Here is a 72,089-nt window from a genome sequence, read left to right on the forward strand (position 1 = left end):
AAATAACGAAATAATAATCTGAAACTTTAGTCAGTTATTCTTATTTTCTGAGGCTCGCTTTTAGCTCATAATCTGCATCCCTGTGCTTCTGGCATCTCAATCTATTCAAAGTAAGCTAGTTAAGTGAGCAGACCTCCCACTAGGTGGACCGACGATCTGTAGGCCTAAGATGCGCGCCGTGATAACTTTTATCGACGTCAAAATGTATGGGAATAATCGATAAAATGGCGTGGTAACCGCTTTTCGCGGCGCGCATCTTAGACCTACTGGTGAAGGTCGCGGGAAGAGCCTGGATGCGGGCAGCGCAGGACCGGTCGTTATGGAAATCCTTGGGGGAGACCTATTGTTCAACAATGGACGTCATTTGGCTGAAAGTGCTGAAACGGCGGTGGCACGCGTAATAGTCTCTATAATTGTTAGGAGTGTAAACGCCTTTTTTCTTGGGCATACATTTTGCTTAGAAATATTCCTAGAACCATTTTCCGTACCCGTCACAAGACAAGAGTGCATTCGAACGTTAGTTAAACAACAATATATCTTAATTTAGTAACGTTACCGTTACCTTTTTAATCTCTTGAGCAAGATTTTTTTTAATAATGGCAACACTGGGCGATGCGTCATCTATCATCGACCAGCTGTCACTTCACTTGTCAAATTGCCGTCTGCAGCGAAGCTGTCTTTGCGACGGCTTATCCGATTAATTATCGATTCTTATTAGAAAACCTGCTTATAATCATACAAAAACATGGGAGACTCCCTTGACGGGAGTGAAAATACGCCTGAGGCGGCTAACGTCGTGCTAGTCGACTTCCAAGACTTCGCAAACTACCTGCGCCGAGCTGCAACGGTACTTTTGCCCGAGGATGACATCGTTCCACCGGCGCTGAACGCAGCTCTTGACGACAAAGTGAACCAAGACTGCATTAGAAAGTTTGCCTCGGATCCTCAGGTGTCTTCGTTGTATGTGCAGCGGTTCTCGTCCAAAGGTGATTATACGCTTTCTTGATACATTTGCATTCTGCTACCCACTATACAGGGTGTTTGGCGCATCGTGTGCCAAAATGATTTGGCAGATAGAATGGGTCATTTCCTATATTTTCAGCCCCCATAACACGTTCCATGCCGGGCGGCTACTTTTATATTAATTTTTTTAGTAATTTCACCAAAATACCCAAATCGCATCATTTAATTTCGATTTAAAAAAAACTACTAGGCGTAGCCTCAAAGTAAATATTTTGTTTTGACGTGCATTGATGTAGGGTTGCATCAAATCTAAATTTACTGGCAAATATCATCTAGTTTTTTTTTAATTCAGCTTTGAACTTTTCCGAAAAGTTAAAAATGGACTGAACATTTAAGTTTACATGGGTATAATTTTTTTTTTAAAAGAGATAGCGATCTTCGGATTTTATCAAAACTTCTCTAGTCTATCCCCATTCAAACGGTATACTAATCTTGTTTAAATAATAACAACAACTTCACAAATTCCTTAAATTAGTGCATTGACTCTACTCGGACTGATTTGCGAAATTTGTGTTTATAGCCCCTTTTGTGTGAATAGCACGTTATTAAACACCTAACAGGTAAAAATTATTTATCTTATGCAATGTAAAAACCTTTTCCCTATCGTTTTTCAATGTGGATTTCTTGAAATTAAGGACGAAAATAATTATTTTGATCGTTTATTAATTATTACAAATTTTGTTCAAAATGTCCGCCTCGGCAACGTATACACTCACGACATCTTCTTCTAATTTCGACTGTTGTCGTATGCAGCCACATTTCTCTTTTTATTACTACAAAGGCGTTTTCTATTCGTTGTTGTAGTTCTTCTATTGTTTGAATCCGTTACGTACACCAGTTCTTTAGCTCGTCCCCAGACGTAAAAATCTAACGGAATTAGGTCTGGGGAACGTGCAGGCCACTGTATAGGGCCATCTCTTCCAATCCACGAGTAGAAAACGCCTTTGTAGTAATAAAAAGAGAAATGTGGCTGCATACGACAACAGTTAAAATTAGAAGAAGATGTCGTGAGTGTATACGTTGCCGAGACGGTCATTATAAACAAAATTTGTAATAATTAATAAACGATCAAAATAATTGTTTTCGTCTTTAATTTCAAGAAATCCACATTAAAAAACGATAGGGTAAAGGTTTTTACATTGCATAAGATAAATAATTTTTACCTGTTAGGTGTTTAATAACGTTCTATTTACACAAAAGGGGCTATAAACACAAATTTCGGAAATCAGTCCGAGTAGAGTCAATGCACTAATTTAAGGAATTTGTGAAGTTATTGTTATTATTTAAACAAGATTAGTATACCGTTTAAATGGGGATAGACTAGAGAAGTTTTGATAAAATTCGAAGATCGCTATCTCTTTTATTTATTTTTTTATAGCCATGTAAACTTAAATGTTCAGTCCATTTTTAACTTTTAGGAAAACTTCAAAGCTGAATTAAAAAAAAACTGGATGATATTTGCTAGTAAATTTAGATTTGATGCAACCCTACATCAATGCACGTCAAAACAAAATATTTACTTTGAGGCTAAGCCTACTAGTTTTTTTTTAAATCGAAATTAAATGATGCGATTTGGGTATTTTGGTGAAATTACTAAAAAAAATAATATAAAAGTAGCCGCCTGGCATGGAACGTGTTATGGGGGCTGAAAATATAGGAAATGACCCATTCTATCCGCCAAATCATTTTGGCACACGATGCGCCAAACACCCTGTATAACGAGCCTCAAAAAGTCAGGTGTGATGTCATAAATACAGGTGCGTGACTACAATGCATAACGAAGAAGTGTATGAATCATTTTCTCCAATTAATTAATTGTTTACTACGGAATTTATAAATTAATCTATACAGTATCGTTAAAGATAACTTTAAAAACTGATTGGCTCAACTGATCATTTCCTTTTTATTGTAGCTGCAATCTCAAACACTTAAAGAATGAACATACAACTTAAAAGTCTTAAAAGGCATAATATTTTATCCGGATTACTAATGTTTGGCCAAAAAACGTTTCCCAAATTATCACATCCCAAACAACGTTTCGCAAATTTTCATTTGGCAAATTCTCATTTGGCAAAACAACTTATTGCAAACTTTTAATTCGCAAATGTAGTTTTTGGCATATTATTGTTTAGCAAATTATTGTTTGGCAAAGTATGTTTTGCCAAATGTTTCATTTGGCAAAAATATTTCACGATAAACTATTTACTAAATAATTTGATTGGTGCATAGATTAAAATACAAATTACTTGTGGTTATTATTTAGTTTAGTTAATATAAAATTTGTTCTAAAATAATTTTCATATTTCATTCTTTTTTTCGAAATTTCCAAATGATTCATTAACAATAGAGTTGATTCTAGCGCTCGGCGGCCGCTGCCGCGGCACGCTCACTTCGCTCGCTCCGTTCGCTCGCCTTCGCGCGTTCAGGGTCACTGTTCTAACCTAACCTAACCTAGTATTTTCTGCAATACCTACTTTCTGCAACCATACTATTTTCTGCAATCTCTTTGTTTTACATAAAATTCTTGTGAAAACCATGATCATCTGCCTTATGCTTTGATTTGTGGGTAACGGTGGGTAAGTATGTGAAGTGTCAATTTGACCAAACAAATTATTTGGGATATAATATTTGGCCAAATAAAACATTTGCTATATAAACATTTGCCAAGTTTTTGGCATATTATTGTTTAGCAAATTATTGTTTGGCAAAGTATGTTTTGCCAAATGTTTCATTTGGCAAAAATATTTCACGATAAACTATTTACTAAATAATTTGATTGGTGCATAGATTAAAATACAAATTACTTGTGGTTATTATTTAGTTTAGTTAATATAAAATTTGTTCTAAAATAATTTTCATATTTCATTCTTTTTTTCGAAATTTCCAAATGATTCATTAACAATAGAGTTGATTCTAGCGCTCGGCGGCCGCTGCCGCGGCACGCTCACTTCGCTCGCTCCGTTCGCTCGCCTTCGCGCGTTCAGGGTCACTGTTCTAACCTAACCTAACCTAGTATTTTCTGCAATACCTACTTTCTGCAACCATACTATTTTCTGCAATCTCTTTGTTTTACATAAAATTCTTGTGAAAACCATGATCATCTGCCTTATGCTTTGATTTGTGGGTAACGGTGGGTAAGTATGTGAAGTGTCAATTTGACCAAACAAATTATTTGGGATATAATATTTGGCCAAATAAAACATTTGCTATATAAACATTTGCCAAGTAAAATTTTGCCAAATGATAATTTGACCAAATGAATTAGTTGCGAAAAGTACAGTTGCTAAAAGTTCATTTGGGAAATGAAACTTTGGCGATAAGTGGTTTGCGAAGTGAAATTTGGCGAAAAGTAATTTGGCCAAACGGAAGGATACCATTTTATCCACTATCTTAGAGAATTTTTCCAACTAGATTACATTAATCAACCCTCTGATTGAGACCTATTTGAGACATAGTATTCACATATTTCTAAGTAAAGAACAGCACTACAGATAGCTGTTATTACTCTTATTGATCCATTTATTATTCTCCTTTAGAGGATGACAATGAACAGCCAACAGAAGGTGAAGAAGAGAAAGAAGCAGTCACCTATCAGATCAGCAATGAGGTTTGATTTTACACTTTAAAAAATACTTGCCCATTTGGTTCAGATAAAAAAATATTAATATCACAACTGCAATAAAGCAGATACTTATCTGAATTTTATTCAAATCATCTCAGATATAATCTTAACATTATAGAATCCTAAAATGATTGAATGAAAAAGCAACAGATTATCTGGAAAAATTACTATACAATTTTATATTTTCAACTAGGTGCACTTCACGTCTCCACGAGTGGCAGCATTTGTGTGCATCAAGCGCGGCCAAGTCATCGAGGCTGACAAATCTATTCACAGCCAGCTGCGACTCATCAACCTTTCCGATGGCTCTCCATATGAGACTCTCCATGCCTTTATTAGCAAGACCATGGCTCCTTTCTTCAAGAGCTATGTGAAAGAAAGCGGAAGGGCTGATAGGTTAGTTGAATTATGCATATAATGTAAAAATATAAAATAACACCTGTAATACATCAAATAATGAGGAATTGGGACATTTGCTGGAGTTATTAGAATTTGAGTCTGCACAACAATCACCCTTCCTCAGTAGGTCTTCAGGAATATAAAACAAGAAAACAGATATTAAAAAATTTAAACATTTTAGGGATGGAGACAAGATGGCACCATCTGTTGAAAAGAAAATTGCAGAGTTAGAAATGGGTCTCTTACACCTTCAGCAAAACATTGATATCCCAGAGATTACATTACCAGTCCATCCTTTAGTGGCAGCTGTGATTAAAAGGTAAGGTGTTTAAAAAATTATGTTTACTTACTTTATACCTGAAACTTTATGAAAATACTAAACTGAACTTTAAATTATTTAGAGCTGCAGATGAGGGTCGAAAGCCACGTGTTGCTGATTTTGGAGACAAGGTTGAGGACTCGACATTCCTCAACCAACTTCAGAATGGAGTCAATAGATGGATCAAAGAAATACAAAAGGTCACCAAGCTAGACAGAGACCCATCCAATGGAACTGCATTACAGGAAATTTCCTTCTGGCTAAACCTGGAGAGGGCTCTCCACAGGATCCAAGAGAAGAGAGAGAGTATTGAGGTAAGTAATTAGAAAGATTCTCAGACATCTCAAACAACAAGCAACTAAAAAAGATATTTTACTACATAATTTTTCTTGTAGGTTGCCCTCACCCTCGAAATCCTGAAGTACGGAAAGCGGTTCCATGCCACTGTGTCTTTCGACACAGACACCGGCCTAAAGCAGGCACTTGCTACAGTCTCCGACTACAATCCTCTAATGAAGGACTTCCCCATCAATGACCTTCTTAGCGCCACCGAACTTGAGAGGATCAGGTAAGCTGTTTGTGTTTTGTTTAGAAACCTTCTTTTGACTTCTTTAGACTGGATTTAATAAGTTTTTTTTCATAGGTTGGCTGTACAGCAAATCTTCTCCCATCTCCGTAAGATTCGCTCTACCAAATACCCCATACAGCGTGGCTTGAGGCTAGTGGAAGCCATCTCTCGTGACCTTGGGCAGCAACTCCTGAAGGTATATTATTATCTATTTTATAAACAACGACATATTCTTCAGCTTGATGCAGATATCTTATAAGCCTGTTGTATTGTAAATAATTTAAAGTGTTTATACTGTTCATGCCGTAATTACATGTTCATTAATAAAGGGTGAAATTAATATCCTTGTTCGTTCTAGGTTTTGGGTACTCGACGTCTTATGCATATCCCCTTCGAAGATTTTGAACGCGTAATGACGCAGTGCTTTGAAGTATTTTCGTGCTGGGATGACGAGTACGAAAAGTTGCAGGGATTGCTGCGGTAAGTTTACTAAAATGTTTTAGCATGTGACGTCACTATAGATCTACGATCGCGAAATGGAATGACCAAGAATGTTTGTGTAGTTTTGTGTCATGTGTTTGGGTGTCCACGGAAGACCAGCGTCGTGGCATTATCTACTGAGATGCTACGACACCATGCTGAGTGGATACCTTTTCAGTATCATTGTAATTACCTTCTCATTAAATAATGTTAAGTATTGCAAGTGTATTGTCGATGATACTGAATAAACATTTTTTCTTTCTTTCTTTCTGTAGTGTATGTAAAAAGTGAGGTTATGTTGATTGACAGATGTCATTCTTTTCCCCGCCTTTTTGTTACTTGTTCACTTGATGGCTACCAAGCCTACACAATAAACTTATTACCAAATAAGTGTGGTTTCAATCATAATAGTGGCGACGACTAGGAAAAATGGACCGCAAAGCTGTGAAATTCCGTGAATTCAATCCACAAACAGACAATTGGGACAATTACATTGATAGGTTGAACTTTTGTTTTGAGGCGAATGGCATCCTCATGGACCAAATTAAACGAGCAAATTTCTTTACAATATGTGGTGCGCAAGTATTTGAGACTGTGTTAGCTCTGATTACTCCAAAAAAGTGCAGTGAAGTGACTTATGAAGACATAGTGCAAATTCTAACCAAACATTATAGTCCTAAACCAAACGAAATATCGACATCGTTTAAGTTCTACAATCGCAATCAAAAATCTGGTGAATCGGCATCCGATTTCATAGCGCAATTGAGGACAATTAGTGTTGGATGTAAATTTACAGACTTGGAACGTATGTTACGTGATCGACTTGTTTGCGGCATGAACAACAAACAGTTACAATATGAATTGTTAAAGCGCGATACGTTAACCTACAAGGACGTAGTGGATGCAATGTTGACATCTGAAAGTGCGGGAAGGGATGTGCGTATAATCCAAGGGGATGCAGCGTCCGGGCCGCCGCCGGCGGAACCAATGGACATCAACGCCGTACAACAGCGGGCAGACTTTGGAGTTCCTCAGGGTAGCGTCCTTGGGCCTATTCTCTTCAATCTTTACCTGAACGACATACTTAAACTGCAATTGAAAAACGCTAACCTCATAGCCTATGCAGATGACACAGCTATCTTGTTTCACAGCGACGACTGGAAGAGCGTTTACGCTATTGCTGAGGAGGGTCTCTCCGAGGTAGCAAAGGCTTTCAATAATAACTTACTTACTATGAATGTCACAAAAACCAAATACTTGGCCTTCTCAAAAACCATTGTGGCTAGCCCACCTGCCTCTTTGACCCTCCGAGTGCATAGCTGTTCATTGGGACAAAACTCAAACTGTTCTTGTGGCAACATTGATCGCACCTCTACAATGAAGTATCTTGGAGTTACACTGGACGAAAACTTAACATACAAAACGCATATATCGATACTCTCAGGCCGGGTAAGGAAACTAATCTTTGTTATGAAAAGACTCAGAGACTGTTCCCCGCCAGACATTCTTAAAACAGTATATATCTCCCTGTGTCAATCAATCATACAATACTGTATTGCTGTGTGGGGCAGTGCTGGTAAAACTTTCTTCATCCAGCTGGAGCGAGCTCAACGTGCTCTCATCAAGGTCGCACTGAAGAAACCCTTCCGTTTTCCCACAGACGACCTTTACAGGGAATTTGGCGTACTACGGGTAAGACAATTATTTGTCTTAAGTGCTATGATCAAGACGCATAGAAGCCTACAATCTCACCCACACTATAAAGACGTTATTTCAAAACGAGTATATAAAGTCCCTCTACCGCAGTTGCGCTCTCTGATGTCTCGGCGTAGCCCAGCCTTTTCATTACCAAACACCTACAACAAATTATGCAAATTGTGCGACCTCAGAGACAAACCCTTATCCTTATGCAAAGTAATAACAAAAATGAAGCTTCTAGATCTAAATTACAATGAAACAGAAGATTTAATTTAGCAAAGCACAACACATACACACATATAACACACACACACACACACACACACACACACACACACACACACACACACACACACACACACACACACACACACACACACACACACACACACACACACACACACACACACACACACACACACACACACACACACACACACACACACACACACACACACACACACACACACACACACACACACACACACACACACACACACACACACACACACACACACACACACACACACACACACACACACACACACACACACACACACACACACACACACACACACACACACACACACACACACACACACACACACACACACACACACACACACACACACACACACACACACACACACACACACACACACACACACACACACACACACACACACACACACACACACACACACACACACACACACACACACACACACACACACACACACACACACACACACACACACACACACACACACACACACACACACACACACACACACACACACACACACACACACACACACACACACACACACACACACACACACACACACACACACACACACACACACACACACACACACACACACACACACACACACACACACACACACACACACACACACACACACACACACACACACACACACACACACACACACACACACACACACACACACACACACACACACACACACACACACACACACACACACACACACACACACACACACACACACACACACACACACACACACACACACACACACACACACACACACACACACACACACACACACACACACACACACACACACACACACACACACACACACACACACACACACACACACACACACACACACACACACACACACACACACACACACACACACACACACACACACACACACACACACACACACACACACACACACACACACACACACACACACACACACACACACACACACACACACACNCAGAATATGGCATTGGTGCAGTATTATCACATATTATGGAAGATGGACAAGAACGTCCAATTGCTATGGGATCCAGAACTCTTCATACTCATGAAAGAAGATATTCCCAGTTAGACAAAGAGGCTGCAGCAATAAATTTCGGTATTTACAAATTTCATCATTATTTAACGGGAAGACACTTTACAATTATAACAGACCACAAACCATTGTTGGGTATTTTTAGCCCCAATAAACCATTGCCTGCCATGCTGTCACCTCGGCTTATGAGAATTGCTTTGGTTTTAACATCTCATAGTTATGAGATTATTTACAAACCAGGAGTACAGATAGGAAATGCTGATGGACTGAGCAGATGGCCACAGCCAGTGCAGAGTCAGGCGGAGGAGGTGCCTCGAGAGATATTACTGTTGGCAGAAACACCAGAAGAGTTTCCATTTGATGCACAGAAATTGGCAATTGAGACCCGAAAAGATAAGACCTTGGCAAAAGTGATGCATTATCTAAGTGTAGGATGGCCAAATAAATGCATTGACAACGAAATCCGACCCTTTTGGGTGCATAGATCGGAACTATCACAATCACAAGACTGTATATTATTGGGCTGCAGAGTGGTAGTACCACCACAATTGCAGGGGCACATTTTAGAAGCCTTACACAAAACGCACAGTGGTATCGTACAGACAAAAGCACTTGCTCGCAGCTATGTGTGGTGGCCCCAGATGAATAATGACATAGAGCACATGGTACAGGGTTGTGTTCGGTGCCTAGAAAACAGAAACATGCCAGCTAAAACAAATCAGAGATGGATAACACCTACCCGGCCATGGTCTAGAATACATGTAGATTTTGCTGGACCATTTCAAAATAAGTATTTTCTGATTGTTGTTGATGCCTACTCTAGATGGCCAGAGGTATTCATTGTTAATAATATGACCTCTGAAACAGTTATCAAGCACCTGCGCATGTTATTCTGTGCTCATGGGTTATGTGAAACAATAGTCTCAGACAATGGTACATCATTTGTGTCGCAAGAAACGCGAAATTTTTTAAAAGCCAACAACATCCGACAAGTAACAACTGCACCATACCACCCGGCCACAAACGGATTGGCGGAACGTATGGTCCAAACCGTAAAAAATAAGTTGCGTAAATTGGAGGAAAATACACCGTGGGACTTAAAAATGGCCAATATGTTGTTAAGTCTTCGAGTCACACCATGTACAGCAACCAATAAAAGTCCAGCAGAATTGTTACTGAAAAGGAAATTACGTACACTTTTGGACACCGTGCAACCTGACAACATAAGCAGAGCACAAACTGAAAACCAAATTGCACGGAATCAAGGTCTAGTTAACCGGAAAACAGAGATTGGTGACAAAGTCATGTATAGAAACTATTCTACTGGCCCTAAGTGGCTGCCTGGAAATGTTGTCAGTGTGAATGGCCCAGTCAGTTACGATATCAAAACAAAAGATGGTAATATTGTCAATAGACATATGGATCAGCTGTTAAAAACCAAAGATCAGGGACAAAATATAGAAGAGTTGCCAGATGAAGCAAATAATGAAAGCAACCAGACAGAAATTGACGATCAAATAGAAGAGAGAGGAGAGGAGGAAGAGATAATAGAGATACCTAACACAGATCAGTGGTTAGAAATGTTAGGCATCCCTGACACCGCTGTAACAACATTCTGTGGTGGTAAAATTAAACATAAACTTAGGAGTCATAATGATACTCCTTATACAAGACCTGTTAATTGTATTTCTGAACCATTGTATATTAATTAATTAATGCTAGTATGCAACAATTTATTATTTGTCGATAAATAATATAATATGTTTGTTTATTTGGTTAAATGATAATTGTCTTGGTTTGGACATTATATTTCTATTACTAGATTACAGTAGTAAACATTGTTTTGCCTGTCCAGTCTATTTGGGATTGTGACTTAACTTTTAAATAGTTTAAAACTGTTATTTAATATAGCATTTTGTATTTACTTAGGGGGAAGGTATGTAGTGTATGTAAAAAGTGAGGTTATGTTGATTGACAGATGTCATTCTTTTCCCCGCCTTTTTGTTACTTGTTCACTTGATGGCTACCAAGCCTACACAATAAACTTATTACCAAATAAGTGTGGTTTCAATCATAATACTTTCTTTCAAAGGTTTTTATTCCATTAATTCTAATTGGATTCAGTATAAGTATTATCCAGAGTGGATATCAGAATTTTCACATTTTAAAGCCGACACAAATAACGTACGCGGTTTATAATAATAATAATATAATAATAAGCCTTTTATTTCCGAAACATTTTTACATTTTACATTTGACGCTTTCTGAATTTAGGATAACACTTATATAGAACAAATGCTTCACTTAAAATAACTTTCACAAAATGTCTAAGATTTCGGTGTGCCTATTGGCAAAGGCCTCCTCCAACTCCTTCCATTGCCTTCTGTCCTCCGCCACTCTCATCCATAGAGGTCCTGCGGTCAACCTCAATTCATCCTCCCATCTTAAAGCCTTGCGACCTCGGTTTCTGGCGCTATCTCTTGGGTACCACACTGTTAACCGTTTACACCACGTTAACGTACGCGGTTTACTATCGAAAATTGACATAAGCAGCGCACGCGGATCTCACCGCGAGTTTTTCTGCAGGCCCTTATGTTCTTTATGGTCAGTTTAACATATGGTACTCAACCTTTACAGAGACATAGTAAAGAAGAAGCGAGATGAACACCTCAAGATGGTATGGCGCGTGTCACCGTCACACAAGCGGCTGCAGGCTCGCATGGAGCACATGCGCCGCTTCCGCAGGCACCACGAGCAGTTGCGCACTGTCATGCTGCGGGTAAGTCATCTAGCTTCTGGCCTAGGGAGGGCAAGTCATACCTAGCTTCTGGCCTAGGGGGAGCAAGTCTTACCTAGCTTCTGGCCCAGAGGGAAGGCAGGTCATAGTTACAGCTTCAAAGCGACTCTGCGAGATTTCCAGGGGGGCAGCTTGACAACTGTAGTTATCAACCTTAGGAACCACTTTGACTTCTTTGTTTGCTGTGTGCACAATGTAAACCGAAAGTTTTGAAAGTTCTAAAACTCAATTCCCTTTGAATACAAAAATATTAAAATGTATGTTTGAACAGGTACTCCGCCCTCGCGCTACCGTGGCAGCCGAAACCGGCGCTGGCGGCGAGCCGGCCCAGCCTCACTCCCTACCCATGGACGCTGCCGATGCCAACGCTATTGCAGAGGTACTGTACAAATAACACCTTTATTATCAACGCCTTTAGTGTCATTTTTGACACTCCAATATTGTCATCTGAGTATCGAAGTGTATCAAACTTTACATACAAATTGTTCATAGGTGAATCTGGCGTACGAAAATGTGAAAGAAGTGGACTGCCTGGATATATCTCGAGAGGGCTGTGACGCGTGGGAAGCAGCCGTACGTCGCTATGAAGACCGAATTGGTATGTTTTTATTTATGTTTTAACGCATTCCCATTTATTTATTTCCATTTTCGTGTTAATATTAGATGACCAAAGAAAAGGGAAGCTTCTTCTCTTTCAATTGATATTTCGAGCAAAGTTGGGTTTCATTTAGTCTATTTCGAGAATCTTTGTTTTTTTTGTCGGCCGTTTGGTGTAGTGGTTCAGAACGGACTACTATGCCGAGAGGTCCCGGGTTCGATTCCCGGCCGGGCAGAAATTGAAATGATTAATTTTAATTTCTGTGACGGGTCTGGGTGTGACTATGTATAATATTTATGTATTTAAAAAAAAAGTATATAAGTAGTATATCCGTTAAGCTAGCACCCATAACACAAGCATTAAGTTGCTTACCTTGGGGCTAGCTGGCGCTGTGTGAAATTGTCCAAAGATTTATTTATTTGTTTATTTATTTATGGCTCTGCTAGAATCTCTGTTGTACGAGAATAACGGGAAAATCATAAACACATCCCGCGTCTTTGAAAGATGTCGCCATAGTAAAAAGAAATCTTCTGCCTAAGATGCACATACTGAGATTCATATCAATCTGTTGGTCGTTATTATTTGTAGGGACGTTTTGACACATTCTTTTTGATTCGTATTTTCTGAAGCATAAGCAAACTTTTAAAGCGTCTTAACACCACATTTAAAGCAAATAAATTATTCTAACTCTATTAAATTTAAATTTTTGCATTCAGATCGCGTCGAGACCCGCATCACGGCTCACCTCCGCGACCAACTCGGCACAGCCAAGAACGCCAACGAAATGTTCCGCATCTTCTCGCGTTTCAACGCTCTGTTCGTGCGGCCCCACATTCGCGGCGCCATACGCGAGTACCAGACTCAACTCATTCAGCGCGTGAAGGACGATATTGAGGCTCTGCATGAGAAGTTCAAGGTATAAATATAGCTAATTATTCTATTTCACGATTACATAGTATTATGATACTTGTAATAATGTATTTCTTTCTTTTACCATATACTAAACAAATAAAGGACAATGACTGTTTGAAATAAGTGCATTGTTGCTATTATTTGTAAGAAGAGTTCGTAGAAAAACTTAGGCTGAGTTGCACCAACTTACTTTGACACCGTAACTATAACAAAAACTGGTGTTTTTTGTGTGGAGTTTTTACAGATTTGCCGTTTGTTCAAGTTAAAGTAAAATGGTACAACTCTGCCTTATACATAAGACTGTGACCGTGGTTTACATTATTAATGCCAACTAAGTTTATTTTATGTATGTAACTTTGTAAAACCAGTTTTGCAGACCTAATTAAAAAAAATGGGTGGTAATCATGATGGTGTCACATTGCAAAATGTCCCAGGATATTTTTATCATTTAATAAATAATAATACATACAGTGAACCTGTTCAGTATTCAATAATAACTCTTAAAAAAAAACTTTTTCTTTCTAACAGGTCCAATACCCCCAATCTAAGTGCAGTCGTCTATCATTGGTGCGAGATTTGCCGCCGGTGGCTGGTTCCATCATTTGGGCTAAGCAAATCGACCACCAACTCACTGCTTACTTGAAGAGGGTTGAAGATGTCCTCGGTAAGACTCCTTAATTATTAAAACAACTGAATTAAAAAGTACTAAAATCTTTATGACACTATGTATTGACTTTTCAGGCAAGGGTTGGGAAAACCATATTGAGGGTCAAAAGCTGAAAGCAGATGGGGACAGCTTCCGTCTGAAATTAGATACCCAGGAAGTGTTTGATGATTGGGCTCGCAAGGTAATATTCGAAAATATTCAACAACTTTATTATTATTATTAGATTAACTTGTATAATAAATAAATACATGGTTGTTATTATTTTAGGTCCAACAACGCAACCTCGGTGTGACTGGCCGCATTTTTGCTATTGAATCTGTGCGGGCTCGCTCTAGCAAAACTGGGACAATACTGAAGCTGAAAGTTAACTTTTTGCCAGAGATTATCACCTTGTACAAGGAAGTGCGCAACTTGAAGAACTTGGGATTCAGGTATTTTAATAGACAATTTTTTATTTTATTTTGTGCCTTGGATATACTAGGAGCTACAACATTGATCAATATCTTACAACCTTACGTACAGCCGCAACAATTTGCGCGCCAACTTTGCTACTCAGAACACATTTATAGCGGGGGCGTATCTTTCAAACAATTCAAGTAGTTCCATTTTTGATCCCTAGTGTATTCAAAGCTCAAAATTGCATAAATGGAAAATTTTAAAGACTACAACTGGGCATGTCCTTTCAGAGTCCCATTGGCAATCGTCAATAAGGCTCACCAAGCCAACCAACTGTACCCGTTCGCTATATCACTCATCGAAAGTGTTCGCACTTATGAACGCACTTTGGAGAAGGTATGTTGACTTCACTTCTTTATAGACCCTAGACTAGATCAAATAAACCATAACTTCACAGGTTTATGCAGCAATGTTCTAGCACCACTAGACAATAAATACGGCACACCAACACCAGACTCCGACAAAACAACATTATAAATACACTAACAGATATATTATTTGTATAAGATCACTAACACGAGTGCGTTTTTATTTATGCAGCTAAATAATAGGAATCATACGAAGGTAGTTCTACTATACGCTGCATGGTTCCGAATACTGTAAAGTTATTTTATGTTTAATGCACATTTATGTACACTTTTATTTGGAACAGAATAAGTGCTTTCTTTTTACCAAATGCTTTTACGGCAGACTGATACCACCAAAGCGAAATGGTCATACAGAAATGGAACCTACTGCTTACATTTGTGTTCGACTATATCAGCTTACATACTTCGCTTTTTAACTTGCTGTTGTCTGTTAATGTAATGATGTAAGGATTATGTATAACGAGCGAATGTATACCATAGCAGTGCCTTAGATGGTTTAAAGACATCCATGTAAATAAAATACCTTGCATGGTTACGAAGTCCTTTCGCAAAACCTTTTGCTAATCCCTTTCCAGCAGCGGGCCTACTCTGCTTTACGCATTTTCGGCTGTTTGTCGCACTCACTCACTATAATGTCTTGATAAGAATGAAAGAGAGAGATAGCGCCGAAAACAAACGCGGAGTGGCACCGCAATATCACCTTCGATCAGTAATAATGTGGGTAAATTCTAGATCCGGGACAAAGCATCGATTATCCCGCTAGTGGCTGGACTGCGTCGTGATGTTCTAAACCAAGTATCCGAGGGCATGGCGCTGGTATGGGAGTCATACAAACTGGACCCGTATGTGCAGAAACTGAGCGAAGTCGTACTGCTGTTCCAAGAGAAGGTAAGTTTAACAAGATATAATCTAGGCCAGTTGGCGACCTATACAAATATAAGTGTTACTTCGGGGGAAACAAGAGGTTGTCCCATAAAATAATCATCATCTTTTAGAAATAGTAGATGAGAATCAACGTTTAAATAACACGAGATTTTTCCCACCTCTCGTTCCCACCGCTGCTAGCTTGACTGTTGGTAATAAAAACCCAACAAACGTTTAAATAACAGTCCACTACAAAAAGTGGTGCATATTTTCATATTACATTTTTTTATTAGATTTTAAAAAACGTTAGTGTTGCCTTCCTTATTAAAATTAATCCCTATGTCCTTCCTATCTAGGTTGAGGATCTATTAGCAGTAGAAGAACAAATCTCCGTGGACGCTCGTTCGCTCGAAACGTGCCCGTACTCGGCTACAAGCTTGGCAGACATTCTGAGCCGCTTGCAGCGAGCCATCGACGATCTGTCTCTGCGCCAGTACAGCAATTTGCATCTTTGGGTGCAGCGCCTTGATGAAGAGGTATGTAAAAGGTGTTAAGCCCTGGTGAGCCCTTTTAGAAACTTTAAAATAAGATGCATTGGTTAAAACAAAAACAGACTTATGCATTGATTAAAGTATTTGGGCCTACAGAATTTTTGGCAGAAAAAGCAACCATAAAATTGTAAGGATGACAGCGCATGAGGGCAAACATTGCAGCATCTTATGTTACACTAGCTTTTGCCCGCGGTTTCACCCGCGTGAAATTTAGTTTGTCACATATCGTCATGAATTATAACCTATATGTTAATCTGAGTTATAAACAATAATACTGTAAAGTTTGAATAAAATCCGTTCATTAGTTTTTGCGTGAAAGAGTAACAAACATCCAGACATCCACACAAACTTTCGCATTTATAATATTAGTAAGATTACATTACGTTGTAAAAGGCGCTGTTACATTACAACAAAAATGTAGTCTTATTGTAGTTTTTACATCGAAATTCCTACTGGGCTACGTACGATCACTAAAAGATGTGACAAATTCAGAATTCTGTTGCACAACTTCTCCTATAATAACTATGATGCTTCCAATAGGTGGAGAAAAGCCTTGCAGCCCGTCTGCAGGCTGGCGTTGAAGCTTGGACCGCTGCTCTGCTGGGCAAGACCAACGAGCTCGATCTGTCTATGGACACGTATTCCCCCGCTGAGCCTACCCACAAACCCGGTGGAGAACCACAGGTAAGTTAACCTTTGGACTTAAATATAAACCTTTCTTCACTTATACAGAGTGACTTGTAATGAGTGAACATCTTTCTACGGGATTATAGCTTACGCAAAAATTTATGTAATGAGATATTTTGATTTACATTTATATTGAAAACCTCTGTATACTCCTTTTGTTGCCATCTTCTTACAATCTCCTTAAGTTGCTCAGTATAAAATAACTTTATATTGAATTATTTTCATACTAATTACTTTTGATATTGTGTCTTTAGATCGCCCGCGTAGTCCACGAAGTCCGCATCACAAACCAGCAGATGTATCTCTTCCCGTCACTGGAAGAAGCTCGCTTCCAACTGATGCGTCAAATGTTCGCGTGGCAGGCCGTTGTCACCAGCCAACATCGCTTGCAAAGCACTAGGTAAATAAACATCTGACTTTGGTAAGAAATACATACTTGATTCGTTGCGTGTCCATATACCTAAGTTATCTATTTACCTACGCAGATATCAAGTAGGCGTGGCGCGCGCTCAAACCGCTACGTACAGGAATCTTCTCACCAAACTGCCCGGAGGGTCGTCGCCTCTTGAAAACGCCTACGATGCCATCGAACAGAAGATCTCGCAAGTCCGTGAATACGTCGATGAATGGCTGCGGTATGGCACTTGTTTTATTTTGATAACACTTGAATTATTGATGAATGGATATTTATATGGCGTCTTTACGTTTTTATTATTATTTACAGCTACCAAGCTCTGTGGGATCTACAGCCAGAAAGTCTGTACGGTCGTCTTGGCGAAGATATTACACTGTGGATCAAGTGCTTGAATGACATCAAGTGAGTACCTTTTATAAAAACGAAAAAGTAATAAACATTTTATTGCTTACAGTTTGATTAGTCAGTGCTATCAGTTGCCCTGTAAGTGAAAGTTTTCAGAATGAGGTTTCCTTGCATTTTCTTATCTTAATCAACCTTCACCTTTCAGGAAATCTCGCACCACCTTCGACACTTCAGACACTCGTCGCGAGTACGGACCAGTGGTAATCGACTTCGCACGTGTGCAGAGCAAAGTGGCCCTTAAGTACGACGCGTGGCATAAGGAAGTGCTGGGCAAATTCGGAGCGCTGCTGGGTGGAGAGATGGTTCAATTCCACTCGCAGCTGGCCAAGTCGCGTTCTCAACTGGAGCAGCAGACTATCGGTGAGTAGGGACTTCTGAGATAAAGTAGATTCTAGATTCCAAATAGCCGTCGCATCAGTGGCGGCTTAGCATGGGTTGGCACCCGGGGCGATCACCCCCCTCCCCCCCGTCATAAGTCCTAAGGCACCCCCTGGTACCCAGCAGGATTTTGAGNNNNCCCCCCCCCCCCCCCCCCTTATCATGACATAGACCGCAGATTTGCCATGCAGATGCGCCAGTGAGTACTAATCTGCGCGACTTGTGTCACCCCCTGATGCTTGGCACCCGGGGCGGACCGCTACTGCGTCGCATTACATGTCAGTCCATATAACCTTGCGAGTGGGTAGAGCATCGAAAATTCCACTCGCTCAGCTCGCCAAATAGAGCGCAACTGATACGGTGGGGTATAGATCCCTCAATAAATCATTAGCCTGCAATGTACTAGCCAATATTTCACTTCGCGCACTAAGGCCTCAGCCTCGAGTGTAGCGGGCAGCGGGGCGGAAGCGGCGGCGGCGCGGGAGCGGGGTGAGCAACGCAGACCCGTTCTCGAAACAAGCGGGCAGCTCGCGCGGCGCCATAGCGGCGAAGTGTTGTGTTCGGGGTTGTGTTGTCGAGATATTTGTTTTTATTCGCAAACGAAATGTCTGAACAACAGCGACAATTTTATTTCGATTCAAATTTATTCCTAACGCTCTATTTATTGTGGGCAAAAGAAGGAGTGCGCTGCCCGCTCGTTGCCCGCTCCCTCGCCGCTGCCCGCTTGTTGCCCGCTCCGGAGCCGCGTTGCTGTTTTCGAGAACCGGTCTATTTGGTTTAACGCATAAGATCCTGCCGCTCCCGCGCCGCCGCCGCTCCCGCCCCGCTGCCCGCTAAACTCGAGGCTGAGGCCTAACGTACGAAAAGAGACCGCACTAAATATGATACGTGCCATTTAGAAAGGTTCAGTTCCACTCGCTCGTTTCGACGCGTAGCTGGCAGGAGTAGCAAACTTTATTTGAATTGCAGGATGAGTTGTCGCAAATACGAGTCCGACGTCATAATTTCACTCTTCATATTTTCACACTTCTCTGGTATAATTAACGGTACCATGTTGTTACAGAGGCTGCATCCACCAGCGATGCCGTGTCGCTGATCACGTACGTGCAACAGCTGAAGCGAGAAGTGCTAGCTTGGGAGAAGCAGGTGGACGTCTACAGGGAGGCACAGCGCATCCTCGAAAGACAGAGGTACGATTTGGGGAATATGAACTCTATAGACACATGATATAGGGAACAAATTAGCAACAGTACGTTCAGGTCATCCTATCTGTCTGTAATCTGTCTCTTTCACACCCTTTTATTTATTACAGATTCCAGTTCCCAGCCCAATGGCTACATGTTGATAATATTGAAGGAGAATGGAGCGCATTCAACGAGATTATGCGCAGAAAGGACTCGTCTATTCAAACTCAGGTAAACATCTGCCAAATTGTTAATGAATATCGTAATAACTGCTCTATTGTTAGTACTTTTCTATAACATTCATGTCTTTTAGGTGGCATCGCTCCAGCAAAAGATTGTAGCCGAAGACAAAGCGGTAGAAGCTCGTACTTTAGAATTTCTGGCTGAGTGGGAACGCAGCAAGCCCACTGATGGGTCTACCAGACCCGAAGATGCTCTGGCCCGTCTGCAGGCCATGGAAACCAGATACACCAGGCTCAAGGATGAAAGAGACAATGTTGCTAAAGCTAAGGAAGCCCTGGAACTGCATGAAACTGGTATGAAACTTGTATACAGGATGAACTTTGCTGTACCATTGTTTTCCAAATCTTAAGTTCTCAGCAATAAGACTTAAAAGTTCTCAGCTGATTTTCCACATGTATGTTTTAGGTACCTCAGTGAACAACGAGCGAATGACCGTGGCCCTGGAAGAATTGCAAGACTTGCGTGGCGTGTGGTCATCGCTTAGCAAGATCTGGACCCAGATCGACGATATTCGTGAAAAGCCTTGGCTCTCAGTGCAGCCTAGAAAACTACGGTATGGTATTACATTGATTTATAGTATTTAAATTGTTTATTTGTGACTAAGAATCTTTTGAAATAAAGAGATTGTTTTGTTTCAGGCAACAACTTGAAGCTATGCTCAACGAGCTGAAAGAACTCCCGGCTCGTCTGCGAATGTACGACAGCTACGAATACGTCCGCAAGCTATTGCAATCTTACACAAAGGTGTGTCCTCGTATATTGCTAAATCATAAGGTCCAACGCATAACTGGAGTCAGTTCCTCAGGTTTGGAAGCGGCACGGGAGAGAGTTATTGTGACGTCGAACGTCAGCGAGACATCTGATGTGCTTCGGGCTTGTATGCTCTGTCACGTCATATGACACCCATCCCGTGCCACTCAGTCACTGACTCAGTTATGCCCAAAACCTGTAACTGCACTTACTGTTAAGAATTGTTTTATTTACCCCAACCTTTAAGCGGCCCCGAGACAATCAATCGCGATTGTCAATTTTACGTGATTGACAATTGACATGATCGTTTACAAGGACCTCCCGTCTACGTATTGCCATCTGGCGGATTTTTCATTTGCGAAAACCCTCATTGAAGCCCAATTGACAGGTGCCATTGAAGCTAATATTGATCGTTTAGCTGAGCCATTGACAATCGTTTCCGTCAATTGGAATTGTCAATAACGTAAATACATTGACAATCGCGATTGATCGTCTCAGGGCCGCTTTACATCTTTTATTCGGCGCAAATTCGGTATTGTACCAAACGATTGACATTCTTGTTTCCAGGTGAACATGTTGATCGTAGAGCTGAAGTCCGACGCGCTCAAGGAGCGTCACTGGCGCCAGTTGTGCCGCGCGCTCAAGGTTGACTGGTCGCTATCCGAACTGACCCTTGGCCAAGTGTGGGACGCAGACTTGCTTCACAACGAGCATACGGTCAAAGATGTCGTCTCGGTTGCCCAAGGAGAGATGGCGCTGGAGGAGTTCTTGAAACAGGTATGAAAAACAAATGTGTATAATGTCCTACTTGATTTGGAAAACTATGTTTATCAGGATGCCTAAGGTCGAGTCTAAAACTGGATTCAATTTCAAAGATAATAAAAGCTTTTAATTGATTAGGTTATGAATATTAAGGTCAACCAGAACAGGATACTAATATTTAATCGAGTTTTAAGCGTTTTTGTTTGTGTATTACAGTCATTAATCTTTCTAGCCCTTATCAGTGACCGTGACTACCTATTTGTTATAATTGCAAAACTCAAATGTGGGTAACCAAAATCCAATAGGATTGGGAAAGTCATTTTCTCACTTATTTACAATACTAAAATACATGCGTATTTTCTTAGGTCCGAGAATCGTGGCAGAGTTACGAGTTGGACTTAATCAACTACCAGAACAAATGCAAGATCATCCGCGGTTGGGACGATCTCTTCAACAAGGTCAAGGAGCATATCAACAGCGTCGCTGCCATGAAGCTCTCTCCGTATTACAAGGTACGTCTTTGACTCTAATTATGCCAAACAGCTGCCGTACAATCATTGTGCTGCTCTAATTTAGACCCTATTTCTATTTCGATTAAACTACCTATTCTTTAACAATTGTTCTTAGGTGTTTGAAGAGGAAGCTTTGACTTGGGAGGAGAAATTGAACCGTATCAACGCCCTATTTGACGTGTGGATCGACGTCCAACGCCGCTGGGTGTACCTCGAAGGTATCTTCAGCGGATCAGCTGACATCAAGACCTTGCTGCCGGTTGAGACAAGCAGATTCCAAAGCATTAGGTAAGTTAAATCTACATCGTTTACAAGGGCGATTCTCCTGCCAATCACCACTTTAGTCAGACACTAGATAAGGGCTTAACCTGAACAGATTTAGCGTCCATTTTTAATTCGGAATACAGCCATATGCACGAGAATCATCGTTCGACGGGTTAATGAGGGCTATCGTTTTTATACTTAAAAGTTGGCACCCCTGGCGATTGACAGGACCTTACTCTACAGTGGCGCCATCTTGATGAGTGCAAATGCGATAGTCCTCCTACCACTTTCGCGCTCACCAGTTGGTGCCACTGTCTTCGCTACTAGCAAGTGACAGGACCTTACTCTACAGTGGCGCTAACTGGTGAGCGCTAAAACGATAGCCCTCATTGACTCAAGTTTTGTCTCGAGGGAGTCGATTTGCACACCGTGAATAAGCGGTCTCGAATTTATATCTCTAGATTTCCTACTATTCTTATTTCATTATTTGCTTTTGACATAATTTTATAACTTCTTCTCTTTTCCCATAGCTCTGAATTCCTGGGACTGATGAAGAAAGTGGGCAAGTCGCCAATGGTCATGGACGTACTAAACATCCCGGGGGTACAACGCTCGCTGGAACGCCTAGCTGACCTGCTCGGCAAGATTCAGAAGGCGCTCGGAGAATACCTTGAGAGAGAACGAAGCAGTTTCCCACGGTAATAATTTGAATTAATATATTTATGATAGTAGAGATTGCTTCATAGGCGATTATCCCTCATTGGAGGGTATAGATAATACAAGTTAAAGGTAGTTAACATGCCAGAAACTGACGAATTTTTTTTTATCTGCTGTATCAATTTGATAATACATAATATGATTTTTCCTTGTGTACTAATTTTAATGTTTATTTTCTAAAGCCTGGTCCGTGAGCACGTATAATTTTGTCCAATGACCTCGCGCGTAATTATGTTGCTGTCGCGCTCGCACACTCACTGCGGGTGCCCGTCGCACAGTCGCGACAGCAATATAATTACGCGCGAGCGATAAGGATGGGTAGCTTGGGGTCATTGGACAAAATTCTACGTGCTCACGGACCAGGATTTAGTATGTTTATTTATTAATAAATGGGATGTTTTATTTAGATTCTACTTCGTGGGTGACGAAGATCTGCTGGAAATTATCGGTAACAGCAAGAACATAGCTCGCCTGCAGAAGCACTTCAAGAAAATGTTCGCTGGAGTCGCCGCCATTATCCTGAATGAAGACAACACTGTCATCAACGGTATAGCGTCTCGTGAGGGCGAAGAGGTATGTGATAGTAACTCCTTTTTAAAAACATGTTTTTTATGCGTAAATTACAAACATGAATTGTCTTCGCCCACAGGTGTACTTCATTTCGCCAGTGTCGACCATAGAGAATCCGAAGATCAACTCGTGGTTGTCTATGGTGGAGCGTGAGATGCGCGTGACCCTAGCCTGCCGATTGAAAGACGCTGTAGGAGACGTCAAACAATTCAAAGATGGGAACGTTGACCCAACCAAGTTTATTGAGTGGTGCGATAAGTATCAGGTAAGGTTACGAAATTGTCATAGAGTTCACTTTCATATTCAGAAATGATGACATTCCGTAGGTAGGAGAACTGAAGTACCGACATAGCCCGCAAAATTGTCAAACTTAAGGGGCAGTGTGCGGGGCACATAGCTGCTAGAACTAAGAGCCGTTAGGGTAGGAAAGTTCTTGAGTGGCGACTACAGACCAGAAGACGTAATGTAGACCGGCCTCAGTGACTCTTTGAACAGACAATCTGATGATGGTTGCGGGAAGAACAGGACGCGTGGTCGTGGAAATTCTTGGGTGAAGCCTTTGCCAGCAGTCTTTAATGTCAGTCGTCTAGATGTACTTTGATAGAAACAAACGAACATTTTTATAATCAACCTGTATACACCACTTAATTTACGTTCTCAGGCCCAAATCGTGGTGCTAGCGGCTCAAATCCTCTGGTCGGAAGACGTGGAAGCGGCGCTGGCCAGCGGTGGTGGAGACGGCCTCAAGCGAGTTCTGGCTCATGTAGAGAACATGCTAAACATATTAGCTGACTCCGTGCTGCAGGAACAACCTCCGCTGAGGAGGAGGAAACTTGAACACTTGGTGAGTCAATAAAAACGGAAAAAATGTTTTAAAATTTTAGTATTTTTTTCTTAGGTATAAAAGTATTGCAACCTTCTACCGAATACCGAACGAGTTCCGTACGTCACAGCATAGGGAATAGGTACAGTCAGCATCAAATAGTTCGTGACGCCCAAAAAGTTGACAACACAACCTTATTCCAATTGTAACAAAGACGTGTTGCGGTAACAACAAGTGTCCCAAATATTTCGATATTTTATTAGGCCTGTTAATAAAAGGAATGGTTTTTACTTTGTGTAGTTACTTACTTCTTCTGCCTCGCCTTATCCCGTTACGTGAGGTCTGCTTTCCCAATTATGCGCCGCCATTTAATTGTCTCTTGTGTAGTTACTAATATATTTACTTTCTTTCAACAGATCAACGAGTTTGTACACAAGCGTACGGTGACCCGCCGTCTGATTGCCTCCGATGTGAACAGCCCACGCAGTTTTGAATGGCTCTGCGAGATGCGATTCTACTTCGATCCTAGGAATAACGATGTAAGTATAGCGAGCTAAAAATTTGTAAACTTGTAAAAGCATTTCGGAAACGTAAAAGCAGCACGACGAACGCGCGACAGATGCGTTGCCGAAAGTCTCATACTATGTGACAACGGATGCATGCCTTCATATTATAAAAACGCCACTGCCGCGCTGCAGTCGCGCTACTAATGCCCTAATGTGAAAGCGCTCTAACGATGAACGGGGGAAACTGAACTGGTTTTTCTCATAACTTAACATAAATTATCTTTTAATGGTAATTTGTCGCTTTTAGGTGCTCCAACAACTTACAATCCACATGGCCAACGCCAAATTCCTCTACGGCTTCGAGTATTTGGGCGTCCAAGATAGGCTTGTTCAGACACCTCTAACAGACCGATGCTACTTGACCATGACACAGGCTCTGGAAGCCAGGCTTGGAGGATCGCCATTTGGTAAGGAAACTGACTCACTTACATTCCATGTTCTTATTTTTATTATTATTATTGTATTTTTTATTTATTTTTTTTACTCCAATTTTTATTTTTTTGGTTTTTTTTTATTTTAACTAATTTTAATTTATAATGTTTTAATTTTTAATGCAATTTTCTTTTTATTTTGTATAATTTGCCCTTACGTACAAAAAGACGCCCACTGAAAATCAGTGTCTTGGCAGAGGGGCCAAGACGTCACTGAGTGGGTGGACTTTTTGACAACTTTATTATTATTTTTTCCTTTTTTCTTTCTCCTTTTGATGTTTGTGATCTAAAATGATATGAATGTATTTATTTTTTACTAGTAAGTTGTCAAATAAAGATTTTTCTTTCTTTCTTTCTTTCTTTCTTTCTTTACTGCTTTCTTTCTTTCTAATTGAAAAAATGAAAATGTTTTATTTTATAAATAAAGTTGATGCACAAAGTATTTTGGTAACCATCCTTTTAAGTATAAGAATACCTGTAGTAGGAGGTTACCGCTCTTCCAAAAGTATTAACATACATTCTTAGTTAGTGTGTTTGAGGTGTATTGAGTGAATTTGTGTGTTGTATTATGAGTGGTGTATTGAGTGAATTAGTGTATTGTGTTGTGTGTGGAGTGTTGTGTGTATTATAATAATATGTGTAGCAATTTATTTAATTTAATTTATGCAATTGGTTTAGATACATCAAAGATAAGAATAAATAATTTTATTACTATACAGTACAAAAGAGATGAGAGCAGATAGTTTTTAACGCTAAATGTTACTAACTTTATTTTTAATTTCAGGACCGGCTGGTACCGGTAAAACGGAGTCTGTAAAAGCACTCGGAAACCAACTCGGTCGTTTTGTGCTAGTATTCAACTGTGACGAGACCTTTGACTTCCAAGCCATGGGTCGTATCTTCGTCGGTCTTTGTCAGGTAAGACAAGGTGACTTATGTAGCTGTAATAGGAGTAAATTTGCATTAAAAATTCACAGTCTGATGTGCTATTAACTGCATTAGTTTCTATTGACCGTGGTATAAAAAGATTGGTATGAAAATAATAACGTTTGCAGGTGGGCGCTTGGGGTTGCTTCGACGAGTTCAATCGTCTCGAAGAGAGAATGTTGTCAGCCGTATCGCAGCAAGTGCAAACCATTCAAGAAGCCCTCAAGAGTCATCAGGAGGGAGACAATACAGGTAAACAAATTGACTATTTATTGCTAATAATGTCTTTCACTGTCAAAACCAGGCTCATGGCGAAGTAAACGTGCTATTGGCAATAGACAAAAATGCTAACTATAGTTTCATAATGACCAAACTTATGAGATATCTAACGTTCGTCGTGTTTTTCTTCAGCCAAATCTATCACAGTGGAACTGGTCGGCAAGCAAGTGCGTGTAAGCCAGGACATGGCCATCTTCATCACCATGAACCCTGGATACGCGGGTCGTTCCAACCTGCCCGACAACTTGAAGAAACTGTTCCGCAGTCTGGCCATGACCACGCCCGACCGACAACTCATTGCTGAGGTCATGCTGTTCAGCCAAGGGTTCCGAACCGCTGAGAAGCTGGCGTGCAAGATTGTGCCTTTCTTCAAGTACGTAGAATCTATTTTCTTGTGAATCTAACATAGGTTGATGGAGAGAACCAATGCAGAGACTTGTGACTCTATTTGATTTCTGTTTGAAATTATTCCGTGTGACTAATTTTTCTAATACTTTTTTCAGACTTTGCGACGAGCAACTGTCGAATCAATCTCACTACGATTTCGGTCTGCGAGCTCTCAAATCTGTGCTCGTTTCTGCCGGTAACGTCAAGCGTGACCGCATTCAGAAAATCAAGGTTAGCTCACATTTCTATCCATAATATATCAACGTTCCTTGATATCCTAAAGATAAAGATGTTAATCCATGTTTTTTGTAGGAGAACCTTATTGAACGTGGAACCGAAGTGCCAGATGAGGCATCCATAGCAGAATCGCTGCCAGAACAAGACATCCTGATTCAATCAGTCTGCGAGACCATGGTGCCCAAACTGGTCGCCGAAGACATCCCGCTACTGTTCTCCCTTCTCAACGATGTGTTCCCTAACGTTGGATACACCAGGGCTGAAATGACTGGTCAGCAACTACATTCATTTTAAAAGATTAAGGCTGAGTTGCACCATCTAACTTTAACCGTGACTATAAAGATAACCGGCGTATTTTGTATGGAGATTGACAGATTTTTGACGTTTGTTAAAGTCAAAGTAAGATGGTGCAACCCAGCCTAAAATTTTTGGAATCCTTCCTTTGTTTTTTCGTGCTGTCCTCTTTATTGCCAAATTATACTTTTTCAATGATGACGTTGACTATTTTTTAAAGGTTTGAAGAACGAAATCCGTGCTGTATGCGCTGAGGAATTCCTCGTATGCGGAGAAGGCGACGAACAAGGATCTACCTGGATGGACAAGGTACACTACGATGTCTTAATTATTATTCTACATACAATTTAATGCTAGAATTGGGAAATTGATCAATATTCGATGTAATTTACTCCATCAAAGTTATTCCAGCTAGATTTTAATTTTATCAATTAAGATCCAATGTTCATCTCACAAGTGGACCGTCATAATGCACAAGTGGATATTCCGTTCAGCACTTCGTCTCCGATCACAACATGACCATTAAACAATTTAACCATTTTAACCGAAAGGTGACGGTGTAACATCATATTTTTAAGATGTGCGAAGATAAATTAACAATATTAAAATTATAAATTCATAATCATAACAATTTAACATTATTTGCTTTATCATATTTATTTTGTTTCGATAATGCTGGCCTACGTTGTTATATGCAGTTATAAATTACTGTATTGATTGATAAAATCTATACAAGTTCTTTTGATCTCAACTTGACAGTTAGATATTGCATTAAAAGTTCTAAAGCTTGTTCAAAATTATGTATACGATAACGATTTCACGATATCGTTTCGAGTTTGTATAACATCGTAACCCAGAGTTGTCGAGCGCAACGTACGAATATCATAAGTAGTACGTGAGTGTGAATGCATATGCGTTTCCATGCTAACCCGCTAACGGCACATAGAAGCTGGGAGCGGCGTCTCGCGCGCAACACAGCACCTGGATAGAGAAGGTCAGTGGCGCCCGCTCCGTGCCCTCACATCACACTGTGTACTTGTGTTCTATGTTCTGTGTCTGTGTTCGTCACTGCACTGTGTACCGTCACGTTCTCTTGTTGGGCTAAATCCGTATTTTGCAGCCGGTTATGGTCGTTTCAATATGTAGGGTTTGGGTCAACTTTACCTATTGTCGCTTAGTTTCAATTCTTTCTGCATTTAAATCTTAATATTTTCAATATCGCATCTGGCTGCAAAATACTCTTTTTATTATGATGTTGTGTTCCTGGAAGTTTTGCTAGTTCTTTTTAGCTTGCGGTTTGTATTTTACTACGATAGCTTAGTCAAAGGCTAATAGAATTTACTTGAGTGCTGTTTTCCAAATACTTTTTTTAAATATTAAAAATCTGCTCCTAATATTTTTTAACTCTACCTGTTGCTGCTTCTCCAATAAGGTGTACAACACATTTCATTTTTCATTAGATGGTAGCACTCTACATTGCCTTAAAAAGTCTAATATTCATTACGTAATTGTATACTGTCTGTTAAGCCAAAGATACGTGCTAACTCTTCTGCTATTTGTTATTAGTTTATTCATAAGTCCAGTGCAATTCATAAGTCACTGGACTTATGAAACTGACTTTAATAAATACTAATTATCAAAAATATGTGTGTAGGTCCTACAACTGTACCAAATATGCAAACTCAATCATGGTTTGATGATGGTCGGACCTTCTGGAAGCGGAAAGTCTACGGCATGGCGCGTACTGCTCAAGGCTTTGGAAAGGTAGGACTAAGATCTTATAAAATAATTGTTCTGTTTATAATCAGTGTTAAAATGTATTGTCTATGAATTAAGATTGGAAAATGTACAGCTATGTTTAATCTTTTGTATAGATTCGAGGGTGTGGAAGGCGTCGCGCACGTAATCGACCCGAAGGCAATGTCGAAGGAAACTCTGTACGGTGTACTTGACCCCAACACCCGTGAATGGACTGACGGTCTCTTCACCCACATACTCAGGTAAAGGATACGTAAAATTATCCATTAGTTCGATATTGAACTTATCTATCATAAACTCTGTGCATATGATTCAACTACGCTTCGTAATAAATGATTTTAATCGTAATGTTCAACTCCAAATAGGAAAATCATCGACAACGTCCGTGGTGAAATCAACAAGCGTCAATGGATCATATTCGACGGCGATGTGGACCCCGAGTGGGTAGAAAACTTGAACTCTGTGTTGGATGACAACAAACTCCTGACGCTTCCCAACGGAGAGCGTCTGTCTCTGCCGCCTAACGTGCGAGTCATGTTTGAGGTAAGAAACTGTTTCAAAACTAAAACTCGTGCGCCATAGACGATAATAGTCATCTACCCGCAGTCATGATCCGAGTTTCACTTCTATTCCAAGAATGGAGCTAGCTAGCTTTTTTACAGTTCCTCTATTTTGTACATTACAAAATCGTGAATTTGCTTGTAGTAAAAACATTGGTTTTAATTCCTAGTCAATGTGATGATTGAATTTTACAGGTGCAAGATCTGAAATACGCAACGTTGGCCACCGTGTCGCGTTGTGGTATGGTCTGGTTCTCGCAAGATGTGCTCACCACCGAAATGATCTTCGAAAACTACCTGATGAGGTTTGTATTGGTTTCATAGGTTGTTTCACTTGTTTTTATCTGAATAGGAACAAAGTTTTTTAAATAAATTCCATTATTACAGACTAAGGAATATTCCTCTGGAGGACGGCGAAGAAGACTCCTTCAGCATCGTAATGGCCGCTCCAACAGCTGGCGGTGATCAGAATGCTACAGAGAACATCCTTTCGCCAGCTTTACAGGTCACTATCGTCTTCCCTTCATATGTTTTTCCACCCTTGTAATTATTATTATAAGCATGTCATCAATATAAATATTTGTACAGACCCAGAGAGATGTAGCCGCGATCCTACAGCCATTGTTCTTCGGCGATGGTCTTGTAGTCAAGTGTCTAGAGCGCGCTGCTTCTCTAGACCATATCATGGATTTCACCCGCCACCGGGCTCTCTCATCTCTACACTCGATGTTGAACCGTGGCGTGAGGTAAACTGGACTACTAATAATATCTATCTTAAATTATTTTGATCAGATCACACTATAATCGAGTACTCTTCCAGGAACATTCTGGGATACAACCGTCAGCACCCAGACTTCCCTGTTACTAACGAGCAATTGGAAGCATACGTGCCTAAATGGCTTGTGTATTCACTGCTATGGTCGTTCGCTGGTGACGCGAAATTGAAGGCAAGTCATTGTTCTAAAACGCGTGTAATAAAGTTATTACTTGATCCAAGTGATCGTGTTACTAAATCGTGTCTTTATTTTTAGGACCGCAATGAACTTGGCGACTTCATTAGATCTGCAAGCACGATGCAGCTGCCCAATTGCGGTGCTAATCAGCACATAATCGACTTTGAGGTAACATTTTCCATTTTATGTTCAACAAATGGTGGTTAATTTTATTATACCTTCCTTGCAAGCTACATAAGTATATTCATTTGTAAACAGGTATCAATAACCGGTGAATGGGTGCCGTGGTCGGCTAAGGTGCCGCAGATTGAGGTAGAGACCCACAAAGTAGCCGCACCAGATGTAGTTGTTCCAACGCTGGACACGGTGCGCCATGAAGCCTTGCTGTACACTTGGCTGGCTGAACACAAACCACTGGGTAAGATTTCATCGCCTTTAAAATAAGTTAATAACGGCTATATTAAAAAAATATTGTAACCTGAAATGGTTAGGGCCGGCCATAATTTGTAGTATATTGCAGAACTGATTAAACGTGAAATAAATGAGCTCTAAGTGGAAATCGTCGGTAGTTTTGATAAGACATCTTCAATAGCGACAAACCGATGACTTCAAGATAACTACATTGCCTGTATGAAAAAAGGTGTGGAACATTTTCTTTGACGCTCCAAAGCAATTAGCTGAAATTAATTAGTGATGAAAGTAGTCATTATTCTAACCCCTAAGGTTACTGACAACGTCTCTCTTGTTTGTTATCGACACGACAAGAAGAAGAAAAGAATACTGGAACACACAAGTTTTATTATAAATTGATAGACAAACAAGCTACAAACCTAAATCAATCCTAAAACTATTACAAAAAATGAAACCACAAATGTTAAAGTTATTGATAGTCGGCCGTTTGGTGTAGTGGTTCGAAACAGACTACTATTCCGGAGGTTGCACAGTACAAACATTTGTGTGCATGAACATATGTGTTTGTATTGGACTGGGTGTTTTCTATGTATAATTTTAGTTTAATTTAATTTTAATATTTAATTTTAATATCCTTGGACATTTTACACTGCGCCTCTAGTCCCAAACTAAGCAAAGCTTGTACTATGGGTACTAGACGACGGGATAAACATACTTAAATACTTTTTTTTTTGTAAATACATACATATTATACATAGAAAACCGTAATAATATTATACATAGAAAAACATAATATGTATGAAAAAAAATGGTATTTAAGTATGTTTATATCCGTTGTCTAGTACCCATAGTTACAAGCTTTGCTTAGTTTGGGACTAGAAGCGCAGTGTAAAATGTCCAAGGATATTTATTTATTTAAATTCAAATTCATTTATTCATTGCATCATGTAGTACATTGGATGTTAATTTATATGTATTGTATTACATAGTTCTCTGCGGCCCGCCCGGTTCCGGCAAAACCATGACGCTCTTCTCGGCGCTTCGAGCGCTGCCCGACATGGAGGTGGTCGGCTTGAACTTCTCTTCGGCCACCACGCCCGAGCTGCTGCTGAAGACCTTCGACCACTACTGCGAGTATAGGAAGACGCCCAATGGCGTGGTGCTCGCTCCAGTGCAGGTTTGTTGAAAGTCCAATATTCTATGAGACAAGAAACATAACTTTTATTCATCTCTTAGGCCCAGAACAGACGGTGAAACGCGACTGCAACGAAACTGCAAATGCTAGTTACTTTTGAATTGCATCTAAGTTTCTGCCACAGCGTCCGTTGAAAGACCACACATGACGCGACTAGTTTGAAACTTTCAGTTTCCGTTTCATTCATCAGAATCATCACAAAGTTGCAGTTTCGTTGCAGTTGCGTTTCACCGTCTGTTCTGGGCCTTACTACATTGCGTGGATAACCCGAAATAGTCTTAATTTTAGTTGGCTATAAAATTACATTTTTAAGCATTGATTTCAAATAAATTATCCTCAACAGAGTTCGAGACTTGTTTATAACATAGTCCCCTGCTTGTTGAGATTCGCACTTTGACAGTACAAAAAAGTATGGTAGTACATCCCCATTTTACGAAATAAACGTCATTCACATAATTTGCCGTTTCCGATGTTTTTCCTCGAAAAATATCTTTGAACTAGTTTTGTTAAGTAATTTATATGTAATTTATCTAGCTCGGCAAATGGCTGGTACTGTTCTGCGACGAGATCAACTTGCCTGACATGGACCAGTACGGCACGCAGCGTGTGATTTCCTTCCTCCGACAGCTGCTTGAACACAAAGGATTCTACAGGGCTAGTGGTAAGTATTTTACACCTACAACACATTGACATCCCGAATCTAATTTGGGATAACGCATAGGTACTGCTCGATGCTCTTTTCCCTTCACGCTATCCCTCGCTTCCTACAATTTTTTCCCCGATCCATCCCTTCTCACTGTCAATTCTCCTTCTGAGGCTTGACACCTTTATAAAGACGTTGCTTCGCGTCAGGCTGCTCTCGTTGACTTAAAACATTAACGCTTCGCTTTATTGTGTGCCAGGTGCGTACTCGTGCTGACTCACAGACAGTTGGTTTATTACACTTAAACTTAATATAAACTCTCTTATTAGATCACTCGTGGGTGCACCTGGAACGCATTCAGTTCGTGGGCGCGTGTAACCCGCCGACCGACCCGGGCCGAAAGCCCCTGTCGCACAGGCTGTTACGTCACGTGCCCGTCATCTACGTCGACTATCCTGGAGAGACTTCATTGGAGCAGGTGCGTGTTACACACGACAGTACTACGAGCTATCTATGGCACCTTTTGCCGTTATAATGGGGACTGTTTTACAACAAATTCTTTCGTCCCAGATCTATGGCACATTCACTCGTGCAATGCTCCGAATGCAACCAGCCCTGCGTGGTTACGCGGAACCTCTAACCCAGGCCATGGTGAAACTGTACTTGGCGTCTCAAGAACGCTTCACACAAGACATGCAACCTCACTACGTGTACTCGCCCAGAGAAATGACCAGATGGGTGCGCGGTATCTGTGAAGCCATCAGGTAATATTTTAAAACATAACTTGACGATTTTGTCAAGCTTAAAATAGCAATAGTGTTCCTGGAACAATTATGCTATTGATTTGCAAATTTTAATGGCATCTGTGTTCAAGCTTCAAGCTGTTTTTTTATATTGTAGATAAAGACTACTACTAAAGTCTCCATGATTTACGTCTAAATAATTTTATCACATAGTTTTAACAACTTCTTTGTTCATCGACAGGCCTTTAGACAACTTGTCAGTAGAAGGTTTGGTTCGCCTCTGGGCTCACGAGGCACTCCGTCTATTCCAAGACAGACTGGTTGAGGATTCTGAAAGGCAATGGACTGACGAGAACATCGACAATGTCGCTATGAGATTCTTCCCAGGTTCGTTGTGAAATTATTCTATTTATACCAAAGGTACTACTGTGAATTGACATTCAAAGAACTTTGTGCTAATAATCGTGTATTCTTTTGTAGGCATAAATCGAGACCAAGCGCTTGAGCGCCCCATACTTTACAGCAACTGGCTAAGCAAAGATTACGTGCCAGTAAACAGAGACCAACTCCGCGAGTACGTCAAGGCTAGACTGAAGGTATGCACAACCTTGATATGTCTTTGTAATAGCGGTAACTATAATTTTTTTAGGTCCGAAGAACTAACCCCGGCTTAGAAATCAGAAAAAACGGTATCAGACTACGAAATACTTCTTTATTTTACTTCCAAATCTTACGTTACGTTGTTAATTACTTTTTACGTCACGCATACACTATCTACTTGAATTCTGTATAAGGGGACCTTTTTTGTATGAGACTACGATATTTCTATTTTTCTGCAATGATTTCTCTATTGAACTCTTTCCCCCTTACTAATAAAACTTACACGCTCGTTGAACAGTGTTTTAAAGTGACGTTTAGTATGGAAATGTCATTTTAAAACAGTGTTCAACAACTGTGTAACTTTTTATTAGTAAGTGGGTTTATTAATAACACTGACCATGACCATCTTATTCGTTTGCCCCAAGGTGTTCTATGAAGAAGAGTTGGACGTACCTCTAGTGCTATTCGACGAGGTATTAGACCACGTGCTGCGGATCGACCGTATCTTCCGCCAGCCGCAGGGCCATCTCCTGCTTATTGGTGTCTCGGGAGCAGGAAAGACCACGCTCAGTCGCTTCGTCGCCTGGATGAACGGACTTAGCATCTTCCAGATCAAGGTACGTTCATAATTCGACCTTTTAACACTAGTATGAAACCCACATGCTATGTTTACGCCAACTAAGAGTGAACCAGAAAGCGAAAGCAAATAGACAGACATCTACATATTGATGTATTTTGAAGACATGTTTACTTCTTGGAGCCGACCTCACCTTAATTGTTGTAGTTGTATCTAACACAAAAGTTGGAACAGCAAAAAAATTTTAACGATTTTATCTTTAAAAAAAAACGTTTTATTAATAGGTCCACAACAAATACACTGGTGCTGACTTCGACGAGGACTTGCGTACTGTTCTGCGCCGCGCCGGCTGCCGCGATGAGAAGCTGGCCTTCATTCTCGATGAATCCAACGTGCTCGACAGCGGTTTCCTTGAGAGAATGAACACGTTACTCGCCAACGGAGAGGTAAAAAAACTAAACGGATTTTTAAAAACTTTGAAATTAACGTTTGAATATACATGTATTTGCTAAGGGTATTGAGTCTCCTTGGAGTAGTCTTGAATAATTAGTTGCCTAATTTAAAAACATTTGTCATAGCTCAGAATCTCTTTTTGTAGGTCCCTGGACTGTTTGAGGGCGATGAATTTGCGGCTCTGATGACGCAATGCAAAGAAGGTGCGCAGCGCGAAGGATTGATGCTCGATTCCAATGATGAACTTTACAAATGGTATGTACCTTCCACTCCTCAACTCAATCCTGCCGACAAGTAACGTCTTAATTACACCAACTACCATCATAGCTTTTCTTCATTGCCACAACGTGTCGTCGTGATTTTCATAAGCGATCAATAGAAAAACATTTAGTTACTGTAAACGGCCACATCGCGTCATTCATCAGTCATCAATTTTTTTTTTAATAGTCCCAAACTAAGCAAAGCTTGTACTATGGGTACTAGACAACGGATATAAACATACTTAAATACTTTTTTTTTGTAAATACATACTTATTATACATAGAAAACACCCAGTCCAATACAAACAAATACGTTCATGTACACAAATGTTTGTACTGTGCGGGAATCGAACCCGCTACCTCCGGAATAGTAGTCCGTTTCGAACCACTACACCAAACGGCCGACATTCATTCATTCAGTCATTGTGAGCGCTATGTAAACGTCTTTACTCGTAAGGCCCGGTTTCCACCAAGGTCGAGCAGAACGAAGCAGAGAAGTGTTTAGAATAACCAATCAGATTTCATTATTTCCACTTCTCCTGTCCGCTCTGCATAACTAAGCCCTACGCCGCGCTGCCGCCACTATCAAATTTTCACTTTGTGTTTCTGAGTTTTGTGACTGTATTAGTACATGGCTTTGTTCGTTTCCCCAGGTTCACCGGGCAAGTAATGCGCAATCTCCACGTGGTGTTCACAATGAATCCTTCCTCCGAGGGCCTGAAGGACCGCGCGGCTACGTCACCGGCGCTATTCAACCGATGTGTGCTCAACTGGTTCGGTGACTGGAGCGACGGTGCTTTGTACCAGGCGAGTTCTTGTTTTTATTTTGGCCTTTATCACCTTGCGTTAGAGTCCAAAACAATAAGAATTTTTAATGTAATAAATCTGGTATTAGAATAAAAAATCAACTTTTGACAAGGCAAAATTCTATATTGATTGGATAATCTTGAGCGTTTACATACCCAATTTACGTAGAAAATAGTCTACTATTCGTATTTCATAGTCTTTGACAAATGTAACATTCCACAGAGGTTAAATTACAATAAGAGCTAGAAGCAAATTTACGGCTAATTTCGCAAACATATTTCCATAATAAGTGGGCAAAGAGTTTATGAAACGCATGGACATATTTCCAGCTACTTGCGGCATGATCGGAGCGCGGCCGTCACACCACGTCGCGGGCTTTCTAATACTTATGTATTTACTAAATTGATTTTTTTTTTCTTCATATCAGGTGGGCAAAGAGTTCACCAGTCGCATGGACTTAGACTCGGCAGAGTACGTGCCGCCAGACCTATTCCCAGCGGCTTGCGGTATGATCGGCGCGAGACCATCGCACCGCGCCGCCGTCGTCAACGCCTGCGTGTATGTGCACCAGACCTTGCACCAGGCTAATGCAAGATTGGCCAAACGGGCTAACAGGACCATGGCTATTACGCCTAGGTATGTTATATTTGAATAAGTACTTCCTAAGTTATACACGTGGCATGAGGCGTAAGAAACAGGTCCTCTAGCAAACATAGTGTAAAGCATAGCGTGTCGATGTACAGACAAGCTTAAGAAGAGGGCTGACAGCAACTTAATAAAGAAAGCAAGACATCTGACTGAAAGAAGAACGGGAGATTTTCATTGGGTGAAACGATGATGATAAAGGAGAAGCATTTAATACATTTGAACAATAGAACTTTTCGTGCTCAAGCACTTTCTCTAAATCAGCTCCTCAGAGTTTTGCAGCCCGCTCGTGACGTGAAGGTTCACAATGTGTTAAAGTATTTTTCAAAGAGAAATACTAAGGGTTCGGACAATATTTTCATTGAATAATTTTTCCGACAAGGGTGTCAAATTGACTGACATGTTTATCGTATAGTACAGTCCACTATGAAAATTAGCTGTTGTTTGTTTCAACTACCTATTTTAAAGTTTTTTGTCACTTTCTAAGTGTTGAATTTTATGGAATTGGGAAAGAAGTACCGAGTTTTAAGCGTTCATGAGCAGACATTGCAGTTGAATATTCAAGTTCTGAATTTGATTATTGATGAATAATAAAATAAATCCTGCTAGCTCGATTGATGTTTTAATTTAATTTATTTAAACCAGGTTACCTATAATAATATTTTTTCGTTAATTTATGAAAATATCAAATTAGCCCGTAATCCTGAATCCTGATACATAAAGTTAGCCTATTAATTTAACACAGGTACGACTGTACTCAGTGTTGCACTATCAAATGCAATTGACGCGCCTCTATGCCAGGGTTTTTATGTTCCTGGTCAGGCTATACCTTATTGAGACTAGCGAGTCTCAACTGACTTGTGACGTCACCTGTGGTCACGCCCCCTACAACATTCTTAATCCTCATGAAGCACATTAGTCACGCATACTGAGAGTATTTCATCGCCTTTACAGACACTACCTAGACTTCATCCAGCAAATGGTGAAGTTATACGCGGAAAAGCGCGCTGACCTTGAAGAACAACAGCTGCACTTGAACGTGGGCCTGGGCAAGATCGCCGAGACCGTGGAGCAGGTTGAAGAAATGCAGAAGAGCCTCGCCGTCAAGTCGCAGGTACAGTCCCGAACACAAAAATTTATAGACGACATGATTTAGTCCGAGTTGTTAAGGTTTAATTTCCAATAAAAATGTATAGTATGTTTTTGCACATACTGCCAACCCTACTGCTCCTTGACAACAGGTCGATCGCTTTTGTATTTGTAATAAGTGCAATTTTGCAAAAAATAGGTAGGTGTATGCATATTCTGTAGCCTGCAGTGTATAGTTTGGATCTTGGTTGGTACTGAGATCAAAAACGGCTTATTTATGTGTGCGCTCTAATGTAGAGTCAACATCAAACAAACAACTCGCGTGGATAACATATAATCCCAATGCCCATGATCATTGTCATATATTGACATTTTAGATCGCTGTCTTTCTGACACAAGTGACACATACTGGAAGTAATAAATTAATCTTTACACTACATTCATTCTTCAGGAACTCCAAGCTAAGAATGAAGCAGCCAACGCCAAACTTAGGCAGATGGTAAAAGATCAGCAAGAAGCCGAAAAGAAGAAAGTAGAAAGTCAGGAAATCCAGGTCAGTCTTAGTAAACATTCTTCTATTAGAGCCATGTATTAAAGAAAATGATATTAAATTGGTTTTTGAAATCAGGTTGCTTTAGAAAAACAAACAAAGGAAATTGAAGCGAAGCGACGAGACGTAATGGCTGATTTGGCGCAAGTGGAGCCGGCTGTCATCGAGGCGCAAAACGGTTTGGTCTTCATTGTCTTTCTCGTAGAACTTATATACGTGTCTAAATTGTTGTTTTGTCTTGAACTAATCACAGTAATGGCTTTTAATAATATAATAAAATTCTCGAGCCTATTAGGGCTTATAAAATAATGAATTATTTGTTCTGACATTGAAAACTAAAGTCATTACTGAGATTCAGAGTAAATAACGTTACCCCCTAGTTAGACCCCTTAGTAGATAGAAACCAAAACTGCTTGTCATTAGATTCATTATGAAAATCACGAAATCACTTGGTCACTAAAAGATGCCTTATACTTCTGTAACAATTGTATAATTTCTTGTCAGAAATTATCGTTTTAACTTGCAACAAGATCACGATGCTAGCGGTTAGAGTGAGAAAGCAATGCGATAAGAAAATTAATAACAAAAAGATTCGCATTGGTAGCTTTGATATTTACAATGTAGTCTGTCTTTTGAAACGCTGATTTCTGACAAAGACACTAGTGTAAAACTCGAAGACGTATAACAGCGGTGCGATCGATCAAGAAGCAACAGCTAGTGGAGGTGCGATCGATGGCCAACCCGCCGTCGGTCGTCAAGATGGCGCTGGAATCCATTTGCACGCTGCTGGGGGAGAAAGGAGACACGTGGAAAGGCATCCGCTCCGTCGTCATGAAGGACAACTTCATATCCACCATCGTCAACTTCGAGACCGAGAACATCACGTTAGTTGTTGCAGTTTTCGAGGGTGTGACGTGTCGTATATTGCAAAGTTTCATTGATGTTTTCTAAAGTAATATCACAGAAACGTATACAAACTTGTAAAACCTCTCCAAATACTTGTCTCGAAATTAGCTGTGTCAAACTACTCTCAAGAATAAGAGACAAGCCTGTGATTGATCTAGATGTAGCAATTCTACCAATCATAAGCTTAAATCTTTTGAGTTAGAATCAAGTTTCGAGCGCGTTTTATAATACGGACAAAGTACTTAAATGTGACATTAATGCTACTTATTTATTGAATTGTTATAACTGGCCATTAATTGCGACATGTCACACCCTTCTTATTAGCTAGTATGTACTTAATTATGGGATAATTATGTTTTGGAATGTATAGAAATACATTTTAGATAGCAAGCATACTTCATAATTATTTTATTGGCAAAGACATTTTAACTGTACACACAATGTTGTTATGCAATTATGATGATATGTTGTATTTTTAGCTATTACACATTTTATTAAGTATTTTGATTGTTCTGCAATGTTCTGTTAGTTGATATTCTTTTAATCAAATAGTCATACTTCGGGCTATTTTAATATTTTCTTTTATTGTGAATGATGTCATGAATTCTTGTAACCGTAATAATTATAATCTTGTAAATAAGCTAAGCTCGCTTGCATTATGTGACTGTTGTTATTAATAACGATGAAGTTTTACGTAACGCTGTGATCACTGTATTGTACAATGGCATCTGTGTAAGGCACACTAATAAGAAGTACTCGTGACTAACCCGCTAAGCATCGTCGTGAACCAAAATTATTAACAGTTAACTATTTTGTTACATTTTTACTATTCCTTATTTTCAGACTACGGTTTTTACAAAATTATGTAATGGGGGCTCTAGATTAGACTTATCGTATTAGTTCCATTTTCTTTTTCGATTTATATTCTAATTGGTCATCGAAACGGAAAACAGAGCTGTACTCGTTGTCTATGATGCCTTCACTCTTTGAATAAGAATAACTATCAATTTCTTAACAATAGTAAAATAATAACGCCAGCCGCATGTGTCATAGATGCTAAAACGCCTTTTTTGTTTCTCTCTTTTTTTGTACTCTCTCGCTCTCGCTTCGTGCTGGTGACGGACGCGACACGGACGCGGCGGCGGCGACGTTTAACTAAACAGCGGTGAAATCGATAAAGAAGCAGCACTTGGTGGAAGTGCGATCGATGGGCAACCCGCCGGCGATCGTGAAAGTCGCCTTAGAATCGATTTGCCTACTTCTCGGCGAAAACGCGACAGACTGGAAAGCGATTCGAGCCGTCATCATGCGAGAGAACTTCATCAACAGCATCGTCTCCAACTTCTCTACCGAGGACATAACGTGAGCACCGCGCTTGTTTCATCCTTCCCATCCCTCACCCACGTACACTCCTCCCTTTTTGGTTTGAAGGTAGACTGCAATAACATGAAACCCGCTTTCAATATTTAGATTTTCCATGTTTTGTGCTTGAAGCATGCTTGTGCACGAGTATGATGTTTCATTTCCGTGCCTTATATCCTTTTGGCAAAGATATAAGGCGCGTTTGGAATGGCATGTTTGGTGGTGGCTTATTAACCCACTCATCCGAATTCGAATGAACGTAGATACAAAAGTAGTAGACTGTCCTATCTAGTAGATTGATTTCTCTTTAATTACTGAAACTTGATGTAGCTCTCTGTAATAAAATCTTACTAAAATATTTCAGCTAATACTACAACACACTTCAGAAACTCGCGTAATCAACAAGATTTGATTTAACATTTTATAAAAAACTTGCTGATTTTTTCGGAACCTATAAACGAAGAAATCCATTACTTATCATGTTTATTACAAATGTCATCTGAAATTGATAGCGTAAAATCCAAGGACATATTTTGAACCATCAAAATAATTCGTATATGAAATCATACAAATCGCCAATAATGATACGATTTGTGCGAACTCGTAAGCAAATTGTATTTCTGATTCAAAAATACGCTTCCTGTATTTGTCGCTATTAAAGTAATCAGCAACGAAGGCAGTCAGGCGGGTGCATGAATGTATTTGCCAATAAATAATGTTATCGTTACTTAGGCTGTTGAAAGTCACTATCGGCAGTGATCCAATTGGCTTTTTACTTTTTGTTCCTCACTTTTTTGTTCGTTTGCTATCTAATGTGTCTTTCTATAAAGAGTGAGACATTGGATTCTTTACCTTGAGTTTTGTTTGCTGTTTGGTAAGTGACGTCCTTTATGTATATTTCCAATATTCGGATGGTTTTGCAAAAAAAAAAAACAGGATTGCATGAAATTGGCAATGAATTTAGGAAGGGTTAAAGTCATTCGATCAAGGGGTATGGTTCATTGACATTGCACGTAATGCACGAAATTTATTTGACCAGTGTTTAATTTGGTGAGCGTTGTTAATCAATTGTTTGTTTGCCAGTGACGACGTTCGCGAAAAGATGAGGACTCGTTATTTGAGCAATCCGGATTACAACTTCGAGAAAGTGAACAGGGCCAGTATGGCTTGTGGTCCTATGGTCAAATGGGCTATTGCTCAGGTAAGAGCTAAATCTGTCTTAATAGAACCTTAGATTTTGGATCATACTCTTGTAAGGAATATAAACACACACTTGTCATGCAGATTGAATACGCGGACATGTTGAAACGTGTGGAACCGCTTCGCAACGAGCTGAAGGCTTTGGAAGACCAGGCCCAATACAACGTGAAGGCTGGCGACGAAGTGCGTGATCTGATCGCACAGCTGGAGAAGTCCATCGCGTCGTACAAGGAAGAATACGCGCAACTCATCAGCCAAGCACAGGCTATCAAGACTGACCTGGAAAATGTACAAGCAAAGGTAAGAATTTGAATTCCCTTGCCAGTCGCGAAATCTAATTGTCTATAGGACTTTGCCAAAATCAGCTAAAACCTAAACTTATTTATTTCAAGACAATTCCAAAGGAAAAAATAAAGGGTTAGAAACATAACCCTTTATTTTTTCCTTTGGAATTGTAAATGTTTTATGAGTCATCGAAGCACTAATATTGCTAGACTAATGCCCGTTTTCACCATTAATCCCTAATTTTTAAGTGACCCATACGAAAACAAAATTCCTGTTATGTGTTACCCCGGGGGTCACTTAAAAATTAGAGATTGTTGGTAAAAACGGCATAAATCTATGTGAGTTGCGGGTATTGACAGCTCATAAAAAACACTGTCAATATGATTAACTAGTTTTAAATGACCTATCACATTCCTTGTTGACAGGTCGACCGATCCATAGCCCTGCTCAAGAGCTTAGTGATCGAAAGGGAACGTTGGGAGTCTAGCTCGGAGACGTTCCGCTCGCAGATGAGCACCATTGTAGGCGACGTGCTTCTGTCCGCCGCCTTTATCGCTTATGGGGGATACTTTGACCAACATGTAAGTATACGAAGGGTAGCAACTAGTACAGTCAGCATCAAGTAGTTCGTGACATCCAAAGTAACCAAAAAGTTGACAAAACAACCTTATTCCAATTGCAACAAAGACGTGTTGCGAAATTATTGGCTACTTTGGGTGTCACGAACTATTTGACGCTGACTGTATAATGACAGTTCGTTCCGTAGGCTACGATACGTATCGACTTCTCTTGATTCACGTAAGAATTCCTGATTCAGACAGCCTGGCTTATCTCTACATAGTATAAAACGACATCGCTTAGTCTGTCTCAACGCAACGGATTTTGACTCTTTGTCAATAGATAAAGTGATTCAAGAGCAAGGGTTTATAAAACAATATCAGGCTCGTAATAAAACTAGGACTTATTCCGAGCACCTAAGCAATCCACGTACCTGTTAGTATCCTATCAATGTATTGGTGCTCGTCTCGTAAGTAATAAATAAAATTAAAATTGTGTTCTCGTAGAGTACCTTAGTTAGACACGTGATGTTCTGAAACACCACTACTGATTTAATACACTTATAACTATGTCCACATCTCCACAGTACCGTCAAAGTCTGTTCTCGACTTGGACGGCACACTTGGCGGCCGCTAACATCAAGTACCGAGCGGACATCGCCCGTACCGAGTATCTGAGCAACCCAGACGAGCGGCTGCGCTGGCAGGCGAACGCGTTGCCCACTGATGAGCTGTGCGTCGAAAACGCGATTATGCTCAGAGTAAGTATCAATGAAAGATTCACGAAGAATATTAAACGTCATATACCGCGTAAACATCGCTTAAATCGAGTACCTGAGCAACCAAACTCATGAGCTGTGTGTCGAAAACGCATGTATGCTTAGACTGACAATATTTTATGCCATGACAGATACTTCTGATCGAATGAATGAACAAATTCAATGGTTTCGCTTAGTCTTTGCAGTGTTGTGTCACGTGTGACATATTATGCCTAAGTGAGCTTCTGTAATCTGCGTGTGCACATCTTCTATATCTATAAAAGCGAAAGGTCATTGATTGACTGACTTACTTATCACGAAATCTCAGAAACTACAAGTGCTAAAAGTCTCAATTTTTGCATGGGGGTTCCTATTAGAACGTAGGTGCTCACTAAGACGGGATTTTGCAAAATTCAACCCCTAAGGGGGTAAAACGGGATCCACGCGTACGAGGTCGCGGGCGGCCGCTAGTACCATATAATTTTTGTTTTTTCTCTCTTTCAGCGCTTCAACCGCTACCCGCTCATAATAGACCCGTCCGGCCAAGCGACGGAGTTCATAATGAGGGAGTTTAAGGACCGCAAGATCACCAAAACGTCATTCCTGGACGATTCCTTCAGGAAGAACCTGGAATCAGCTCTGCGTTTCGGAAACCCGTTGTTGGTACAGGTGAGTTGATATGGGAATACATTTTTGAAGTGTGATCAAATGGTTCTATCATTTAGCATCTACTACTCAAATATATCAAATAATATGTTAATGATTTCCTTTTGTTTTTGCGTAGGACGTGGAGAACTATGACCCCATCTTAAACCCGGTATTGAACCGAGAGCTCCGCCGTACTGGCGGCCGTGTACTCATCACGCTCGGAGACCAGGACATTGATCTGAGTCCTTCCTTCGTCATCTTCCTCAGCACCAGGTAATTAACGCACATAACCAAGAATTTTTAGATCGTTAACTATTGTAAAAGACCAACTGAAGAAGATAAATGACGTCATGCTGTTATTTATCTTCGTTTCACAAGCAAACGTCTTAGAAAGTCTCTCTCTCTCCCGTTTTTCCTTACTTCTTCTTGCTCTCTTCCTGCCTACCTTTTCTCTCTCTCTCTCTCTCTCTCTCTCTTCTTGTTTCTTACCCCTTACATACATATTTGTTTGTATTAGACTGGGTGTTTTCTATGTATAATAAGTATGTATTTACAAAAAAAAAGTATTTAAGTATGTTTATATCCGTTGACCAGTACCCATAGTACAAGCTTTGCTTAGTTTTTGACTAGAAGCGCAGTGTAAAATGTCCAAGGGTATTATTTATTTATTTTCCTGCCTTTCTTTTCTCTCCTCCCCTTTAACCTTCCTCTCTCTCTTTCTGCCTTTCTTACTCTATTATAGTCTTAACGCTAGTAAATCTCCACAGGGACCCAACAGTAGAGTTTCCTCCGGACATGTGCTCGCGTGTGACGTTCGTGAACTTCACTGTGACGCGCTCGTCGCTGCAGTCACAGTGTCTGCATCGCGTGCTCAAGGCTGAACGACCTGACATTGACACTAAGAGATCTGACCTACTCAAATTGCAAGGCAAGTGGTTTACGCGTATGATATAGAAACTTATGCTTCCCCAACCTATCTGGCCACGTGGCCAGACAGGTTAGGTTTCTAGGAGTGCGGGTTAAATCATCCATTTGTCTCTGGTATATTAGAAAAGTACATGCTCCTACAGTGGAGACCAGATTCTGCTTAGAGAAAGAAAGTAATAAAATATTCACGAGTTATTTTCCATGGAACGTACACAATGTATTTTTTCAACTATGAACAGATATGAGGTCATATTGATTCGTCGCTACATTAATATGTGTAGATGAAACCAAGTTTATGATTATATCATTTGACCATAATATTAATATTGTGTTACCTGTTTAGGTGAATTCCATCTCCGTCTGCGTCAACTGGAGAAATCCCTGCTCCAAGCTCTAAACGACGCAAAGGGCAAGATCCTGGACGACGACTCCGTTATTGCCACCCTTGAAACTTTGAAGAAGGAGGCCGATGACATCGGACAGAAGGTCAGATAGATAAAAAAAGGATTTTAAGTATCGTTTGATGTTAAGTTTACTTTTATATTAATAACATTTTCGTTATGTTCTTATTTTTAGGTGGAAGAGACCGATAAAGTCATTGGTGAAATTGAAACCGTTAGCCAGCAGTATCTGCCGCTATCTCAGGTAAGTTTCTTTCTTATTGAGCACCCAATAAATTATTTATACAAAGATTATTATAGGTTTACGGAAATATGGCGCAAATTAAAATTAATGAAGCAAAAAGGCAAGCCATATTCGATCAACTTACTAGATGTTATGACGCAGTTCTGTGTTTAAAGTGTTTCAACCATAGAGATATAGAGAGATATAGAGAAATTCACACACATAAAGTAATCAAAATATGTGCTCATTATTATTCACTGCGGTATCAGTACTCAACGTTCGAATAATCTTTAGTACTACGCAAGCAATCTAAACTGTTTAGATTATGACACTGACACACACATCATTGCTGTCACGAGCAATGTGTTCTGTTTTTGGGCATATTGCTGCGACACCGGCCCCGCCCCCTTTTCACATCTCCCTTTAGTTTCTGTGATCTGTGCTTTTAACTCTTACACACTGAAGGGACCACTTCATTGTGTAAGAGTTAAAAGACTTCCTATGACACTGATGCATATTATAACGAGTTTTGATTTGAGGTAAATGGCGCGAAATACAAGGTAATATTCCTCTCTTTCCTCAGGCTTGCAGCAGCATCTACTTCACGATGGAGTCTCTGAACCAAGTGCACTTCTTGTATCAGTACTCGCTCAAGATGTTCCTGGACATATTCAGCTCGGTGCTCGTGTGCCCGCGTCTAAGCGGCGTCACCGACTATACCGCTCGTTTGAACACCATCACTGAGGAGCTGTTTACGGTAAGTATTGGTAGTTGTAGAACAATTGTCAATCAATTTAAGCGTAATGGAACGAATGCCTCGAGTTTTCACTACCAAACCAAGTTCCCTAAGAGGAGATCAAATCATCCAAACAAATGTTTTCAAATTGTCGTAAAACACAAGCAATTAGGACGGGGTTGTAAATGTCCGATATTTTTAATATTTGTTTATTGTTCCTGTAAGAATGTTGTTGCATTTGAGTAGTAGACTCATGCCCGTTTTCACCATCAATCTCTAATATTTAAAGGACCCCTTTGAAAACAAAATTCCTTTTGTGTTACCATAGGGGTCACTTAAAAATTAGGGATTGATGGTGAAAACGGGCATCAATCCTTTTTGTTTGATCACCCACCAAAAGGTCACTCTGACATCTTATGTTCTCGTGATAGGGGAAGCGATATTGCAGAAAACATTTGTATCTGATGTATTTGCTATAGACATTGATGTGCTATCGTCTGTACATGATATTGGTAGAATATTCGCACTGCACTGGCCAATCAATGTACTAATTCACAAAACCTTTCAGGCTGTATACGAGCGTGTGGCCCGCGGTATGCTGCACACAGACCGCCTTACCTTCGCTCTGCTGCTGTGCCGAATCCACCTCAAGGGCACCGGGGCCGCCGACACTTTGGACCAATCGTTCGGCGTGTTCCTTCGCGGCAAAGAAGGCTTCGTCAACCACGCGCCGCCTTCCGACCACCTTACCACACAGCAACATACCGCCGCTGCGAGGTTGAGCTCAAGGTAATAGCCACTTAATTTCTATTGACTGTTCTCTGTATGCTTGAACATTCGACAATTATGCTCGTAATGATTAAATCAAATAATGCTGATCATATTATGCCTATTCAAATTCGACCACAATCGCACCTGGTGTTAAGTGAGATGCAGTCTAGGATGGTTATTTTTAAAAGCTCAATAAAGAGGCTTTGGCGTTTGGAACTTTATAAAAAAAAAGGTGTGCTATGTTTTTGCTCTCGCTCGCTCGACACTGGAGGATTGATCTCGCGAGATCCCCTGACACTTATTATCACTTTTCAACTCCATCATGAAGGGGTTACGGGAGAATAGCTTGTTGTTATTCCAAAACTGTTTTAAAATTCGGAAGCCACCTTCCCCCTTTTTTTTCAATTAAAATAACGTCCACTCTCTGGTTCCTTGTATTCCTTGTAATTACTTTAATCGACTGTCATGACAAGACAGCCGAGACAGCCTCGTCCTGAGCGACAAAGTGTGGCTCGCGCCGAAATTGGCCTCGCAATGAGTCGTGCCTCAAGATGAGGCCGCGTCTCCATTTTCCGCAGCCGCATAGGCTGCCTCTAGAGAAGATCCGGCTAAAGTTTTTCTCTTATTTTCTTACACCTAAATATTTTGTTGACCCAGGTTGATGGCGTTCCGCCGCCTGCTAGAGAAAGCAGCGGAGCTCCCGGAACTCCCCGCGTGGCTGTCGCAAGCGGCGCCCGAGCAGTGCGTGCCGACGCTGTGGGACTGCGACGCCGCCGCGCCGCCCGCGCCGCACACTCTGGCGATGTATCGCCTGCTGCTCATACAGGTGTGTTGTCCCCGCCCGCTGGGGACGGCAGCGGAGCCCCGGGACTCCCCGCGGGGCTGTCGCAAGCGGCGCCCGAGCAGTGCGTGCCGACGCTGTGGGACTGCGACGCCGCCGCGCCGCCCGCGCCGCACACGCTGGCGATGTATCGCCTGCTGCTCATACAGGTGTGTTGTCCCCGCCCGCTGGGGACGGCAGCGGAGCCCCGGGACTCCCCGCGGGGCTGTCGCAAGCGGCGCCCGAGCAGTGCGTGCCGACGCTGTGGGACTGACGAATTATTTACTGTAAAAGTAGAAGAAAAGAGAGTTACTCGCATGTACAAATTATTAATCATAAAAGAAGAAGGAAAATCTTCTATAGTCAATGGCGATGAACTTGTTATTTCGTGCCATTGTTGTAACAAGCCTGCGCCTATGTTAAGTGTCCAGCTTTGATCATCTGGTAGAAAACCGGCAACATCTTACATCATCACATCATATCTGTAGTGAAAACCTTTATTGCAAGTACGAATAAAATAGCTGATTTAATTGTCTTTCAAAAATAAACTCATTATGAACCGTTGAACATGGTAAATTACCAATATAAACAGTTTGACAATGTTATTTACCCTTTTTATAGGCGTTCCGCCCAGACCGCGTGATAGCGGCTGCGACGCAACTGGTGGCCGCGGTACTTGGCCCCATATTCCTATCGCGGGCTGAGACTGAATTGGACCTGGCCGGTATTACCGACCAACAGCTAAACGCTACCACTCCTGCACTGCTGTGCTCCGTGCCTGGATATGACGCTAGCGGTAAGTAAATAAAATACAGACAGACTATGTAGGTCATCATGTAAATCAAGTTTTAATATCAAAAGCAGCATGAGGTGGGAAATTAGGTAGATACATTTCTTTTGATTGGAAACCTTTTGCCATTGATTAAACTGTCACAATGATTACAGCAACACAATATAAATTTTATATTGACAGGTCGTGTGGACGATATGGCGACTGAACTAAACAAACCGCTTTCGAGTATTGCCATCGGGTCGGCGGAAGGATTCAACCAAGCGGAGCGTGCTATCAACACCGCTTGCAAGACGGGACGGTTTGTGAATTTATTGTTTTATTTTAATTTAATTCATTTTCCCCTAGGCAACATCAACAGTTCGAAACAAATGTCCTCTCCATGGAATGTCTGAAAAAGACAGCTACCTAGCGATTACACCGTCTAAATTGTGTCCTTACAATGTGTTTAAAGATGGTAGTGAATAAGGAATAATTCTCTTAACTAAAAAAAATCTTTCTATCGTCTTGTATAGTGCAGTTTATGTTGACCCTCGCGATATGAAAATGAAATTAATGTTACACATGGTAACTAAATGTCCCTTTTTTCAGCTGGGTGATGCTAAAGAACGTGCACCTAGCACCCGTTTGGCTAGTGCAGCTAGAGAAGAAGTTGCACTCCCTACAACCGCACCCGAACTTCCGCCTGTTCTTAACCACGGAGATCAGTCCCAAACTGCCAGTGAATTTGCTGAGAGCCGGCCGAGTGCTTGTCTTCGAGCCGCCGCCGGGTATCCGGGCTAATTTGCTCAGGACTTTCGCTACTGTAAGTTTAAGTAGAGGTTGACCGTCATCAGGATATATTAGCCTCCACTACAGCAAAGCTCTCTAATTTCTATTTAATTAGAATATTACTAGAAATCAGTAAATAATTTGTCTAAGTGACGTCATAATCCTCATTGCTGTGCAATATCTACGCAGGAAAGTCGCGTTTTGAGAGCTCATAAATGTGTCAACTACCTGAATTGATAAATTGAACATATAACGAGTCATTCTTTGCTTACAGGTCCCTGCTGCCCGCATGATGAAACCTCCTTCGGAGCGCGCAAGACTTTACTTCTTACTTGCTTGGTTCCATGGTAATTATAAACACGCTGTAACTGGAGATATTACAAGTAATCTTAGTATATTCCAGTGATCCTTTTTAATAGTGTCTCATACTACTCATTGTTATCATCGTTTTAGGCATCGTACAAGAGCGTCTTCGTTACGTGCCGCTCGGATGGGCTAAATACTACGAGTTCAATGAGTCGGACCTCCGTGTGGCTTGTGACACTCTGGATACTTGGATCGACGCCACGGCCATGGTAACAAACAACACTAATCTCTTTAGGACTCTGTCAAACAAAGATAAAAATTACAGAAATATGACTATGAATTAGAGATGGGTTATATAGCCTGACCAGGAACATAAAAACCCTGGCATAGAGGCGCGTCAATCGCATTTGATAGTGCAACACTGAGTACAGTCGTACCTGTGTTAAATTAATAGGCTAACTTTATGTATCAGGATTCAGGCCGTAATCCTGAATTATAATTGATATTTTCATAAATTAGGCTAATTTGATATTTTCATAAATTAACCAAAAAATATTATTATAGGTAACCTGGTTTAAATAAATTAAATGAAACCATCAATCGAGCTAGTAGGATTTATTTTATTATTCATCAATAATCAAATTCAGAACTTGAATATTCAACTGCAATGTTTGGTCATGAACGCTTCAACCTCGGTACTTCTTTCCCAATTCCATAAAATTCAACACTTAGAAAGTGACAGAAAATTTTAAAATAGGTAGTTGAAACAAACCACAGCTAATTTTCATAGTGGACTGTACTATACGATAAACATGACAGTCAATTTGACAACCTTTGTCGGAAACATTATTCAATGAAAATATTGTCCGAACCCTTAGTATTTCTCTTTGACAAATACTTTAACACATTGTGAACCACTTTTCTTTCACGACTATAAAAAGATTTTAGCAATTTAATTCACAAAATCAATTGCGCACATTTAAAATAAAGTTTGTTTACACTTTGACAGCAATAGACTGACATGCAAGGTGACATGTCAATGAAGTTTTCAGTTACTGTTGCCATTAAAAGAAATTAGTACCATTAGTTTTCCGCAACATGGCGAGGGTTTTTATGTTCCTGGTCAGGCTATACTAGGTAAATTTGATACTAGGTGCACCTATTCCAAGTATTTATTAATACTCGATCCAAATACCTGTTCCACCTAGTACGTAGTAATTTAGCATACTTGACGCGACTAGTGCGGACTAATCCAAGTAATATGACTTTAAAATACAATTTTCTTTGAAAAGATACAACCGTAGTATGAATAATGCAATTTGAAATTGAATAATAATATAATTCCTCCCTTCACACTTCAACAGGCTTTGGACTGTCAACTTAAAAGTTGGCGTATTTAAAAGATATCAATTTCATAAAAATATTTACATACTTTTTTCTTATGTACATGAATATGGTTTGACTACGTTTGTGTGCGTTTGCTTCGTCGCGCTCAAATTTGTTTGGTTAGACAGAGACGGAGTGAATCTCTACGTTCGCACATAAGCTTAGCGAGAAATACTAGGTGCGCGTAATACACGACTACGGATTACGCAATAATAACCTCTATTACTTTCAGGGTAGGGTCGGAAATCGTGTAACTATAATATACTAGGTGGATCAAGTATTTTTTTAAATGGAATAGGTGCCGCCTAGTACTGTAAAATACCTAGTGTGTGGATCTGTTCTAGTAAATACGTCTCATCTCTACTGTGAATCATCATTATTGCACGGCATGCACATTATGCATTGCACAAAGACAAATATATTATTAGGCTATCTCAAAAAGACCATTATTTTTTTTACACTCATTAGAAATGATAAACATATGCCTTTGTTACCAAACCCTTACTGCCAAGTTTTATCGCTCCAGGGCCGCACCAACCTTCCTCCCGAGAAAGTCCCGTGGGAAGCTCTGGTCACTCTCCTATCCCAGTGCATCTACGGAGGAAAGATCGACAACGCCTTCGACCAGCGTCTGCTGCACTCTTTCTTGTGCAAGCTGTTCACGCCAAGGTCCTTCGAGGCAGATTTTGCTTTAGTCGCCAATGTGGACGGGGTAAGTGATGTGCTTGCTAGCATGTTTGTGGTAGATGTTAAACGCATTTCCAAGTAAAATGAGCATGTCATCGGATTCATTTTATACCGCTACTTTGATCGATATTTATGTATAGATGGTTAATTTATTTTGTAAAATATTGAAAGACAATAATATAACGTAGCAAGATTAGAGGTTCTATTTTTTACTTTTACAAGTTACTTTTGATTCGTAATTTATACGTGTAATGGGTGTGCCTGTCGTTATATTGAATTTTATTAAGTGTTTTTGCTTTTAAATGGCGATTTATTAGAATTTGTCAATAACTAGGACAGATATAGATACAATCTCGATATTATTAAGTTGTAGCAAGTGCTTACTTATTTAGTAGGTTTAAGCAAGCCCTCGTTATTTTGCATTATGTAAAATAGATTCCTCAGCTTGTCATCTGTCCAGATATAATCTACTGAATTAAAAAAACCTTTGTTGGGACATAAAGGCCTTTTCGACTGCTATGGCAATTATCCAGTACGTTCCCCTTCGTAATCGCTTGCATGTTGTGTCGTGTTGTGTGTTAACTGGTGGACTGGAATAACGGCAGTTGCTGCAACAGGCGACCGGCAACCAGCGCCACATCACCATGCCGGACGGCAACCGCCGCGACCACTTCCTCAAGTGGATCGAAGAGCTGTCCGATAGGCAGACGCCGTCGTGGCTGGGACTGCCAAACAATGCTGAGAAGGTGAATATCAATCACATTTATTTTTTAATAATTTATCAATTTCTAGAAATGGGAACGCCTAAATGATGCCGTTTCCATTTTACACTTTTTTACTGTCAGTTTTTCATACATTTTCATTCTGTTCTTATAGAATTTAGAATCAGGAAAATATATCATCAGGGCTTCTTACCAATGCTATTTCTGTTTTTTGGGTCCACTGTTTGTCACTCAAACTTATATCTAACTCTGAGTGAAAGCAATAAATTGATATGGAATTACGTCGTACAATACAACAATTGAAATGTGTAGGTGCTACTGACAACTCAAGGAAGCGATCTCGTATCAAAACTTCTCAAGATGCAACAACTTGAAGACGAGGAAGAACTGGCCTACAACGCCGCAGCGCAGGATGACCTCAGTAAGTAAAAATATCAGCTCAAAAAGAACTGCGATGATAATCGAGAGACTCCATTAATCGATAAATGAAAAACATCGCTCTTTAAAATAGTATTTAATATCCCAAGAGGTCGCATATGACCGCGTAACAATTGATTTTTATATTGTGTCGCGATTCGCGGGGCTTGAAGGGATATTGTCGCTCTAAAACGTCTACATTTAAATATCTTTTTGTAGCCGCGATGGTGGTGGAAGGAGACGGCAGGCCGGCTTGGATGAAGACCCTGCACGCGACTGCTACCAACTGGCTGCAGTTGTTGCCACAAGAACTACCCGTAAGTGTATATTCATTAAGAAAACCTCCAGATAGGCTATTACAATACACTTTTCTCTTTCGGTATAGCTTCTGTTATGAAATCATTTTTGCCCACTTTTCAGACACCTAATTATTTTTCACTTACTCCGTTGGTAATTTTCTCTGAACAGTAAAAAATAAGATTATTGTGAGTGACGTTGTTATTTATTTTAATTAATGTAATTTAACTCCAATGGAGTAAATTGGTGTTGTTCTCTGAACTCTAGAAAATTGTTTCAAGTAATATTGTCAGTGAAGTTTTTATTTATTTTGGTCATGTTCTATTATTGTCTAATGAATCAGTTAATAAAAATAAACCATGTGCACTTCTTCGAGTTCAATCAAAGCAAACAACAATATAAAACATTCGAAAATGGTTTGCTAATCCAACGGTCTTCTCACAGACGCTGCGCCGTACGGTGGAGAACATCAAAGATCCGTTGTACCGGTTCTTCGAGCGCGAGGTGGCGGCCGGCGCGTCGCTACTGCAGCAAGTGTTGCACGACCTGCGCAATGTCATCTCCATCTGTCAGGTAAGCAAAAGTCAGGTTTTAGAGTGTTTTTTCTTCGTAGGTGTCCAATTTGTGTGAAAGCTCACTTTAGTCCAGTAGAGCAGCGGTTCCCGAATGGTGATCCTGGGGTTCCGTGGAAAGGCCGCAAGGGTTCCGTAAAAAATATTATCCCACGTTTCGTGACCGACGTTGTTCGCTCGCACCGACTTGTTTACGCACAAGGGAGGGGCAGGGCGTGCGGGCGGAGTAGTACGGGGGTTCCGCTAGGAAAAGTATAATCAATTAGGGTTCCTTGGCAAAAAAAAATGGGAAACCCTGCAGTAGAGTCATATGTAGGAATTTTACATCGGAATGAGATATAATAGCATTCTAAAAGATATGTGTCTAAAGTCTCATAAAATCTGCGTCTTATCTTAAGATATTTTATAGTCAAATGTAAAAATTACCTTATTTATTAATCCGATTAAAATCTCTAATCATGTCAAACTGTCCATGTCACCTGAACCGTCCTACATCCCACGGTCTATAATAAATCGCACGATTCCACAGGGCGAGATGAAGCAAACAAATGAGACGCGAGCCATGGTGGGGGCTTTAGTTCGCGGCATGCTGCCTTCAAGTTGGCGGCGTTATGCCGTTGCGCGTGGATGTACTGTGCAGCAGTGGGTCGGCGACTTCGCGCACCGCGTCACGCAACTCGCAGCTGTCTCTGAGGCCGTGGCTGATAAGGGCGCCAAGCGACTGCAGGTAAAACAAAAGATTACATAGACCTTGAGCGCTCGAATGAGACGCGAGCCATGGTGAGAGCATTAGTCCGCGGCATGCTGCCTTCAAGTTGGCGGCGTTATGCCGTTGCACGTGGATGTACTGTGCAGCAGTGGGTCGGCGACTTCGCGCACCGCGTCACGCAACTCGCAGCTGTCTCTGAGGCCGTGGCTGATAAGGGCGCCAAGCGACTGCAGGTAAGAAAAAACAAAAGACGACACGGATCTTGAGCACTCGAATGAGACGCGAGCCATGGTGGGAGCATTAGTCCGCGGCATGCTGCCTTCAGGTTGGCGGCGTTATGCCGTAGCGCGTGGATGTACTGTGCAGCAGTGAGTCGGCGACTTCGCACATTGCGTAACGCAGTTGGCGGCTGTATCAGAAGCCGTGGCTGACAAGGGCGCCAAGCGACTGCAGGTAAGAAAACAAAAGACGACACGGATCTTGAGCGCTCGAATGAGACACGAGCCATGGTTGGGAGTAATAGTCCGCGGCACGCTGCCTTCAAGTTGGCGGCGTTATGCCGTAGCGCGTAGATGTACTGTGCAGCAGTGGGTTGGCGACTTCGCACATTGCGTAACGCAGTTGGCGGCTGTATCAGAAGCCGTGGCTGACAAGGGCGCCAAGCGACTGCAGGTAAAAAACAAAAGACGACACGGACCTTGAGCGCTCGAATGAGACGCGAGCTATGGTGGGAGCTTTAGTGCGCTGCCTTCAAGCTGGCGAGGCTGACAGGATTAGCCGGGACGATAAGGCTAATCTTGTGCGGCGAAAACGTATTTGTAGAGAGCCTTCCTATTGGTTGCACCAGCGATCTAGTGAAACGACGTAGACTGAAAGTGACACAAGAAGCACTTGGATTCGGGCCCTCCTTGCATGTTTATTGAGTGCTTTTAGGAGTACTTATATGTTTACTGATTAATTTATTATCCTGCTTACAGAGCGTGCCGGTTTGGCTCGGAGGCCTGCTCAACCCAGAGGCATACATCACTGCAACTCGCCAATGTGTAGCTCAAGCCAACTCTTGGTCTCTTGAAGAACTTCACCTACAGGTAAAGTATCTTTTAACTAATATGTAATGTTAAGCCATACCTGTGTAAAATTAATAGAGGTCGTTAATGTCGATCTAAACCTCCATCAAAGTGGAGGTACAAAAATTCAAAAGAAACGTAAAAATTATATGGATAAGATTGTTTTCCCGGAGCAAAAAGCACTTCAACAAAGAAGCATGATGAACTCGTCTTTTTTTTTCGATGTTTAGTTAAGTGTTTCCTTGTTTTGGGGTATTTTTAAAACTTACTAGCGGCCGCCGCGACTTTGTAGCGTGGATCCCGTTTTACCCCCTTAGGGGTGGAGTTTCGTAAAATCCTTTCTTAGCGGATGCTTACGTCATAACATCTACTGGGCTGTGCGTTGATAGATCACTATGTCAGTCAGTCAGTGACCTTTGAGTTATTATGTATATTTAAAGATAAAACAACTTGTCCCCACCAGGTGACGATCCCGGACCCGGGCACGCCGACGGAGAACGCGCAGTCCGAGTGGTCGTTCTCGGTGACTGGCCTTAAGCTGCAGGGCGCCACCGTCAAGGGCAACCGTCTGCTGCTCACGAATACCATCATGGTGGATCTGCCGCTCACCGTGCTCACTTGGCTACGGTCAGTCCAACTGGAATTTCCTTCTATGCTTATATAATCTTTTTATTGGTTCCTACTGGAATAGGCCACGCTGCCTAGTTATGCTTCTACATTATTATTTTTCATTACATCCTGCGGGAACAGGCTAAGGTCAAAGCAAAGGCCATGCTGCCCACCTACACCTAGACTAGTGATGTGACTAATATTCTGAAAATCGGTTTTTAAAATGTTATCCTTTTTTTTCAATAATCAACCGAATGGAGCAATAACAGCACGAATTTAATACAAAAACATTAATCTTATTTTATGATTTTTTGCCAAAATAGTGCTTACCGTTATTTCCTAATAAATTTTATTTTTTCTTTTCACAGTGGGCCGGAAACATCAACAGGCGGGCAGACTCTCACCCTTCCGGTGTATTTGAACAGCGCGCGTTCCGAGCTACTGTTCACTGTGCGCCTACCAGTCGCGCCTGGGCAGGAGCCTCACGCCTTCTACGAGCGAGGCGTCGCCCTCCTTACCTCTACCGCACTCAACTAAACTGTTTAGATGTTGGAAAATATTTCGGCATAGACGTCACACGTATATTATTATCATTACCGAAGTTTAACATGTTTATTCAAAAATATACGGTTACTTGAGATTCTATTATTATATAACTTGATTTTTAAATGCCTCTGGCACAAGGCAACTTCCTCTCGATGATAATATTGATTTGTAAAGCTTAAATATTATGTTTTTTCAGTAAGTTTAGGGTCTTACATGCTTTCTATCGCAAGATTAAAAAATATATTAGCAAAAGCTTAGCAAATAAAGATACAAAATGTAACCCAGTATTTATTGTTTCTATTTAATAAATATTTATTAAAAAATATTGTTATAGTTTTTTTAATAAATGGTATCTAACTGTATCTGACTGACTGACATAGTGATCTATCAACGCACAGCCCAAACCACTGGATGGATCGGGCTGAAATTTGGACATGCAGGTAGATGTTATGACGTGTAGGCATCCGCTAAGAAAGAATTTTACGAAACCACCCCTAAGGAGGTAAAACGATATCCACGCGTACGAAGTCGCGGGCGGCCGCTAGTTGTACATAAAATTTGAGCGAATGTGATTATTTATCAGAGAAGCAACTAGAGATAGAAGAAAACCCATAATATGATGAAATTTAATGTGGTTTGTGGGTACCGAATTAACAAATATTGCCCGATAAAATATTTAAGTAAAAGCTCTGACATAATTGAGATAGGTATAATGATTATGACTGTTTAATGTACATATTATGTATCGCGAATAGCGATGGTTTGTTCGTCTCTACCAAATATCGTCCACTGCAGGACAAAGAATAGAATAGATTACCTTTATACAGCATTAACAAAGGCCTCTCCCAAGGATTTCCACAATGACTGGTCCTGCGCTGTCCGTATCCATCCAGGTTCTTGACTAGATCATCGGTTCACCTAGTGGGGGGCCTGCCAACACAACGGGTGTGTTCCATGCTCCAGTCTCCACACCACACTCCACACCCTTCAGTGAGAGCACTGAGCTGAGCAGGAATACACCCTACACCTTCGCCGGCCCGTGATTGCAGCTTGATAACTTTTCTATACCTCATAATGAGATGGTAATTTACCGATATATTGCCTCAAGATCGGTATTTATAAAAAAAACTTGCAGCACTAGTGAAGTGATTCCCGTCCTATGTCAAAATGACAGATGACGTATGGGGCGTATGAAATGAAATCAATATTTTGTTTACCCAAGTGAAAGTTCTCAGAATTCAATTTATCACATAACTTACGCGTGAAAACCGAAAAGACACCCATTTTAGTGAAACCTTTTTACATACAATCATGCATGGTTATAAAAGTTGGAGTTTATTTACTGCAATAATGATTTCCACCTTGATGGGGAATTTCGAATGTAAGTATCGTAAAACTTACTTTCTTACATGAAAAGTACTATGTTTTTTACATTATCTTATTGTTATAGGTTCTATACATAATAATCTAAAGTATTTCGAGACTATACACGCGGACAGTCTTCAGCACAACATTGTAAAACGCGGTGCTAAGTTGTCGAGCCATCCGTTCAACACGATCAAGGAACTGCAGTTCAAAACCCATGGAAAAGACTTCCGATTAATTCTTCATCCTCACAGCTCTGTTCTACATTCAAATTTTAAGGCTTACTCAGTTGATGCTGATGGGAAAGAAACTACTGTTCATGTTGGTAAGTATGAAATTTAATTGCACAACCTTTTGATGACTTCTTAGCAACATATTATGTTTGCCTAATAAGGTGGTAGGGCAAGCTTTAACTGGGACATGTATAAGTGCCCTGAAAAGGGCTTACTTACTAATTTGATATCTATGATTTTCAGATCGTAATAATTTCTACACTGGCAGAGTGTTTGGTGAAAAGTCATCTGATGTAAAATTGCACTTGGAAGATGGTGTTATTACTGGAATTATACACACACCTCATGAAACTTATCATATAGAGGTAAAAAGACTTGGTATTATGCTGTAGTTAAATTAGGCAGTTATCTGAATTAATTAATGCAAAATTGATGATATGATGTTTATGTTCACCAGCCCTCATGGCGACATCTGCCAGACCATGATGATAAAACGATGATAACATACAAGTCCTCAGACATACGGTTCAGCTGGTCTGATGGTCAAACTGGCAACAAACCCAGGGTCTGTGGATATGTTAAGGAAGGAAAAGGTATGTATTATTTACTCTTTTCTTTTTAAAAGTAAAGTAAAGTAAAAGTATTTTATTTGCCAACAAAAAATTTACAGTCTGTTTATCTAGCGGCTGCTGCACTAAGCTGTGCTTGTGTCACGGCAGCCTTAAGTAACACAGGTTAGTTTCTTTTACTTTACATACTAACCACCACTGACTTTATATTGAAACTTTTCAGAGTTAGAAGAAGATGATATAGAAGTTTCAAGGCATGAGCAATCAGAAAAAGACAAATATTTAAACCAGACCATCACCAGTACCCATAATGGTGATTCACATAATGGCAAACTGAGGGAAATGAAAAATGAAGAAAAAGATGGCAATCATAAGAGGACTAAAAGACAAAGTGACTATGAGTACACTCCTACAAAAACTAGGTGTCCCTTATTGCTAGTTGCAGATTATAGATTTTTTCAAGAAATGGGTGCCAGTAATACCAAAACCACCATCAGTTATTTGGTAAGTGTACTGCTGCTGGCAAGCATAAGTAACTGCTAAGTTATATTTATTTTAGGAGGTTATTTGGTGAGTAACACACATGTTAAAACGAAATCTTTTTTTGCAGATTAGCCTTATAGATAGAGTTCACAAGATTTACAATGACACAGTGTGGCAAGACAGGCAGGTTAGTTTATTTTTATTTGTACTCTCCTCTCTGATCTTTGATATTTTAATTTTTAAAGATCATTAAACTATGGACTTATTATGTAGGACATGGATGGATTCAAAGGCATGGGTTTTGTAATAAAGAAGATCCTGGTCCATTCTGAGCCCACTCGGGTCCGTGGTGGTGAAGCACATTACAACATGGTGCGAGAGAAGTGGGATGTGCGTAATTTGCTTGAGGTAATGAATAATTTTCTTTGTTACATAAATGTAAGTGGAACTTCCAAATGTAGCATTAAACTAGGGGACTACAAATCTTGATGACAGAAGTTTCAATGTTCATCACTCTCTCCATGCATGATCTATGTTAAATTTAGTTATATTATTATATGACTAAAAATGTAATTTCAGGTGTTCAGTCGCGAGTACTCGCACAAAGACTTCTGCCTGGCGCATCTGTTTACCGACCTCAAATTCGAAGGAGGTATCCTAGGCTTGGCGTACGTAGGTTCGCCTCGACGTAACTCTGTTGGTGGCATCTGCACTCCTGGTAAATTAATTTCTATTTCATCCTATGGAAAATTTAATGGAGGGTGATTGTATTCTAAACATAGAGTTTGTTTTGTATGTCTATTTTATTCTAATGTGAAGAATTTTGAATCTGTCTTGTCTTAAGCCATTTTCATCTCCTGAGTTTCATAGGTATTCAAAAAACCACATACAAAACAAAGACCAATGATATCTTTCTATGGGCCCCCACCTTTTTTTATTTTACGTTGTTTCCTGTTTAGTAATTATGATTTTGTGTTTCTGTTTTCAGCTATGTTGTTGAGCAATAGTGTAAGTGTTTTTATGTTGCTTACTGCTTTTGTTTTTATAAGTTTTAATTAAGTTTATGGTATTGTCATTTGTTTGTAATTTATCTTTTTCATTTGTTTGCTTTTAAATAAATTTATTTTCAGTTCAATTTCTATTTTATCTAATCATTGTTATCATATATTTTATTTTCTTATACATAACCTTCGTCAATCAAGAAAGATTAACTCTGAACATTTTGTCAATATTTTTTGAAACATTACAGAATACTTCAAGAATGGATACACATTGTACCTAAACTCTGGATTGAGCTCGTCCCGAAATCACTATGGGCAGGTAAAAAAGACTCATTTTATTCTACAATAATCTTTCTACTTGTATTGTTACTTGCGCTTAATATAAATACTGATTTCATAATTATTTAAGAGTTTCCTAATAAAAGTTGCCATAAATAACTGTCGTATTGAAATTACCGCCACCATAATAACAGTCGGCCGTTTGGTGTAGTGGTTCAGAACGGACTACTATGCCGAGAGGTCCCGGGTTCGATTCCCGGCCGGGCAGAAATTGAGATGATGAATTTTAATTTCTGTGACGGGTCTGGGTGTTACTATGTATAATATGTATGTATTTAAAAAAAAAAGTATTTAAGTAGTATATCCGTTAAGCCAGCACCCATAACACAAGCATATAAGTTGCTTACTTTGGGGCTAGCTGGCGCTGTGTAAAATTGTCCAACTACAGATGTTTGCTGACGGATTATTATTTAACCTTATAGTCGCCTTAGGCTCAAGCCTACTGAGGGCCTAGTGTGAGTTTATATCAACCGTGCTGACTAGTGAGCGCGTCAAAAAATTACATTAAATGTATGACGGATTGTACAGCGCCCCTAGCGGAAACGTGCAAGAACTAAAATTTGCATACATTTTTTAAACGCGCGCGTTTGATTTAAACTCGCACTCGGCCCACTGGACAATCTGACACTATTTAACGTACTGAAGCACTTTTCTTATGACTTCGATCTATTAAGTTTAAACCTTTACCTGGTAGTGGCAGAATTGTTGCCACCATATTTTGAACCTTATTGAGAAAACATAAGGTACAAAACGAATGAAAAATATTTTTCTCTTTACCAGTTAAAGGGTTAAACTGTAATGTCTAAAATGTTTTGACTCTTGCAAACGAAACTGAATCCATATTCCATTTGCCAGCGCGTCATCACGCGCGAAGCCGACCTGGTGACGGCGCACGAGTTCGGGCACAACTGGGGCTCCGAGCACGACCCCGACGTGGCCGAGTGCTCGCCCGCCTCGTCCCAGGGCGGCTCCTACCTCATGTACACGTACAGCGTCAGCGGCTACGACGTCAACAACAAGGTGCGCGCAGTGTAGTGTAGTGCGGCCACGACCTGGCCCCGAGCACGACCCGACGTGGCCGAGTGCTCGCCCGCCTCGTCCCAGGGCGGCTCCTATCTCATGTACACGTACAGCGTCAGCGGCTACGACGTCAACAACAAGGTGCGCGCAGTGTAGTGTAGTGTAGTGCGGCCACGACTGGCCCCGAGCACGACCCGACGTGGCCGAGTGCTCGCCCGCCTCGTCCCAGGGCGGCTCCTATCTCATGTACACGTACAGCGTCAGCGGCTACGACGTCAACAACAAGGTGCGCGCAGTGTAGTGTAGTGCGGCCACGACTGGCCCCGAGCACGACCCGACGTGGCCGAGTGCTCGCCCGCCTCCTCGCAGTAGATAGCGTAGCGTAATACGAATATCTAGCCTTTCACATAAAGCAGGGTCTCCAGCGTGTCTTTCCCTACACAATCCACAAAAACAACATTGTCTACCAAAAACATTGTTTCCCTACATAGTTTTCTTTGCATCAACAATGTTTTTGCTTTCCATACCCGGTGGAAAACACGTACGTAGTGAAACAATGTTATGTGTAGACAATTTTGTTTAATGTTGATTGTGTAGGGCGAAACACGCACCGGAGACCCGATTTACATACCGGTGCTGTAATACCATACCGCCATACTCATGCACCACCTTACTTTCTCTGCTTGACCAATGGTTGACTGGTAATAAATGCCCATTAGCCTCTAGCCCACTAGCCTAACGTGCAAAGAAACATAAATACCACAGGGCTTGTTCTACCAGAAAATAGTATCTTATTTATTAAGTAGGTATACAACACAATATCAGTTTGGGTTATAATATGTTATAGTAAGATTTTGTAGGGCAAGTCCAATCCAACATTTAAATTTTAAACAATAACATACTTATTATAACGTTTTCCAGAAACAAATAAATAATACTTTTAAATTGTTCGCAGCGGTTTTCCCCATGCAGCTTGCGATCGATTCGCAAGGTGCTTCAAGCAAAGTCCGGGCGATGCTTCTCCGAGCCCGAAGAAAGCTTCTGCGGCAACCTACGAGTGGAAGGTGGCGAGGAGTGTGACGCTGGATTATTAGGTAACCTTTACCTTAGGTGATACCTTATTCTCAAAGTTAGTAAAGTATGTGACTTTAACCCTGGCGACTTTTTAGTTACTTTACTTCTTGTTTTTTTTAGGTACGGAAGACAATGATATGTGCTGCGATAAAAACTGCAAACTGAGGAAAAACCAAGGCGCCGTTTGCAGGTAAATTGGGTGTTTGTGATAGAAATATGCGGTCCATTGTCGCCCACGCGCCTTTTATTGTTCGGTCTAATGATTTTCTTCTAAACAATCTGATGGTATAAGATTCAGTTTTTGTGCTCAATAGGGCAGTCAAGGAAAGAAGAGAAATGCCTACAATTTTTGACATCGTACCTTTGTTTGGACTAGTTGGACCCGCCCGGAGCCCTTGAGCCGGCGGAAACTTTGACTTTTTACCTCCTAACTAGTCCAAGCAAAGGTATAAAGTTAAAAATTGTGTTTCTTGCATTTGCCCTCTACATTTTTTTATACTTATTACTCGACTTGGAAGAAATACTCATCTTCTTAATATTATTCTTCTTCTTCGTCGCGACACTTTAGAGTCGTAGTAGTCACTCCTGTTTTGGTGGTAAGCTTTACAATTTTTATGTGTTTGCCAGCGACAAGAACTCGCCTTGCTGCGCGGGCTGCGTGTTCGCGCCGCCGGGCGTGGTGTGCCGCGAGGCCGCGCACTCCGCCTGCGAGGGCGAGGCCACCTGCAACGGCGCCTCCGCAGACTGCCCCAAGGTACTCACTCACCTCGTTAAGAAACTTCCCACCTATTCTCACCTCTCGTTCCCACCGCTGCAACTCCTGTGTACTTTGTAGCCAGGATCTACAACTTGACCGCCAATAAAAGGGAAAGTTTGTCCCGGGGGAAAGTTATACTGTCATTAGACCCGCAACGAAATTAATCAGAAGAACATAGGAGTTCGAAGTTAGGGTTCGACTTCCCTTCAGTGAAACTGTCTAGATCACACCGGTTCCGGTATATTCATCATAAAGGACCCCCCCCCCACACTAGTGCCTTTCGAGTGTCGTTACGATAAGTATAACGTAACATCCACACCTCACTAAGCTCAGCATTTACGTCGCGGCGTCTTGCTGCGCTGACGAGACGACGACCTTCGATAGACGGTAGTGTGGGGGTGTAACCTAACTCGTTCATCTAGGCGTTAAAAACTGCCTATATTACCAAATTTCTGAAGGCATGTTTATGTTACGCGTATTTTTACCTTACATTTCGAGAGTAGGTAAACAAAATAGATAATCGATTATGATGGTAACATGTTCTAGAAATAGAAGATTAGAAAGAAGAACGGTCACGCCCCATACAAAAAAAAACCCAGACCCGACAGAAACGAGACATACCTTAGTTTTTTTGTCATGTCTTAATTAGTTAAATTATATATTTTTTATATTCGAAATCTATGTATAACACCAAAATATTACCCTTTGTTTTTGTTTAGGCGTTATACAAAAACTAATACAAAATGCTTATTTATCACCAAAATTGGTAAATGTATGTATCTAAATGTCTATTACAGCTTCTATGGAATGTATCCAGGTGACCTGGAGATACAGCCGGATTATACAGGGTGGTTATACATATGGAACGATAAATGATCTCACTCGATTATTTCTAAACTATACAAGATATCGAAAAACTAGTTACTGATTCTGAAAGTGCTTCACGAGCTCTTTCAAATAGTACCATTAATAGGGTACAGATTATGGAAGCTGGTAACATAGAATTTTTGGATTTTGTAACTTATTATTTTTTCCACCCTGTATAATCCGGCTGTATCTCCAGGTCACCTAGATACATTCCATAGCAGCTGTAATAGACATTTAGGTACATACATTTACCAATTTTGGTGATAAATAGGCATTTTGTATTAGTTTTTGTATAACGCCTAAACAAAAACAAAGGGTAATATTTTGGTGTTATACATAGATTTCGAAAATAAAAAATATATAATTTAACTAATTAAGACATGACAAAAAAACTGAGGTATGTCTCGTTTCTGTCGGGCCTGGGTCACAGATGACCGTTCTTCTTTCTCGAAAACTCCATTATAATTATCTTACTGTACTTATTAGTCATTCATTCCATATCAAAGTTATTTACTGATAAAATTATTGCACAATGGAAGTTATTATTATGACTCACACTTGTTTGTGACTAGAGTGAAAATTCATTATAGCTTCTAGATTTTAGTACTGAAACTTGAATGAATCATGAAGTATTAATGGTATCTGGTATCATCGTTTTCATAACAATCTCCAACATTTCTTAGTATGAATTCCCAAAGCTTTTTCAGTACATGGCGCAATTTTTACAGGTTCTTTGTATATCTTTACGGCGACGATACAAATTGATACTGATAGGAACATTCGAGATTTACCTATTTTTTAGTTTGGGCATTTCGCGGCGCTCCTATTTACTGCCCATATGACATCCTCCGGGAAGTACTTGGAAATCCTTGGAAAAGGTCTTTGCAGGGCCGGATCTACCATATAACTTTTTGGGCTTCAGCCCAAGGCCCCGTGGATTCAAGCGGCCCCCAGCTAAAGTCAAGTGAAAAATAATATTTAACTGTCTAATTTTTTTCTATACTTTAAGTAATTAGTTGGGCCCCTAAGTAGTATTAGCCCAGGGCCCCAAACTCACAGTCCGGCCCTGGGCCTTTGTCCAGCAGTGGAATATTAAGTCATTTGGCTGAAACGATGGCGCCCTAGCTCCTTTACTTTGGTAAACCTTGTTCTTATTTTCCCACCTCTCGTTCCCACCACTGCAACTCCTGTTTAGCCAGGATCTACAGCTTGACCGCCATATAAACCCAACCAATGAAGGTCAAGTTTGTCCCGGGGGAAAGTTAAACTGTCATTGGGCCCGCATCGAAATTAATCAGAAGAAACTAGGAGGAGTTCGAAATTAAGGTTGTTCTTGTTGCTAAGGGTTAACTTTGTGTGGTGTCCACAGGCGCCGGCGATCGCGGACGAGCACGAGTGCGCAGAACGCGGGCGCTGCCGCAACGGCACGTGCGTGCCCTACTGCGAGACGCAGGGCATGCACAGCTGCATGTGCGACATCGGTAATGCATTTACAAATATATTTCTTGACTAGCCAGCTAGTCATAGTTGGGCCAGCCCAGCGAACTTCATACCACCCAGTCAATTAGTGTCGACGGCGGGGTATATCTCATTTATACAGATCCATAACTTTTTTGTAAATATTCTATCGCCTATGTTCATTAGGGATGTTGGATTCTAATTTAATGGTGAAATAATTTTTCAAATCGGTCCAGTACTTTCGGAGCCTATTCAATGCAAAAATCAAATCTTTCTTCTTTATAAATAACATTAGAATAGATGTAAATCCCTGTATCATTATTGAGGCTTAAATCAATGACCAGACAACCCAGGAAAGATTGTCTTGGTGAAAACGCCGCCTCCAAATAAATGGGAAAAGGCACGGCAGAAGAAGATAACAACATGTTGTTCGAAACTTAATATAGACGTAAATAAAACTTGAAGAGGCCATTGGAAGAGGCTGAAATTTTTCAAAGGGAACCAACCATTATTTTGTTAACAAAATCTAAACATGTTTGTTCTTTTTGTTTTGGTAATAAATAAAATGTTTTAAAAATAACAGGACGTAATTTGTGACACATAATTTACGCCATGTTTGTTGTTCTCAGTGGCGGACGCGTGCAAGCGTTGTTGCCGCAAAAGTCTAAACAAGACGTGTTTCCCGGTGGCCCACAACGACATACTGCCGGATGGCACGCCTTGCATTCAAGGATTTTGCAACAAGGTCAGCTAGATTAATATCCTCTTTTATGGTCTGCGTCAATAGACACTGGCAATCTTACAAACAAATTAAAGCTAATGTATTATTTCTTTATTAAATGCGACTACGTATTTCAATACCACCCACGACACCTGTCTAAGCCAATGATGAAAGGTAGCTTAAGGACTTTAAAGAAACTGTAAACATTGGTGATAATTTAAACAAGTGTTGAACGAGCGTTAAACTTTTTGTAATAAGCGTTTATTTTTAAATATTGCTTCACTTTATTGGCGCAGACTTTTATTAGTTAGCCGCTGCGTGAATATTACCACTACATTATTAATTTTCAGGGGGTCTGCGAGAAGACTATCCAGGATGTGGTGGAACGTTTCTGGGACATCATCGAGGATATCAACATCAATAACGTGTTAGGGTTCCTGCGGGACAATATCGTCGGCGTAGTCGTGCTGGTCACTGCCTTCGTTTGGATTCCCGCCAGTTGCGTGGTAAGATACTAAAGCTCGGTTGACTTCTATGACAGTATTATTACGTCTTAATGCAGCCCAGGCGTCATTCAACCAAATCAGTCGTATCGAAATATATCTAAAGTCGATAGCACATCAGGCTATACGTATTTGTTGCAAAATAGCCTTTATTATAACGAGATTAGACTTCAGTGTTTACGCATTACATTAGTTTATTACGCACTTGCAACAAAAATGTGTGTGATGTGCAGTCGACTGTTATTTTTATATTTTGTGTATCACTGCAGATAAGTTACGTAGACCGCAGAAGGCAACGCCAACACCAGAAGTACCTCGAGTGGGAGAGACAACACGACCTCGTGCACCCTTCGTCTCCACGGAAAATTATACACACTAGGTAACAACATCATCTATTTATCCCTACTAATATTATAAATGCGAGAGTAACTCTTGTCTAAACCTAAACCATTGAACAGATTTTGATTAAATTTGGCATAGAGTTTGAGTCACGGAAAGGACATAGGATAGTTTTTATCCCGGTTTTTGAAACAGGGAGATGCGCGATAAAGATTTTCTGTGACAGAAGACAAAATTTCAAGCGGACGAAGCCGCGGGCGGAAAGCTTGTACCATGATACTTAAATGCAAAATTCGTCCAACATGTATAGTCGTCAGTTACATTGTTATTTGTTATATGTATTTACAAAATTTATTTTGTTACAGACTACCAAAACAGAAACCTCCGAGTATGAAAACGGTGATTCAAGGCACAAGTCAAATTTAGACTAAGAACTGGACCTTATTTCGAATAAATTGTTTGATTTTACGTGCGTTTATTTTATTTACCTACGTGATGGTTTAAATCATTTCCCATTTTGTTTCTAAATTATCAGCCTACCTACGCGTGACCTATATTCTATTTAGAAAATAATCTTCTGCTTTATTTTTCTCATCTTGTTTACGAATTGATATCAGTACCTACCTACACATAACTGCATTCTATTTAGAAATTATCAAAAGATTTTGTTGCTTATACAGGGTGTTTGGTAAATGGGTATATGAGCCGACACTAGCCCATGTTAACATGGGCATATAAATGGTATGGTGAAGTCAGGAAATTGATATCATCATTTCATTTTTTTTAATTTTCATTCAAAATAAATTTTATAAAATCCGATTTATATGAAAATTAAAATAATTAAATTTAAGATATCAATTTTCTGACTCCACCATACCATTTATTTGCCCATGTTAACATGGGCTAGTGTCGGCTCATATACCCATTTACCAAACACCCTGTATATTTTAAACACAAACATCGGCGTCGGCAAACAATCGGTGTGAAAAACATAAAAATAACAAACAAACGAAGTTGTTATTAACCTACATCAGTTTCTTCTAATGATTCATCAAGATTGATGCCTAGCCTAAATCTCAATATCATACTGTCTCCACGTAGGCAATAACAACGATATACGCCTCAGTATTCAACAATACACACATCTCGTAGCTATTGTTAGGGATATATTAAGTCCGCTACAGAGCAATAAACACAGTGGTTGGTAGTAACATAATAAATATATTGGTATCAAAGCACACGTAGAATATTTACAATAGAGAGTTCGGCACAGCCATTACACAGCTAAAGACAACATCACATTTGAATATAAATGACAGTTCTATCATAGCGGTTCCAGCTAGCCAGCTCTACGTTATACAGCATGAAGGTGCTCATCAACACACCCCCTCAACTCATGCTTTATACAAGGCACTAGAGTACGCGCAACCCTAACCCTTCACTCAGCAAGTGATGCCTTATACGAGGCAAAGGTTTGGTGAAAATATCTGCCAGCATATTTTCAGTTGCCAAATGTTCTAAAGTTATCGACTTATTGTCACGCAGCACATCCCTTATAAAGAAATGCCTAATGTCGATGTGCTTACTTTTCGCGTGATAAACACCGTGATCTTCAGCTAGACAGATAGCAGCCAAGTTATCAGCATGCATGCTTACCTTAGACCAATGGTGAAGACCAAGTTCCTTCAGTAAGCCATTCAAATACACTGCTTCTTTCATAGCTTCCGCTAAACTTACAAATTCAGCCTCACAAGTCGACGTCGCAACGATGCGTTGCTTTTGTGATGCCCATGAGATACCTGCTCCGCCTAAAATGAAAACATAGCCGGTAAAAGATCGTCTATCTGTTTCACAGTTACCCCAATCTGCATCCGCATAACCTTGAATGCACTTACCCATCGGTTTAAATGTTAAACCCTGAGTAATCGTACCTTTTAGGTACCTAAGGATCCGCTTTGCAGCTCTCCAATGAGTTTCCTGAGGATTCTCTGAAAATTGTGCGAGTTTTGCCGTCGCGTTCGCGATATCTGGTCTAGTCGCTACGCTCAAGAACATAAGTGCCCCTATGAGTTCTCGGAACGGAAAAGACTTTCCTCCATCCTAGGTCTTCCAGGGCCTCTTTTCAAAGTGATATTCCAGTCAAATGTCTCATTTCTATCAGTAGTACTAGTAACTTCCGTATCTTCTGTGTTTAGTTCGTTTCTGAACGGTACATCTTGAGATCGATCTATTGGAACTTGAATATTCGAAGGTTGATCACTAAAGTGTGAACTACATTGTCTGTTGGACAATTCAAACTCGATAGTCTTCCTTTTATCAACACTATCTTGTTCACATTGCAGCTCAATAGATGGTTCTTTCAAAACTTCACTTTCAGTTTTCTTATCTTCCTGAAACTTGACGTCTCTTGACACCACTATTTTTCTTTTCTCGGATATCCACACCCTATAGCCACCAGATTCAGCCGGGTAGCCCACAAAAATGCCGGGAGAACTTCGTGCTGCGAACTTATCCTTTCCTGGCTCCTTTTCCAAAACATGAACTTTCGCACCGAATGTTCTGAAATAACCAATATTTACAGGTTTATTAAACAATTTTTCATATGGAATTTCTCCATTCAAGCTGCTAGTCGGACATCTGTTACGCAAATAACACGCGGTTGCAATAGCTTCCGCCCAAAAACTTGCTGGTAGACCAGAGGATAATAATTATGATTAACATAATTATTGATATATATATAATATATTGGTATCAAAGCACACGTAGAATATTTACAATAGAGAGTTCGGCACAGCCATTACACAGCTAAAGACAACATCACATTTGAATATAAATGACAGTTCTATCATAGCGGTTCCAGCTAGCCAGCTCTACGTTATACAGCATGAAGGTGCTCATCAACAGCTATTAATAGGATGATGAAACTGTGTCATCGACTGGAGCGCTCGTGGACGCTTGAAACTACGCTTCAATTATGAGGCCTTTTCGTGCGTTTGCATTAAAGATGAGTGTAGACTACGACTAGAGCATTTACTTGTAACAGAAGTTCTTCTAACTCTACAGGGTGTTTGGCGGAAGGTTAACTTCGTGGGTGTATAGATAGGGTCATTTTAAGAATATAAGTTCGCCCATTTGACCCTAAGTGAGCTACTTTTTTTTATTGATATATATTTTTTTGTTTTTATTTCATTTTTTCCGAAATTTTACTGAAAACTGCTTTCATTTTTTTTCTCGCTTGTTTTCAACCGATTTCATTATTTGATATTAATATTGAATATGTCTTTAATCAAATAAAATCAATTTTAGGTCCAGATAATAATGATAGCTATTAGTTACGAGCCGCCAAAGTTTAACAAAAGCACAAACCACGATAAAAAATTCAACTTTGAATTCGATAAAAAAAAAATTAAAGGTGATAATGGATTGCCAGATCTTAAAAACACCCACGAAGTTTGTCTAACCTTCCGCCAAACAACCTGTATACTCATTTTAGAGGGGACTGTTATCACACAGATCAAGAAGCTAGTGCGGGAAACTATCATAGCTATAGTCATAAATAAATGTTTATTGAATCATGTTGGTAGCGGCCAGCGGACATGAGGGCGTCGGTCCACATTGGGTGGACGGGACGTTACACGGTGCGTTTCCCGAAACTACCTATAGGTATATAAAATACTTGTGTTTGTGTTGTTTGGCTACTAGGTTTCACATTATTACTTTATGGCTACTTGCAAAAATAAAATGAGTTTTACAGTGTAAAGTTAGTATCATGTGTTGTTGTTACCTACCTACACCTAAGTTAATAATAGAAATAAAAGATTTATTCAGAGAATCAAAGCTGTTTTATTTGCCCTTTATGTATTACAGGAATGAGAAAAAGGCTTACAGAATATACATGTTAAATCCCTCCCCGAAGTCTGAGTACAAGATGAAGTGTAGACTCCTTCTGAATATTGTAGTCTGAGAGTGTGCGTCCATCTTCCAGTTGTTTGCCGGCGAAGATCAATCGCTGCTGGTCTGGGGGGATACCCTCTTTGTCCTGGATTTTCGCCTTAACATTCTCAATTGTGTCGGAAGGCTCAACTTCTAATGTGATGGTTTTACCAGTCAGGGTCTTTACGAAAATCTGCATGCC

At 40.4% G+C, this 72,089-nt stretch overlaps 3 protein-coding genes across 12 annotated transcripts in view; 2 read left to right on the forward strand and 1 right to left on the reverse strand.

Moving 5' to 3' along the window:
- Positions 1-647: 647 nt before the first annotated feature.
- On the forward strand, positions 648-57,482 carry Dhc64C (dynein heavy chain, cytoplasmic). 10 transcript variants are annotated; one of them, XM_028303505.1, is made up of 95 exons: positions 648-986; positions 4,560-4,630; positions 4,839-5,041; positions 5,226-5,363; positions 5,446-5,677; positions 5,759-5,931; positions 6,007-6,127; positions 6,290-6,411; positions 12,102-12,243; positions 12,533-12,640; positions 12,754-12,859; positions 13,576-13,775; positions 14,300-14,435; positions 14,513-14,619; positions 14,706-14,869; positions 15,125-15,230; positions 15,995-16,150; positions 16,483-16,662; positions 17,218-17,361; positions 17,619-17,764; positions 17,850-17,999; positions 18,089-18,181; positions 18,330-18,544; positions 19,626-19,752; positions 19,875-19,977; positions 20,060-20,282; positions 20,395-20,542; positions 20,628-20,733; positions 21,307-21,516; positions 21,867-22,013; positions 22,129-22,301; positions 22,808-22,975; positions 23,402-23,567; positions 23,644-23,829; positions 24,226-24,408; positions 24,804-24,926; positions 25,201-25,360; positions 26,169-26,302; positions 26,440-26,563; positions 26,723-26,963; positions 27,094-27,208; positions 27,290-27,485; positions 27,729-27,817; positions 28,455-28,502; positions 29,163-29,272; positions 29,383-29,508; positions 29,632-29,809; positions 30,022-30,131; positions 30,214-30,331; positions 30,415-30,572; positions 30,647-30,773; positions 30,858-30,947; positions 31,038-31,197; positions 32,180-32,367; positions 32,920-33,046; positions 33,358-33,506; positions 33,599-33,792; positions 34,013-34,158; positions 34,252-34,367; positions 34,797-34,988; positions 35,233-35,394; positions 35,547-35,656; positions 36,315-36,468; positions 36,896-37,104; positions 38,068-38,227; positions 38,654-38,755; positions 38,831-38,930; positions 40,822-41,020; positions 42,104-42,221; positions 42,305-42,520; positions 42,931-43,086; positions 43,650-43,823; positions 44,325-44,489; positions 44,605-44,741; positions 45,236-45,396; positions 45,739-45,881; positions 45,972-46,040; positions 46,603-46,776; positions 47,324-47,544; positions 48,184-48,352; positions 48,968-49,142; positions 49,320-49,437; positions 49,728-49,941; positions 50,182-50,254; positions 50,361-50,482; positions 52,126-52,311; positions 52,892-53,032; positions 53,321-53,429; positions 53,645-53,742; positions 54,167-54,295; positions 54,824-54,864; positions 55,080-55,236; positions 55,981-56,091; positions 56,534-56,697; positions 57,048-57,482. In XM_028303505.1, exons 1-95 carry the CDS (start codon positions 746-748, stop codon positions 57,214-57,216), a joined length of 14,019 nt encoding a protein of 4,672 aa, XP_028159306.1. In that variant the 5' UTR covers positions 648-745; the 3' UTR covers positions 57,217-57,482. The 10 variants fall into 10 exon arrangements, with proteins under 10 accessions (XP_028159306.1, XP_028159314.1, XP_028159307.1 ...); XM_028303506.1 differs by lacking the exon at positions 40,822-41,020 and adding an exon at positions 39,441-39,636 and having other exon boundaries at positions 746-986; XM_028303507.1 differs by having other exon boundaries at positions 746-986; positions 52,904-53,032.
- A 938-nt stretch (positions 57,483-58,420) lies between these two features.
- Positions 58,421-68,422, forward strand: Tace (ADAM 17-like protease Tace). The gene is made up of 18 exons (XM_028303526.1): positions 58,421-58,606; positions 58,676-58,915; positions 59,067-59,188; positions 59,281-59,416; positions 59,616-59,896; positions 60,003-60,062; positions 60,149-60,283; positions 60,455-60,593; positions 61,125-61,195; positions 62,071-62,235; positions 63,191-63,329; positions 63,430-63,499; positions 63,937-64,063; positions 66,303-66,414; positions 67,021-67,136; positions 67,463-67,618; positions 67,885-67,994; positions 68,320-68,422. The coding sequence occupies exons 1-18, from the start codon at positions 58,537-58,539 to the stop codon at positions 68,378-68,380; spliced, it is 2,310 nt and encodes a 769-aa protein (XP_028159327.1). The 5' UTR covers positions 58,421-58,536; the 3' UTR covers positions 68,381-68,422.
- A 3,355-nt stretch (positions 68,423-71,777) lies between these two features.
- LOC114352059 (polyubiquitin-B) overlaps positions 71,778-72,089 on the reverse strand; it is a 1,056-nt gene continuing 744 nt past the window's right edge. The window contains exon 1 of the mRNA XM_028303515.1: positions 71,778-72,089. This exon is cut by the window's right edge and continues 744 nt beyond it. Coding sequence (XP_028159316.1) covers positions 71,853-72,089 — 237 coding nt within the window. The 3' untranslated portion in view covers positions 71,778-71,852.

Source organism: Ostrinia furnacalis, unplaced genomic scaffold, assembly GCF_004193835.3.
Source record: "Ostrinia furnacalis isolate ACB-3 unplaced genomic scaffold, ASM419383v2 OfSCF1245, whole genome shotgun sequence".
Taxonomy (NCBI): Eukaryota; Metazoa; Arthropoda; class Insecta; order Lepidoptera; family Crambidae; genus Ostrinia; species Ostrinia furnacalis.

Excerpts from the sequence above, each read along its gene's own strand:
- Dhc64C (XM_028303505.1), top strand. The coding sequence starts at position 746 with ATGGGAGACTCCCTTGACGGGAGTGAAAATACGCCTGAGGCGGCTAAC. Across the intron at positions 27,209-27,289 it reads ACCGCATTCAGAAAATCAAG|GAGAACCTTATTGAACGTGG; the intron begins GTTAGCTCACAT and ends TGTTTTTTGTAG. Across the intron at positions 33,793-34,012 it reads GGTATCTGTGAAGCCATCAG|GCCTTTAGACAACTTGTCAG; the intron begins GTAATATTTTAA and ends GTTCATCGACAG.
- Tace (XM_028303526.1), top strand. The coding sequence starts at position 58,537 with ATGCATGGTTATAAAAGTTGGAGTTTATTTACTGCAATAATGATTTCC. Across the intron at positions 63,330-63,429 it reads GTGTGACGCTGGATTATTAG|GTACGGAAGACAATGATATG; the intron begins GTAACCTTTACC and ends TGTTTTTTTTAG. Across the intron at positions 64,064-66,302 it reads CCTCCGCAGACTGCCCCAAG|GCGCCGGCGATCGCGGACGA; the intron begins GTACTCACTCAC and ends TGGTGTCCACAG.